Source organism: Sorex fumeus, unplaced genomic scaffold (assembly GCF_029834395.1).
Source record: "Sorex fumeus unplaced genomic scaffold, SorFum_2.1 ptg000019l, whole genome shotgun sequence".
Classification (NCBI taxonomy): Eukaryota; Metazoa; Chordata; class Mammalia; order Eulipotyphla; family Soricidae; genus Sorex; species Sorex fumeus.
Window position 1 is genome coordinate 34,097,864 of NW_026606076.1, and position 72,089 is coordinate 34,169,952.

General features: G+C 47.9%; 1 protein-coding gene and 1 pseudogene across 1 annotated transcript; one reads left to right on the forward strand and one right to left on the reverse strand.

Annotated features, from left to right (window-relative positions):
* Window positions 1-23,890: 23,890 nt before the first annotated feature.
* LOC130022189 (uncharacterized) lies at window positions 23,891-31,789 on the reverse strand (annotated as a pseudogene).
* Window positions 31,790-37,348: 5,559 nt separating this feature from the next.
* Window positions 37,349-42,143, forward strand: LOC130022190 (zinc finger protein 678-like; the record flags this gene model as incomplete). The annotated part of the gene is made up of 2 exons (XM_056112952.1): window positions 37,349-37,447; window positions 41,061-42,143. Coding segments are annotated over 2 exons (1,182 nt in total), but the record flags the coding sequence as incomplete, so codon positions are not given.
* Window positions 42,144-72,089: the final 29,946 nt, after the last annotated feature.

A 72,089-nucleotide genomic window follows, 5' to 3' on the forward strand; every position in this document is an offset into this window, starting at 1 on the left:
GTGAGTACTTGCAGAAAGGGGTTTTCTGGGACCAGCTGCACTAGGTTTTAAATGTCTCACTCTTAGGGGCTGGTCATTAGTATACTCAGGAGGGCTTTTGTCTTTCTTGCAGTGACCAGGGTTATCCCTGACATGCCTTAGGGTCCACTGAGCATCAGTAGGTATGGCCTCAACCCTCCCACTCCAGAATTTGTTTTGACACACGAGCATTCTTTGAACTTCTTTTTGGGTGTTGGCGTATTTCTACTGTCTCCCCCCACCCCCATTTGCTACAAACTTGGAGACTCTTCCCCCCTCAGTGTCTGTGTGTCTGGGATGCAGGGGGAGCCATGCCATGTCCCCCAAAGGTAAAGCAAGTCCCCAACCCTCTGAGCTCCTCTCTCTGGGTCTATCTCACTTCTTGAGGAGCAGATGAGGTGAAATTTGGGACCACACCTGGCAGTACTTGAGGTCTGTGTCCTGCTCAGGGGGCTAGGGGTACCAGGGAACGCCCTCAGGCTTCAAGTTGGCCAGTATCTGCTTCAATATGATGTATTCTCTCCTACTCCTCTATTCATACCTTAATTGGAAGTTCTTAAATATGAACATTCTTGACTCCTTTTGAACAAGAGGCTCTTAGGAGGAAAGGAAGGACTTGGAAGCTCTGAGCAAAATTATGGACTTTAAACTTTCATTTGGGATAAGTGCAATTTTTTTTCTCCGCTTTTTGGGTCACACTGGCGATGCTCAGGGCTTATTCCTGACTCTGCACTCAGCCTCTGTACTCCTGGCAGTGCAGCCCCTGGAATCACTCCTGGCAGTGCTCGGGGAACCATATGGGATGCCAGGGACCAAACCCAGGTCAGCTGGTTGCAAGACAAAGGCCCTGCCCGTTGTACTGTCATTCTGGCCCCAAGTGTAATTTTTCATCCCCTTTTTCTTTTATAAAATCATGTACCCGTAGGAGTAAAATCATATAGTCTGCAAACCTGGCCTGTAAGCTCTGAGCACTTCTGAGTGTGGTCCCAAATCAGAAAAAAAAAACCCAAAGGATTGACCCTTGCGAATATATTACTAGATTTCACACCTCTGCTGTTGGCAGATAAATTCCTCATTGCCTTTATTTGGCCAGGAGAGGGATTGGCTGTGTGGGCTTTTGCCAAACCCAGCCGTGCTCTGGGATCAGTCCTTGGTGATTCAGGCTGTGAAGTTGAGTCTGCCGCATGCATGACAAGTGCCCTGCCATTCACTGTGTGCTCTTTCTGGCCCCTGCAAACCTTTGAAATTGCAGTTTGTACTTCTGGCTCAGGTTTGCACCGGGAGGCCCCAGGTGCCAGCAGCCCTGCCTGGACCTCTACCAGCTGGGCCTCATCCCGGTTTCCTGCCTGTATCCTTCTCATAAGGTTCACAGTACTTATAGAGACTTTGATTTCCTGGGATCAGTGATAGGCCAGGGGTGCAGGCCCTGGCCATGCAAGCAGCCTGCCACATGGTACAATCTCCTGCACAACGCAGGATTCCTCAAGCACCACCTGGGTGAGCCCAAAGATCTGCCACCTGTGGCTCCAAAACCCAAGTCTGACCTGCATTCCCCAAAACTGTCTGGTAGAAGTTGACTCATGAACAAAAACTTTTTTTTTTTCTGGTCATACCCTGTGGTTGCTGCTTTTGGTATCCAGTGTGGTGCCAGGGACTGAACCCAGGTCAGCTGTGTACAAGGCCCATACCCTACCATACTATAGTTCTGACACCTAATTTTTTTTTTTGGTTGGCCACACCCCGCGGAGTTTACCTCTGGCTCTGTTTTCATTGATCGCTCTTGGTTTGGGGATCCTGTGGGGTGATGGGGACTGAACCCTTGTCAGCTGTGTGTCAGACAAGCACCTTGTGATCTGTGCTATCTCTGTAGCCATCATAAAAATGCTTTTATGCTGGGTAAAGTCCAGAAACTTGTGTTCTTTTTTTCGATTAACTACACAATTCACTTTTTACTTGTGTGTTTTTGTTTTGGGGACACAGCCAGCAGTACTCTGGGTACTGGAGTAACTTGACTCTGCACTCAGGAGTCACTCCAGGTGGCTTGGGGGATCCAGTGGAATGTGGGGGATTAAATCAGAGTAAGCTGCATTCAAGGCAATTGCCCTTCCCAATATGCTGTTGCTCTGACCCGGGTCCTAATTCTTCTCTGTTCCACTATATTTCTGTTTAGATATCATAACATTTTCAGTTCAAGTGGAACTACCACCCCTGAGATAGGAGAGCAGGTCAGCTGCTTGCCCTTCCCTCCCTGAGAGCAATTTCAGACTCCAAAGCAGAAACTTCTGGTCAGGACCCTGGAGTTTGTGCACCTCTGTCATGCTCACAGTGCTGACGTCTCTAGATCTTTGCACGGAGCTTCCTGCTGATTCTCGGGAATTATAGGTGGGAGAAGATGATATTGTGCTGTCCTACCCACCGTCCACAGGGAGGAGGAAAGTGACAAGATGATATGATGCAGTGTCAGGAGCGCATAGGCCTGCAGGGGTGACTGTCTCTAGAGTTGTTTCAGGAGGGACCACTGGCTCTACTCATATATGTGAGGTAGGAGGGAAGACCTTTCATTTATTCTCAGGTTCCTTCTGAGCATAGGAAAGTTTATACAGGAATGAAACATTATTCATGTCAGGACTGTGGGAGGGTCTTCACTTTCTATTTTTTTTCTTTTTGGGTGATTCTTGGATCTGCACTCAGGAGTTACTCTTGGCAGTGCTCAGGGGACCATATGGGATGCTGGGAATCGAACATGGGTCGGCTGCATGCAAGGCAAACGCCCTACCCTCTTTTCTATCGCTCCAGCCCGGGTCTTCACTTTATACTCAAACTTTTTCGTCCACAAGAAAACCCACACTGCAGTGAATCCATTTTTGTGTAAGGAGTGTGGCAAGGTCTTTGCTTATTCTGCAAGCCTTTTGAGGCACAAAAAATTTCATACTGGAGATAAACCTTATGTTTGTAAAGACTTTGGCAACGTCTTCACTTCCCCTTAACTCCTTATTAAACATAGGAAAACTCATACTCGAAAAAAAACATATATTAGGGTGTGGTAGGATCTTAACTCAATCCACACACTTTGCTTTGCGTAAAAAACATTTTTTCCAGGATTGAGGCCTTACATATCTAAGGACTGCAGGAAGATTTTCATGCAATTAGCATAACTTTCTGAACAGGAAAATTCACACTGGAGAGAAACCTCATAAGTTTAAGGAATGTAGGAAAGCCATCAGTTTGTCCTTTAGCTCTTATTACACATATGAAAAGTCATTTTAGAGTGAAACCTTATATATGCCAGGAGTGCGGAAAGGAAAGGCCTTTACTGGATCTGCAGGCCTTACTATGCATAGGAGAATTCACAATGGGGAGAAACTATATATACATATATATATGTATATAAATATATATACACACATATATACACACACATATACATGTAAGAACATGGGAAGTCCATCATTCACACCTGCAGCCTTTAAAGGTATAAGAGAATTAATACTGCAAAAAATCGTGTGAGTAAGGAATATAGGAAGGCTTTCATGTTCCCCTCAAGCCTTAGTAAATTATCAATTCCCTAATAACAATGGCCTGGGTTACAACATGGCCCTTAGGTAAAACAATTTTAGTTTCGACAAGTGGGTGGGGGATTGCTACAAAAGTATAGTCTGGAAGGAAGTAATCCTGGTGCATGTAAAAGATTCCTGTGACATTAGTACCATAAGGTAAAGGTACTTGCTGATTATCACCTGGATCGAGGCTATGACAATGTCCTGGCATTTGGCCTTCACATTATGTGAACTGGTAAATAATGAATCTTAGTGGTAAATCGAGGTGGAAGGAATTCAATAAAACGTAAATACGTGGGGGCTAGAGGATGAGAGATGCATGCTGAGAGTAGACACTAGACTGAACATGATTGCCACTCAATGCCTCTTTTGCAAACGTCAACACCCAAAAGGAGAGAGAGAAAAAAAGGAATGCCCTAGCACAGAGGCAGGGTGTGATGGGGGGTGACGGGGTTGGAGGGATACTGGGATTAGTGGTGGTGGAGAATGGGCAATGTATACTCGATCATTGTATAACTGATACCCAGGCACAAAAATTTGTAAGTCTACAACTGTACCTCATGGTGTTTTACTAATAAAAATTAGGAAAAAAATTAGTTGTGGGCTGGAGTAATAGCGCAGTGGGTAGGGAGTTTACCTTGCACGTGGCCGACACAGGTTCAATTCCCAGCATCCCATATGGTACCCTGAGCACCACCAAGGGTAATTCCTGAGTGCAGAGCCAAGAGTAACCCCTGTGTGTCGCCCAAAAGCAAAATAAATAAATAAATAAATAGTTACAAAAATTGCATTTTGCTGGGTACTGTCAAGGCTTACCATGGTTTCAATCGTTTCTGTGATTCTGACTTGGCTCAGAGGCCCTGGTTTGCGGGGATCATGGCAGAGATTAACCATGATACTGCAGAGAACTTTTTGACTTCGGTTATACAGTGAAACCTCCAATCTTCAGGCCCTTTTGTGTTATATTTTGGGGAGCCACATCCCGCTGTGCTGTCTATATTTGGTGTCCAGGTTAGTCACGTGCACGGAATCACTTTACTTGCTGTAGCATATCTGCATTCCTTGTATTCAGGTTTCCATTCGATTTATACAAACATTGAGGATAAATGTTTCGAGATTTTTACTTTGGAAGCATTAAAATCCTAACAATGTAATATTCACCAGAATGGTAAACACCATGTAGATATGTGCAGAAGTCCAAGCCAGGCTGCAGAGTGACCAGTGTGGTTTGCTGCCTGTTAGCCCCTCCTTTCTGGGAGTTGGTCTATATGCTGTATTTTATACACTTTTATTTTGGGGAAAACCTGACATTTCTTAAGAGTTACTCCTCATGGTTCCCATGCCACCATTGGGGAATATCAGGGACTGAAATCAGGTTGACCGAGTTCAAGGTAGGTGCCCAACGCACTGCACTACCCTTCAGGCCAGGTACTCCTTTTTTTTCTTTTTGGGTTATACCCGGTGATGCATAGGGGTTACTTCTGGCTTTGCTATCAGGAATTACTCCTGGTGGTGCTCAGGGGACCCTATGGGATACTGGGAATCAAACCCAAGTCAGCTGCGTACAAGCAAACGCCCTACCTTCTATGCTATCTCACTCCAGCCCCTGGCCACATACTCTTGGTTTGAAACCTTGTTTCTGAAACTGCCTCCTAGGGTTTTCCTTGTAGACAAGTGTCCACTGCTCTTGTATTGTTAAGGGGTAGAAGCCTTTGATCCTGTTCCAGTGTCTCTCCGGCTCTCAGGGTTGTTACTAGATCAGTTCCTCTCTGCATCTCCAGGGCTGGCTACAGAGTCACTGCAAATACTGGATTGGGGAACTTCTCCTTCCTCCAGACCCCTACTTTGTGACCGATCACTCTAGCCACCACCTTTTCACTCCTTTATGTGAGCCTATTCCACTTGCAGTACACTCTTTTTTTTTTTCTTTTTGGGTCACACCCAGCGATGCTCAGGGGTTACTCCTGGCTCTGCACTCAGGAACTACTCCTTGGGGGACCATAAAGGAAGCTGGGGATTGAACCTGGATCAGCTGCATGCAAGAGAAATGTCCTGTCCACTGTGCAGTCGCTCTGGCCCAGCCAACAGTACATATTTACCAGCATTTTTCTAGTGGTTTCCTATAGAGGGAAAGGTAAAAGCAATGTACATGTTCCTGGGAGACAGAGTGTCTCCTTGCATGAATCCCCCAAGAGAATTTCCTCTGCCAAATGTTTATACATGTAAATGATCAATCACACCTATGTCCTTACCTTAACCTCCACTTTCAGATGTTCTATAAGTATGGTAGCTGCTCTGCATTAAATAGGCCATTTTCACCATCAGTCTGTGGTTCCCTGTCTCTCTGTCTTTCTCTCTGTTGGAAAAGCCTGGGGAAGTGAGGAGGCGGCTCTGGACCGCCAAAGCTTGATAGCACCCCTGCATTTTACTTCATGAACTCTCAGTGATCAGTTGCTCTTTATTCCGTTCTCCTGCGTATATCAGTCTCCCACTGCCCCTCATTCGGAATTCGGGACAACACTGAATGTGGAGTCGAGGCCATACTCACTGGCACACTGGGGTCTCCTGGGGCTCTGAGATCACCAGGTAGCCCCCTAAGGCCCTAAAACATAAAGGGGTTCACGATCACCCAAGCTCAGGGGAGCCCTCACTCATGAGCGTTCCCAGAGTGCAAAGGCCCCCCAAGAACAACGACTCAATCCTCTCTTTATGCTCCCTGTTCGGGGCTCCCAGGGAGAATTGAGCCCCAGGAAAGGGGGCACAAATCAATGGGGAGATACAAAGAGAGGTCCCATTCTGGCACTCCTGCCGCCCTGCCCAGCTGAGACCCCACGGTGCTGGCAGGAGGGTCCCCACTTTCAACTCCCTCATCATCTGGGATTCAGTCTCAGTTCAAGGATGCTGTAGCAGGGAGGGCATTTGCCTTGCCTCTGGCAACCTGGGTTTGATCCCCAGCATCCCGCATGATTCCCCAGCACTGCTAAGAGTAATAATTCCTGATTGCAGAGCCAGAAATAAGCCCTAAGCACACACACACCCTGTGTGGCCCCAGGACAGAACATGACCGGGAGAGACAGAGGGAGAGATGTGAGTTCATGGGAAAATGTGGAGAGAGCAGGTTCGGAAGAGCAAGCAAGCCCCCTGACCTGTTCTTTTTTATTTTTGGCCTTGGCATATCTTCTCCTTTTATTACTATGATTATTATTCAAATTCCTATTTGGTTTTAGGGCTATTCCTGGATACAGGTGATTCCTCCTGACTTGGTGCTAAAGGGTTGACCTTTGTAGGGTCTGGATTTTTTTTTCTTTTTGGGTCACACCCGGTGATGCTCATGGGTTAAACCTGGCTCTGCACTCAGGAATCACTCCTGGCGGTGGTCAGGGGACCATATGGGATACTGAAAATTGAAGCAGAGTCAGCCGCGTGCAAGGCAAACACCCTACCCGCTGTGCTATCGCTCCAGTCCCAAGGGTTGCCCTTGGTAGGACTCAGGAGACCATGTGGTACCAGGGGCTGTACCTGGGGCTCTGGCATGCAAAATGTGCTGCAGCCCTTTAAGCATCTACTCAGACCCAAGCTTTTATCTTATTATTACTTGGTTTGGAGCCACATGCAGCGGTGCTCAGAGAATTCCTCTGGTTCTGTGCTTGGAAATCACTACTGGTGAGGCTCAAGGATCCTTTGGGGTGCTAGGGATGGTACTCTACCCTCTAACCTATCTCTCTGATGCTCAAGGCAGAACTTTTGGGGATGGAGTGATAGCACAGCAGGTAGGGTGTTTGCCTTGCGTGCAGCCAACCCAGATTCAATTCCCAGCATCCCATTATGGTCCCTCGAGCACTGTCAGGAGTAATTCCTGAGCTCGGAGCCAGGAGTAACTCCTGTGCATTGCTGGATGTGATCCAAAAAGAAAAAAAATAATAATGTGGGAGAGAGCGCCAAGTGTCTGGAAACCACCGAATTCCTTGGCAAAACTGTTTTTTCGATGATGTTTTCTCCTTTGCTTCCCTCCCAAGCACCCAAGTGGAGGAGAGGGGGCGACCATAATGCTTTCTGTTGGGAGGGCAACAGCAGTGCTCAAGAAATCAACCGGGGTCCCCACTGGCAATTCCTGGCCATTGGGTGGCAGTTCATTGCAAGGTCTCGAGGATGAGGTACTGGAGGTCACCTGGGCTACCCTGGGCCGACACCCGAAAGGGCCTTTAGAGGACCCAGCCATCCCTGGGGGATCGAGTCTCTGTGTGGTGCTGCGGATTGAACCCACACATACCAAGCTTGCAACCTCACTTCTGTATCATCTCCCAGTCCCTGCAATGACACATGTAGAGAGGAGAAAATGCAGACCCAGGGAAGTGCAGGAGCTTCCCTGAGGTGACACAGCACGAAGAAGTATCCTTGCTCAGGGGATCCTCAGGGCAGCAAGAAGCAGGGAGCATGGACACGCACCCCAACCACCACCCCGGCCCTGTCCCCAGGTCCGAGTGTAATTACCCCACAGGGAGGCTCTGTGCAGGGCGTCCAAGCCGGGATCCCCCTGGTGTCAGAGGGTGGTTGTGCTCCCTACCTTATCCAAGACGGTGCCCTATATGCCCATCCCCCTGGAGACCGGTCAGGTGGATGTGGAGGTGAAGGTAATGAGCATCGAAACCTGGACCACGTGAGGAAGACCAACCTGGTACAGGTAATGGACCAGAGTAGAGATGGGAGCGGAGGGGCCCTCCCCAGGCTACCTGCTAGTCTCCAGGTGGGACAGTTGGGAGTGTTAGGGCGCAGATCAGGATCTCCCTTTAAAGACAAAGAGACTCCAGAGACTGCAAATAGCAAGCAAAGTTTATTGTAAGACTGGCTAGCCAGGGTCAAGCCACCTAAACAGACAAGCAGGTCAGTTAGGTGAGGTAAGACCCCAAACTTCTTCAAAGCGGATCTTATATAGGCCTTCACTGGCCTTACAGCAAAGCCTGCGTATTTCATAGCCAATAGATTTGTAACAACATATACTTTCTTCACCAATCCGTTTAAAAGTACATCACTCCTTAGCCTATAGATTCAAAGATCTGCATTTACATACATAGGCATTGTGGCTAGTGGGCATCTGGTAACTAGGGCTTTTGGTTATCACCTGGCTTCCTTTGATTCTCAGCCCTGCATTCCAGTGGAGGTGGATAAAGTTCCTAACAGAGGTAATAGATAAGGAAGGCCCAACAAATGGTTCCTGAATTTACATCCCAACAGGGAACAGTCAACAAATGGTTTCAGAATTTGCATTCCAATAAGGAATGGTTCCACTCTAAAGCTCTGCTAGGGAGGGGGCAGGAAAGGGAGAGTTACTAATTTGTAGAGTTTTAACTCTGGAATCTCCCTCAGGGTCCCTAGGGACCTTACAGTAACTACTCCCAGTAGTACCAGGGGACCATGTGGTACTGGTGGTGAGCCCAAAGAAACCATCTACAGGCAGAGAAAGCCTTGATCACAGGGATCATTGAAATCTCTCACTTCTGTCATTCATAAACCTGATCCTCCTGACATAGCACTTTTTGTTCAATACACAAAACAAGTACTTTTTTATGGGGGGGGGGGTGATGCACAACCAAAAATGCCCAGGACTTACTTCTGGCTCCATAGGCAGGATCACTGTAGGTGGGCCTGGGAGGGGAAGGAATCATATCCAGGTCATCCCCTGCAAGACAAACGCCCAGCAGTCCCTAAAATCTGAATTTCAATTTACCTTGAATGCATCATTTAATCTACCCTAGGCCTTGGGTGGGATACACAATGCATCCATTATCTCTGGGTTCTTCATGGCTTGCCCTTTGACCTTTTTTTTTTTTCATTTTTGTGTCCCACCTGGATGATACTCAGGGGTTTCTCCTGAATATGCACTCAGGAATTACTCTGGGAGTGTGGTGCTTGGGGGATCCTATGGCAAACACTGTGCTTCAAACTTTTGGTGTCTTAAATATACACTCCTAGTGAATTCATTATGTTACAGTTCTCACGTTCAAATTAAACTGGTGACTTCAGTACTATGAGGGAAAGGGAATTGGTGATGATTGCAATTCATGGAAACACAAATATCTTCCCATTCTGTACACTCTTAAGACTTCTTGTCACTGTGTATTTTCATACGTCTATGAAGGCCTGAGTTCCTGGTGAACCTGAATTAACCTCCTGAGTTACCTTATATAGCAAACCACAATAATAATAGTAATGATTACTATTTCCTATGCCAGTGTCCCAGCACTTGGACTTGATGTGTATGTTAACGTGTAAATAATGGGTCCTTTTTTTTCCTTTCTTTTTTTTTGGATCACACCTGGAGATGCTCAGGGATTACTCCTGGCTTTGTATTCAGGAGTCATTCCTGGTTGTGCTGGGGGACCATATGGGATGCTAGTAAACTGGGTGGGGCGCATGCAAGGCAAATGCCCTACCTGCTGTGCTATTGCTCTAGCCCCTGTAAATAATGGGTCTTGCTGATGGAATCCAGGTGAAAACTGATTAAAAAGAAACTAAGTAAATGGGTACAAAACCACCCCTCAATCACAGCTATCAGTGTCACTCTTTTTGTTTTTTTTGGTTTGTTGTTTGTTTTTTTGGTCAAACCCAGAGATGCACAGGGGTTACTCCTGGCTCTGCACTCAGGGATTACTCCTGGTGGTTCTTGGGGGACCCTATGGAATGCTGGAAATCTAACCCGGGCTGGCTGTGAGCAACGCGAACGCCCTACACGCTGTGCTATCACTCCAGCCCAGTGTTTCATTTTTGCTTGGACTCTGGTTTGAGGCAGAGACACTGGTTGGGGAAGGGGTTATGATAGAGATCAACCAGAATATTGCAGTGATTCCTTTGGAATGGAAAAAGAGGCAAACCTCCACACTTCAGGCCTTCCTCTGTTATATTTTGAGGAGCGCTTTGCTCAGGTCGTTCTCTTGGCTCTGAGCTCATCCACACCTGCGAGGGAGGACATAGGTATCCTTATGGGGATCTGGACTTTGAATCCTGATCAGTCTTGTGCAATCAAGCACCTTCCCGCTGTATCAGCTCTGCACTGCACTGTTGTATTCAGATTTTTATTAGATTTCCCTTAACATTGATGATAAATATTTCTGAAAAGTTTAGGATAATGGCCCTGTCATTGTTCTTTAATAGGGTGGATTAGAGATAGTTGAAATGGACTTGACTGTGTACATTAAGATTTCTGATGGTTCCATGAAAGGATGGAACGGGCCCCTTGATCAAAATATTTTACAAATGGTGGGAACCTGGCAGAATGCCCAAACTCCCATCTCAGCAGGCAATAACATCCGCTGTGATGACTAACTATTAAGGGTGGTCACATTCCTGGATTCCACTTTCCTCATTTCAGGTATATTAGGAGAAAAGATAACAAAACCTTGCGTTTGCAAGTGGTATAATCTCAACCCTACTAGCCACCGAAATGATTAAAACTGTTTTTGGTCTGTCCAAAAGACAAAGTCTACAAAATATTCTGGTATGCTGTGGTGCCCATTAGCTCCTATGCGTCTCCATTTTTAGGGTTGGTCCATACATGGGATTTATTTATTGAAGTATGTTTTATGTAATTCATGCCATACTTGGCAGTTCTTAGGAGTTTGTGTTGTTTTGGATGCCAGGAATGGAACTCAGGAAAACCATGTTTAATACAAGCATTAAGCCACAGTACTAACCTCTTTCCCCATAGAACTCACTCTTTCCCACAGTACTAACCCCTTTCCTCTTGGTTGAAAACATGTTTCTAAAGCTGCATCCTGGAGTTTCCTTATAGGTGAGAGTTCTCTGCTCGCATGTTTTCAAGGGGTAGAGTGTTCACTGTACAGTGCTCTCTGATGTTCTTCCCATCCTTTGATCCTGTCCATTGTCTCTCTAGCTCCCTGGATTGCTGCTAGGCCAGTTCCTCTACATCTTCAAGGCTGGCTTCAGATTCACTGCACCCATCTTGATTAATGACTTCACAGAGAAACTCATTTTCCCAGGAGCCGTTCACAACCTACTTGCCTGTTCCTGTTTTACTTTGATTCAACCTGCTTTTGTTTTTATGACGGACGTTTGTGTGGAAGCATTGGTTCCATGTTTGACAAGTACAGGACCAAGGGACTCTGCGATAACTCGCTGCCCTGAAGTCTGTGACCAGCCCCTCCAGCACTTGCTTCTCCTCTCCTTTATCCGAACTAATGCCCCCTGCACTGATTCACCTGGGCTGCCATAATGGTCTGTCTGCACTTGGAACCTGGCACTTTAAGGCTCCTTGGTGATATGGATGATGTCACAGACGGGAGTCTTCCATGTGCACCTTTACTTCCTAAAGATGTCAAGTGGATCAGGCCTCATACAGGCAAGCGTTTAAAGGACAAAGTCATACTTCAGTCGAAGGGGGGCACTGAAAGCCAATTAGTGGCAGGACATGAGGACCTCTCACCTCCAGTACCTGTAATGTGACCAACGGAACCGTGCCAGCTTTTAGGACACTTTTGTGGTTGTTTTTTACTCCCCCCCATCCATATCCAGTGGGTTCCTGGGGTCTGCCTTGCTCCAGAGGCTTTAGGAGAATGTAGAGCTTTGCTGGTTGCATTGGGCGGATTTGTCATGGCATGTGGGTCTCGGGTGTGAGCTTGGGGGCATCTTCGTCTCCAGCTCTGCGATGGGGCAGCATGGCCTGGGTGCAGAGCTGAACATGGGGGGCTGTGGGTCTTGAGGATGCCGGACCTCCTGATGGAAGAAGTCTTGACCATCCCAACCTTCTCAACCAGGGGTTGTATCAGGCCCTGTCCCGCAGCTTTCGGTGTAGATATGTGTATGTAGAACTGCCAGATCACTTTGAGGGGCAGCTCTTCAGCCCCCAATGGTGTGGGACCCTGTTGAAACGTCTTTTTCATTGGCACTTGCCAGGAGGAATCCTGGGGACCTATTTCTAGCATGTGGCTGAGGGTTGTAAATGAATATATACATGTACGTCGGTACTCAATTGGTCTTGGTGGCTGTTTGCAAAATATGTTTGTGAATGTTATTTCCTTCATAAATACAAAGTCTCTCTACTTGACATGCTATCTGTTCAGTCCATCACTCTCCCATCTATCCCAAACCTGGCGACCCCCTGATGTCTGGATCACCTGATCCTATCCAGGAAACGAGGAAAAATGAACCTTTCTGACCAGGGAATTACCTGGTCAGGAATATTTGAAGCCTGGCCCTTTACGGCTCTGGGCCAACGTGCAGGTGACATCACAAAATCCGGGTCCTATATCCACCGGGCCTTGGCGTTTTGTGTGGAAGTGCCGGAGGGTTGCTTGGTTGCGGAAGGTGAGGAGCTGGCAAGGGGGCACCCAGGGGAGGCAGGGGGGGTCCCGGAAGGTTGGTTTCCTAGCCAGCCGCCGAGTGTTCGCTCTGAGCACCCTGAACTTCCGCGGTCTTGCAAGCGGCGGGGTCGCTCCAGGACGGTGGCCCGGGGTGGTGGCCCCTCACCGGGACGCACCGAGCTCTCCTGCCGAAAGGTTTATCTTATTTATAAATTGATTTTGAGGGAAACAGGGTTGTTTTTACTGAGGAGAACTTACTTAGAAAGATGCATAAGGGGGGAACGCGGCCAGCCGGGTTCGATCCCGGCACCCCACAGCGTCCGATCACGGCCTGGAATGAGCCCAGAGCCCGGGGTAACCCCTGAACAAAGCCCCCCAGACCCTCAAAAAAGGTGGGTGGGTAGAGGAAGCACGTGGTCGAGGAGAAAAACGAATTTGAAGCACAAAGGTCGTTCTGAAAGCTCCAGAAACAAGGACAATATCCGAACAAACAAAATAGAAAAAAAAGTTTTAATTTTTTTACGTGTTTTAGACCCTTACCCGGTGGCGCTCAGGACTCCCTCCCTGGGGATCCAAGGACCCTTTGGGGTGTCGGGATGCGAGGCCAGCGCCCTCCCTGCTGACCCATCGCTCGGGCCCCTCACAAAGCAGAAAGTGTCAGAGCTAGAGGGAGCCTCAGTCTCCCCCCAGATCTGATGGGGCGTGTGAGGGCACCTCAGCGTTATCTTAGTTTCAGGGCGACTCCAGCACCTGGTCAGTCACACGGGTGGATGGATCATCCCAGCAGTGTCCCCGGGACATCCCTTTACTGGCCCCTTTTCATTCCTTAGGCTAATTGTGGATTAGGGCTAAAGCATGGGATTCCCTCATGAAAGGGACCTGGAGGCGCATTCTTTTTCCTCTTGGGGGGGGTGTTAAGCCCCACCTGGAAGTGTTCAGGGGTCAATCCTGGGGTTGATCAGGGTACCCCATATCTGGGTCAGTAGCATGAAGGAAAAAGCATCCTCCGCTCTGTTCTGTCGTTCTTGGGGAGTGGCGGGGCTGGATGGGGGGGGGGGGCTGGGCATATTCTTTATGTGCTTGGGGGTCAAAAGCATTTGGCAGAGCGTTTGATTTTCACTGGTTTTTGTGCATTCAGTGTGTTCTGGGAGTTCAGGGAGGTGGGGAGCTTCTCTTTCCTTTTTATTTATTTTGGATTTTGGGTCACTCCCAGCGAGGCATTATGGTTACTCCTGGCTCTAAATTGAGCAAGCACTTATAGTGGTGGTAGGAACCATGAGGGATGCCCAGAATTAAACCCAGGTTGGCCACCTTCAAAAGAAATGCTCATTGTCTATGCTGTCACTCAGGCCCCAAGGTGTGGAGCTTTAAGGCAACTCAGGTTGTGTTCTGGAGGGGTGCATCAGGGTGGTGCTACAGAGGGTCTTGCAACCAAATATGCAATCTTAGCAAGACGTAGCTTGGGCACTTCCAGGGTGTGCCCAAAACTCTCTAATAATGCAAGTTAGGGTCACTATTGGGCACCACACCTTTATTCGTTTAAATAAAATAATTATTTAGTCTGTAGGAAGTACAACTGCAAGACTCAGTTACTTCTCCTGCGTTTGCACTCAGGGATCACTCCTGGCTGGGCTCAGGGCACCGTATGGGATGCCAGGATTCAAACTTGGATTGGCCGAGTGCAAGACAAGCACCTCACCTGCTATACTGTATCTCCAATCTCTTTACACAGAAATTTCTTTTTTTTTCTTTCGGATTTTTAGGGTCACACCCAGCGATGCACAGGGTTTACTCAGGCTTTGCATTCAAGAATCATTCCGGGCAGTGCTGGGGGACCATATGGTATTTCGGGAATCGAACTCAGGTTGGCTGCATGGAAGTCAAACTCCCTACCTGCTGTACCATCGTTCCGGCTCCAGAAATGTCTTCATTACTTAATTTATTGTACTTTTTTTGGCTACAGCAGCACTCAGTGCTCAGGGGTTACTCTTGGTTCTCAGTTCATGTATCATTTTTAGCAGTGCTGGAGTGGGTGAGCCTATGTACTGTTGCATATTGACCCCGGCTTAGCTGCTTGAAAGAAAAGCACCCTATCAAATTATTAGCTTTGCTAACCCTATGTGATTATGTTTCCTCAGAAAAAATAATTTCTGCCTCACCTGTCCAAATTCCAAGCATCTCCACTGTCCATCTCTCCAAGACCAGGGGTGTGCCCTGCTGTTGAAGTGAGTACTTGCAGAAAGGGGTGTTCTGGGGACCAGCTGCAATAGGTTCTTAATGTCTCTCTTAGGGGCTGGTGCAGTAGTAAAGCCACGAGGGCGTTTGTCTTTCTTGCGGTGACCAGAGTTATCCCTGCCACAACATCACTAGGTGATATTGTCCCCTGAGCATCACTAGGTATGACTCCAACCCTCCCACTTCAGAATTTGTCTTGACACATGAGCATTCTTTAAGCATCTTTTTGGGGTTGGAGTGTTTCTCCTGTCTTTTCCTCTCCCCTCTCCCCCCCGCGCTCCATTTGCTACAAACTTGGTGATAGTCAGAGACTCTCCTCCTCTTGTGTCTGTGTGTCTGAGATGCAGGGGGAGCCATGCCATGTCCCCCAAAAGTAAATCAGGTGCTTATCCCTCTGAGCTCCTCTCCTTGGGTGTATCTCACAACTTGGGGAGCAGATGAGGTGAGATTTGGGGTCACACCTGGTGGTACTTGAGGTCTGTGCCCTGCTCTGTGCTCAGGGGACTAGTGGACACTGGATACCAGGGGAGGCCCTCTGGGCTTCCAGGTGGCTGGCATCTGCTTCAGTCTGGTGTGCTCTCTCCTGTTTATACCTTCCTTGAAAGCTCTTGCATGTGAAATTTCTTGAGCCCGTACAACAGATGGCTGTTAGGGGAACATGAAGGAATTGGAGGCTCTGAGCAAAATTATGGACTTTAAAATCTTGTTTGAGCTAAATTTAATTTTCTTTTTCTTTTCTTTTTTCTTTTTGGGACACAGCAGTAATGCTCAGGTGTTATTTCTGGCTTGGCACTCAGGAATCACTCCTGGGAGTGCTTGGGGGACTGTATATGATGCCGGGGACCAAACATATGCCTTGCCAACTGTACTATCACTCTGGCTCCAAGTATAGTTTTTCATCCTCTGTTTCCTTTATAAAATCACGTACCCATAGGAGTAAAATCATAGTCTGAAAACCTGGCCTGTAAGCTCTGAGCATTTCTGGACGTGGTCCCAAAACAAAACAACAAGCCCAGAGGACTGACTGTTCAGAATATGTTACTAGATTTCACACCTCTTCTGTTGGCAGATATCTCCTCATTGCCTTTATTTGGGCAGGAGGAGGATTGGCTATGCGGGATTTTGCCAAACCCAGCAGTGCTCCGGGATCACTCCTTGGCAATTCTGGTTGTGAAGTTAAGTCTTTTGCGTTCATGACACGTGCCCTCCCACTTACTGTCAGCTCTTTCGGGCCGCTGCAAACCTTTGAAATTGCAGCCTGTACTTCTGGCTCAGGTTTGCACTAGGAGGCCCCAGGTGCCAGCAACCCTGCCCTGACCTCTATCTCCCAGCTGGACCTCATCCCTGCCCCCTGCCTGTATCTTTCTCACAAGGTTCACATTATTTATATAGAATTTGAATTCGTGCAGTCAGAGATAGGCCAGGAATGCAGGACCTGCTCTTACAAGCAGTCTGTCGTGGTGCAGTCTCCTGTACAATGCAGGATTTCCCAAGCACCACTCAGGTAAGCTCAAAGTTCTGCCACCTGTAGCGCCAAATTCCAAACCTGCATTCTACAAAACTGGTTGGTGGAGGTTGACTTCTGAACAAATTACATATATATATATATATATATAGATAGATAGATATAGATATACATATAGATAAACACATACACAAACACACACACGTATATATGCGTGTGTGTGTATATAGATAGATAGATAGATAGATAGATAGATAGATAGATAGATAGATATAGATATATGGTCATACCCTGTGCTTGCTGCCAAAAGTACCAAACGGTACTCAGTGTGGCGCCGGGGTATACAGGTCAGCCGTGTACAAGGCCAGTACTCTACCAGACTATAGCTCTGGCACCTAAATTTATTGATATATTTTTGGTTGGCTACACCCAATGGAGATTAGAGTTTACCCCGGCTCTGTTCTCATTGATAATAATAGGTTTGGGGACCCTGTGAGGTGTTAGGGATTGAACCCTGGTCAGCTATGTGCCAGACAAGCAACTTGTGGTCTGTGCTATCTCTATAGCCATCATAAAAATGCTTTTATGCTAAGTCGAGAAAGTTGTGTTCTTTTTTCTGATTAACTACAGAAATTCACTTTTTTTTTCTTTTTGGGTCACACCCGGTGATGCACAGGGGTTATTCTTGAGTCATGCATTCAGAAATGACTCCTGGCGATGCTTGGGACCATATGGGATGCTGGGAATCAAACCTGGGTTGGTTGTGTCCAAGGTAAACACCCTACCCGCTGTGCTATTGCTCCAGTCCCCCACAGTTCACTTTTTTGTGTTTTTGTTCTCGGATCACCGCCAGAAGTGCTCTGGGCTTACTCCTGACTCTGCACTCAGGAGTCACTCCAGGGGGGCCTGGGGAACCCTATGAGAATTGGGGGTTTGAACAGGATTTACACGTTGACAGATGTTCCTGGTCTCTCCTGGCGGGTCTCTCTCACTGTCCACATTTGGTGCTCTTGAGCCACTTCTCCACCCTGGACAGCTGTTGCTTTGGACCAATGGAAGTAGAACAAGGACCAGGCTGGTTACTGATTAGTTGCAGTTTATTCTGTCTCTTGTCTCTCCCTGCTCTATCCAACCCTCTCTCTAACTCGCTCTCCAATGCTCTCTGTGACTCCTCTCCAATCTCCCCAGCCACTCTTACTCTCAGCTCTCAGCCTTCTCTCTAAGTCGCAACCGTGTCCTCTAACTCTCTGTCTCTACTTCTCTCACTGTATCATTGTCATCCTGTTGTCCATTGATTGACTCAAGCAGGCCCCAGTAATGTCTCCTTCTTCCTATACCAGAGATTTTAAGAAGTGCCACATTTGAGGCTCTTTCAGGGTCCGGAGAATGAGAACCATCATTGTTACTGATTTTTGGCATATTGAATACACCATGGGCAGTTTGCCAGACTCTGTGGTGTGGGCAGGATACTTCTGGTAGCCTGCCAGTTTTTCCAGAGTAAGACTAGATAATAAGATTTCGTGTGGCCGTGCATTCCCAGAGCACGGTTTTATAGTCTTTGGGTCTTGGCCATTGATGGGATTACATGGCATCGGGGACAGTTGGTGGGTGTAATGCCTACATACTGGAAGATAGGAGATCTGGGTGGAGGAGGCCCAGTCCCAATACTAGCAGCTTGGAGATCTAAGCCCCAGGTCCTGCACACCTGGGTTCCTCTGCTGGTTCCTTCATGCGTGAGGCTTGTCTGAACTTGTGGAGAGTCATCATAAGCATGGCTGTGGCACGAACCAGAGGTCGTGAGCTGCCAGGGCTCTGCTCGGGGTTGGGAGGGAAACTCAACACACCCTCCTCCAAAAGGCCCCAGTAAGACAGGCGGAGGTAGGAGACTGTGCTGTTCTCTTCCAGGAGCAGGGTTTTATAGTCTCTGGGTCTTTGCCATTGATGGGATTACACAGCGCCGGGGGCAGTTGGTGGATGTAACGCCTACATACTGGAATTTAGGGAATCTGGATGGAGGAGTACCATCCCCTTTTTCAGTCTCCTTCATTCTCCCTGTCTCCCTGAAACTGCTCTTTTCCTTCTCTCACCACGACCCCAATTCACGCCTCCCCCACGGGAAGCTCAATGAAAAATGGTTTTCCAGACTTCCCCATCACCTGCAGCCCACGAAGGAAAAGCAGCCCTTAAGGTATGCTACTCCTCTCTTTAGACCAGCAACTTAATTGACATATTTAGTTCTACTTCCTAATGATTACCATTGTGTATGGACACAGTAATAGACACTTTTAGGCTTGTTGGTGATTCTCCTTGGGACTTCTAACCACAGATTCAGACTACAGTCCTCAGGCCGGATCAATCACTCCTAATCCTATCAGGGTCAAAGTCTAGTTATTACTTTTTGATTCATGACAGAATTTGTCCATGACCAGGCTCTTATAGATAAGCATTATGGTACTTGGCCAGGCCCATTTCGATGCCAGGGTAGCTAGCTCACCACTTGCCATGGGTCCATCTAGTCCCTCATTGGACCCTTCTTTTGGGGATTGAGGAAGTAAGGGCAAGTGAGGCTTCAGTCAAAAGAGCAGATGTCTAGGAGGTGAAGAGAAAGACAATATTTAAAAGTCAAAGTTCGATCAGGAGACAAAGGTAATTGAAAGGTTATGGGCAATCAACAAACATAAGCTCTCACTGGCCAGGGAGCAAGGTCAGACCACTATTATCCAACAATAACTGGTGATCCTCAGTGGTTTCTCCTGGCTCTTCACTCAGGTTATTATTTCTGATAGTGCTCCGGGAGACTCTACAGGATCCTGGGGATTGAACCTAGGTTGGCCATGTGCAAGGAACACCCTACCCAGATCTACAGTTGCTCTGGTCTCAATTGGAAAGTTTAGATCAAGTAACTGTGCACAGAAATGTCGTTTGAAAGGATGGAAGGGGCGCCTTGATGAAATCTTTTATAAGTGGGAATATGGGTCAGGTCCCAAGCTCCCCACCTCCCAGCAGACCATTCCGTTTTACCTGTGATCACTCACAAGGTTGGTCACATTCCTTGGTCCCACCCATATCACTTTACTAATATTAGAGGTAAAAAAGGAAACATTTATGATTGGATAGAGCAAAATTCCATCCATCTATCAGTCAGATGGTTCTCAGGGGACCCTTTGGAATTCTGGACATTGTACCTAGATTGACTGCATGCAACACACTGTACTATCCTGATACTCTCAGTTTGAAATCATGTTTCTGAAACTGCCTCCTGGGGTTTTCTTTGTAGCTTAGAGTCCACTGCTCGCGTGTTTTCAAGGGGTAGAGCGTTGGCTGGACCTTGCACTCTGATGTTCTTACCAGCCTTTGTTCCTGTTCCATGTCTTCAACTCTCTGGGTTTCTACTAGGCCAGTTCCTCTCTGAATCGCCAGGGTTGGCTTCGATGTCATTGCTTTCATCCCCATCAGGATTTATCATTTCCCCAAGAAACTCATTGTCCCGTACCCTACCAGCTGCTTAACTGCAGAGCTTGATTTCTTTTGACATGAAAACTCTCATGGCATAGACTAATAATTGGAATCCTTCTCTGTACTTCTACCTGGTAGCAGCCAGCCCTAGTGGAATGTCTCTTCCTGCACACTGTGATAAAGGCTCAAGTGAGCAGTTTGACCCTCATCCCCACAGGGATGCTGAGACAGGTGGGATGTCTTCTGGGGGTGATCAAAAGATCACTCTTCCCATGTCCTCAGCACCATCACTTTCCCATAGAAGCTCATATTGGACAGAATCCCCAGAAATGTAAGCCCTGAGGACAAACTTTTGAGTCCAGCATCACCCCGGTGGAACTATGTGAACATCCAGACAGGAGAGAAACCGTTTAAGTGTAAGGACTGTGGGAAGGCCTTCAATGGGTCCTCATAGCTTTTACACAGGAGATTTCATACTGCAGAGTTTGTATGCATGTAAGGAATGTGCTGTGGCCTTTCTCTGACTCATACATCTTAGTATGCACAGAAAAAGTCACACTGGAAAGAAACCATATGCATATACGGAGTGGAAAGTCTCTGCTTATTCCACAAGCCTTAGTACACAGATAAACTCACACTGGAGAGATAACTTATACTTGGGAGCAATGTAGGAAGGCCTTTATTTCTTCCTGAAGTCTTAGTTTTCATAATTTATGTTTCATAGAAAACCCTTATATATGAGTTAGGTGGAAAGGCCTTTCATTTCTTCTCAGGTCTTTCTGAGCATAGGAAAGTTCATACAGGGGAGTGAAACACTATTTGTGTCACTACTGTGGGAGGGTCTTCACTTACTGTTCAAACCTTTTTGTCCATAAGAAAACACACAGTGCATGATTCCATATATATATACATATATATATTTATGTAAGGAGTGTGGAAAGGCCTTTGCTTATTTCACAATCCTTTTGTGACACTGAATTTTTCATACTGGAGACAAACCTTATGTTTGTAAAGACTTTGGCAAAGCCTTCACTTTCCCCTAACTCCTTATTAAACATAGGGAAATTCATACTCGAAGAAAACATGTAGGGGTGTGGTAAGATTTTTACTCAAACCTCAAGCGTTGCTGTGTGAGAAAAGTTTATCCTGGATTGAGGTCTTATATATGAAAGGACTGGAGGAACATTTTGATGCAATGGGCATAGCTTTCTGAACAGGAAAATTCACAGTGCAGAGAAAACTCATAAGTGTAAGGGATGTGGAAAGGTGTTCAGTTTGACTTCAGCCCTTACTGCGCATGTGAAAAGTCATTTTGCAGTGAAACCTTATATCTGTCAGGAGTGTGGGAAGGACTATCCTGGATCCTGGGGCCTTATGCATAGGAGAATTCACACTGGAGAGAATCTATATATAAATATACATATTTATATATGTAAGAATATATATATTTATGTAAGAATGTGGAAAGCGCATTATTTGCACCTGCGGCTTTAAAGAGAATCCTGGAGAAAATCCTGTAGGTAAGGAATGTAGGAAGGTCTTCATGTTCCCTCAAGCTTTAGTAAATTTAAAAGTGATGCTGGATCAATCACTTCCATAATAACAATGGCCGGCGTCAGAACAGTGCCCTGAGGTAAAACAATTTTAGTTTCAACAAGTGGGTGGGGGATTGATACAAAAGTACAATAAGGAAGGAAATAATCCTGTTATGTGTGAAAGCTTCTTGTGATAGTAGTACCAAAGTGAAAGGTACTTGCTGATTATCACCTACACCATGGTTATGATGATGTCCTGGCATGTGGACTTCCCAGTATGTTAACTGGTAAATAATGGTTCTTAGTGATAAGGCAAGGTGGAAGGAATTAAATAAGAAGTAAATAGGTACAAACATTGCATTTTGCTGGGTACTGTCAAGACCCACCATGGTTTCATTCTTTGCTGTGACTCTGACTTGGCTCAGAGACCCTGCTTTGCAGAGGATCATGGCAGAGATCAACCAGGATGCTGTGGTGAGCCCTTTTTACGTTGGATAGACAGGCAAAGCTCCATTCTTCAGGCCCTTCTGTGTTATGTTCTGGTAGTCACATCCCGCTGTGCTGTCCATAATTTGTGTCCAGATCAGCCACATGCAAGGAAGCACTTCACTCGCTGTAGCATATCTGCACTCATTGTATTCGGTTTTCCATTTGATTTGCACAAACATTGAGGGTAAATGTTTTGAAACTTACACTTTGGAAGCAGTAAAATCCTAACTATCTATTATACACCAAAATGGGACCATATACAATCCAGATGATTGAACCTGGGTCAGCTGCGAACAAGGCAAACACCCTGTCCACTGTGCTTTCACTCCAGCAAACCAGCCTTACACATTTACCTCAATTTTCCTAGTTCTCTGCACAGCTGGTGACTGACCCTCTAAGGCTGCTTGCAGAAGTGGAAGTGACGTCACAGCAGGGCATTTACGTGTTTGCGTGCAAGACGCTGGATCAGGCGTTCATTTGTTACGCAGGTGAAGGGAGAAGAGGCTGTCCCGCGTGGAAGGGGTCTGTGAAGGCCAGTTTTGTGGCAGGACACTAGCGGCCTCCCGTGAGCACCCCGCTCCACGCCTCCCGGTGTCTGTGTTAGGGTTCGAGCGCAGGGCAACCACACCTGTCAAGGAAGATTCTGAGACACCAAGTCCACACAAAAGCAAGAGGTTTATTCAAGCTTGCTTGGGCTCACAGCGTTACCGCAAACAGTCAGTGGCTGAGAGCCCCGGGCCTCTTCAAAGGGGGCTTTTTATAGGGCATCTTCCCGCGCATTTCAGAAAGCCCATGCACAAGTCATCCAATATATTTGAACTATTACATTAGAAGCTGCACACAGGCAGCCAATCGTTTTGCAACAAGCCATCAGCACCAGCCACTCTCTTCTGTACAGGTCACCAGGCCATCCCAACGGGCAGCTAAGTAGACCTTTTCTGGCCTTATGGCCATATTAGGTGGATTCCAAAAACAGGGAATTACCTTATTAGGCCCTCTCTGGCCCTGTGACCTTATTAGGTGGATTCCGAGGGCAAGGAAATACCTCATTAGGTCTTTTCCGGCCTTATGGTCTTTTTTGGCGAATTCCAGGGGCAACAAGAAGATGGGGATACTTGGTGATTTCAACAGGACGCAGCTGCAGGGCACGATATAGGCTGGGACTTGCTTTGCTAGGGCCCAGTTGTCATGGGGCTATCTTTCATTCCCCCCTTTTCTTCTAGTAGGTCTTCTAATCCTAGAGACCTTTATTCTGTAATGCCTGGTATTGCTGCCTCATCACTAATAGCTTGACCTCTCCCAGTCGGTTTTGTATAAATGCAAGCAGGCCACTAAGAAGGCAAGGGCCGATTGTCACTATTAGAAGGAGCAGAACGAGAGGTCCTGCTATGGCCGAGAGTAAAGTGGTCAGCCATGGGGACTTGTGGAATCATTCTTCGAACCAACCCTGCTGATCCAGCAGATGTTTCTCCCGGGCCTGTATTCTTTCTCTTAACTTGGCCATAGAGTCTCTGGTCACACCATTGTGGTCAGCATAGATACAACACTCCTCCCTTAGGGCCTCACATAACCCATCTTCCTTCAGGAATAACAAGGCCAGCCCTTGCCTATTTTGGAGGACTACTTCTGACAAGGATATTAGGCTTTTTTCAAGGCCGATATGGAGCCTTCGATCGCCTTTAGATCCTGATTAATAGCTATGTGCAGTTGTTCCAGCTGTCTAGGGGCCTGGATTAGCGAAGCAGTTCCAGTACCTATCCCTGCGGCTACTCCCAATCCCAACAAAACTGCCAGGGTAAGGCTAACAGGCTCCTTCTGGAATCAAGTCTTTCCCAGCTGTCCTTCTTTGAATTCCTCCTCAGGGTAGTAAGTCAGTCTGGGAAATATTTGTACCATTAAGCAGAAGTCCCGGCTGCTTTTAAATACCTGGGTGGAGACGCACGGGGTCAGACCAGTGTTGCAGGCGCAGCAGGTACTGTTTGCTGGTAAGATGTACTGAGCCGAAGATGTGGGGGTTATAACCTGAGCGCACCTTTCCTAGACAAGTTCCCTCTCCTGAGACCTGGACAAGTGTAAGCTTGTGGGTGGTACTCCAATCACAGCGGGTGGGATCATTCGTTTCTTGGAGTGATCCATTTACTGCCAGCTTGATCTGGGAGAACTCTATTTGGACCAATCGCCCCGTGGTCCACAGCCTCCTGTCTCAACCTAATGGTGAACCAGAATCCAGGGTCAGGATGGGAAAAGTCAGGGACATAGATCCTTAGTCCCCAAGTTCTCCCTTTAAGCCACTGGAGAAGGTTTTCCTGCATTTTGTTCTGGGTAGTGAAGGTGATGCTGAGGGTATTATAATAGGGGCCGCCCTGATTACAGCCCCTCAAGTTCCTTACACCGCTCCAGCCCCAAGCGGCCTTGATCCAGTCCTATGAGGAGGCAGGCTTCCAGTAAGCTTGCCCTGTGGTCTCGCAACCCCCGGCCTTACAATAAAGGGCCTCCGGCCCTCCACAAGTCCTTTTCCCTTAACGATCTCTACCATCTTTTGGACAGATATAGAATTGTTGCAGCTCGAGGTGACACCTTCTCTCCCTAGTCAAACACCCGATGGTTCCCCCTACTCCTGCATGGCCAGCATTTGCTCTGGAGTCACCTCTGTCTGGTATTACTTCCTCCTTCCCCACATCCCAGGTGTCTAGTCCCAAGACAAGCTGACACATATCTGGGTGCAAAGTGGGCCACCACGTACTCGGAGTGTAAGTTCCCTTGACGGGCCAGGCCACTTGTCCAGTAGGGGATACCATCTCCCAAGTCAAGTGCTGGGGAGTGTGGGGATTACAGGTCATGGGGGGGAGAGTCCACAGTCCTACCCACACGGCAGATGCACGTTTGAGGGGATTCTCAGTCTTCTCCAGCTTCCAGGTAGATTTGGTCGGAGAGGCAGGTTTGAGGTGAGAGGCATGGATCCATGCGGCGATGCCATCGACCTTCACGGCAGTCGGAGTGGTCAGGATCACCAGGTAGGGTCCCTTCCACCGAGGTTCCAGAGTCCGGATTTGGTGTCGGCGGACGTAGACTGTGTCCCCGACCTGGTACCAGTGTGCCACCTGCAGGTCACCAGGCTGATACGCGGCGGCCAAATGCTTCCAGACCGAGTGTTGGACTGTTTCGATTGCTTTCAGCCTGGCAATTAGAGGGGTAGACAAAGGGATCATGCCATCAAATAAATTCAAGTCCCTCACCGGAGGGGGAGTTCCATGTAGGATCTCAAAGGGTGTCAGGTTTAGCAAAGTCGGGGAAGGGGTGTTTCGGGCTCGGAACAGGGCATAAGGTAGGAGCATGGTCCAATCTTTCCAGCCGGTTTCTACAGGTAGTTTAGTTAAGGTCTCTTTTATGGTTCTGTTCATCCTTTCTACCTGTCCTGAACTCTGGGGTCTATATGCACAATGCAATTTCCAATTTATCCCCAGTGCTTTAGCTAGTCCCTGACTTACTCGGGCCACAAAGGCCGGCCCATTGTCAGACCCTATAGTATGTGGAAAACTGAACCTGGGGAAGATTTCTTCCATAATCTTCTTCACTACTACTTGTGCAGTTTCTCCCTTTGTCGGGTAGTCCTCGGGCCATCCTGAGAAAGTGTCCACCATCACAAGTAGATACTTGAATCCATATCTAGCCGGAACTATTTCTGTGAAGTCGATCTCCCAATACTGCCCCGGTCGGTCCCCTCGAGTCTTGTCCCTGCACTAACTACCATACCTGCTGGGTAGGCATTAACCTTTTGACAAGCCTCACAGTTCGCTACTATGGCCTTGGCCAATTGCTGTTCCTCCTCAACGGTCAGGCCAAAGGTCTGGATTTTCAGTAATTCAGCCATTTTCTGGGGCCCCAAGTGAGTGAGTTTGTGAAGAGTCTGTAAGTAAATCAAGGCCTTCTGGTGGTCGTCCCCCTCATGCCCGTCACCGCTTTGCTGTGGAGCCTCTGCCTCTTGCCCGTCGTCATTCCTCAGTTCTAGCCCTTCTTCGGCCACCTGGATTGACGCAGCCTGGGAGAAAGCAACTGCCCAGTGGGCTTGTTCATCTGCCTTGCGGTTCCCAGTGGCCACCGGATCTGATCCCCGCTGATGACCCGGGAAGTGGACGATGGCTATTTCAGCAGGGAGGAGGACTGCTGCCAGGAGCCGTAAGATCTCAGGCTTGTTCTTGATCTCTTTCTCAGCTGATGTCAAAAGACCCCGCTGCTGGTAAATGGCGCCATGTATGTGGGCAGTGGCAAAGGCATACCTACTGTCAGTATAAATTGTAGTTCTCTTACCTTCTGCCAGTTCCAATGTTTGGCCCGGGCAATGAGCTCGGCCTTCTGAGCCGAGGTTCCGTCAGTTAATTTTTTGGTCCAAATGGTAGCTTCGTTACTCACCACGGCTGCCCCCGCCCTCCTCCTTCTGTCCGGGAGAAAGCTGCTCCCATCTGTGTACCAGGTATCATCCGGGTTCTGCAGGGGCTAGTCCTTTAGATCTCGCCTTACTCCCATCTCTTCGGCTAGGATGTCTTGGCAAGTTGTAAGACTGGTTCCTGCTGTTTATCGGGTAATAGGGTGGCGGGGTTCAGGATGGAAGGGGAACTGAAAGTTACCCAGTAAAGACCAACAGGACGTTTTGATAGTATGTAATGCGGGCGTTCGTGAGCCACCTGTCGGGTGGCTGGCGAACCACACTCTCCAGGGTGTGTGGAGCTATCAGCATCACTATCTGGCCTAGCGTCAGCTTGTCTGCGTGTTTTACCAAGAGGGCCGCAGCTGCTATTGCCTTCAGGCACCGGGGCCATCCACTAGTGACAGGATCCAACCTTTTTGACAAATAGGCCACCGGCCTTTTCCATGGTCCCAAAGTTTGAGTCAATACACCCTTGGCTATCCCTCCTTTCTCATCCAAATAGAGGGTAAAGGGCTTTTCTATGTCAGGAAGGGTCAATGCTGGTGCGCTGAGCAAAGCCTTCTTGATGTCATCAAATGTCCTCTGTTGCTCAAGCCCCCACTCAAAGGGAATATCATTTTTGGTAAGATGGTACAGAGGCGCGGCTAGGGAGGCAAACCCGGGGATCCACAGTCGGCAAAATCCTGCCGTCCCTAGAAATTCCCTTAGCTGACGGCGGGAACTGGGGGCGGGGATCTAGCTTCCCATCTTTTTCCGGGCCTCTGTGAGTCAGCGATGCCCACCCCAAATCTTATAGCCCAGCAACGTTACCTCTCTCTTGCATAGCTGAGCTTTTCGAAAAGAAGTTCGGTATCCGAGTCTAGTCAGCTCGGCGAGCAGAGTCTGTGTCCCGCACTCAAGGCCTCCTCAGATTCGGCCGCCAGCAACAGATCATCTACGTACTGTAAACAGGGTTACGTCTGGGTTTCCCCGGCAGAAGGCGTTCAGGTCCTTATGGAGTGCCTCATCAAAAATGTTGGGGGAGTTCTTGAACCCCTGTGGTAGTCGCGTCCAGGTGAGTTGACCTGAAATCCCCTTTTCGGGGTCAGTCCATTCGAAAGCGAAGAGAGGCTGGCAGGAAGGATGCAAAGGCAGACTAAAAAAGGCATCTTTTAAGTCCAAGACAGTGTACCAAGTTTTGTTCGGCCCCAATGAACTGAGGAGATTATGAGGACTCGGCACAGTGGGGGTGGATATCTTCTACTCTGCTATTTACCTCCCGGAGATCCTGTACAGGGCGGTAATCCCCTGTCCCCGGCTTCTGGAGCAGAGGTGTGTTGCAGGCTGATTGACAGGGCACTAGCACCCCCTGCTGGTATAATTTATGAAAGTGAGGTTTGATCCCTTCCCTAGCCTCTTTGCTCATCGGGTATTGACGAACCCGCACTGGGGTGGCAGTGGCTCTGAGGGTCACCACCACTGGAGGTTGCTGGGTAGCTAGGCCGATCCCCACCGTTTCTGCCCAAGCCTCAGGAAACTGTCTTAACCAGGCATCCGCTTCCTTCAACGCGGCCTGATACAGTCGGTATTCTTCATCTGCCCTCAGGGTTAGTATGGTAGTCACTGGGGTATCGTCCAATTCCACAGATCCAACTAATGGATTCTGGAATGTTACCTTGGAGCCCGTTGGGTCAAAGGCGATATTGGCCCTTAATTTGGTTAGCAAGTCTCTTCCCAGTAAGAGAGCAGGACAATTTGGTATGACCAAGAATGAATGCTGAATCTCTCTTTTTCCCAAATTCATGATCCGTTTGGTGGTCCAGGGTCGGTAGCAGCTGCCGTTTGCCCCATGAACTAGAGATTTCTTTGTTGACAGTTTCCCTAGAGGTTTTTGCAGCACCGAGTGCATTGCTCCCGTGTCTACTTCAAAGTCAATGGGGGTCCCCTTCACTTCAAACTTTACCCTGAGCTCGCGGAGGGGCTCCGAGCTCCGACGACCCTAGTCATCAAGGACCAGCAAGTTTACAAGCTTTTCTCCTTTCCTTTTCTGGGGGCACTCGTGGGCCCAATGCCCAAACTCTTTACAGTAAGCGCATTGGTCTGTCTGCAGTCGTGAGCATGGGGTCTTGAATTCCTGCCCCAGGGGTCAACAGGACCCCTTGGGAGGCCCTCTAATTTCTCCCCTGCTTGGCTGCAACATAGCGGCTTGTATCTTTGTCACCTCCTGATCCCTCCGTCTTTCCCTTTTCTCCTTTCTCAACTCTCTTGCGTTCCCTTTCTTCCCTCTCTTTCTCCTATCTCTCTTCTCTCTCTTCTGGGGTCTCCCTCTTGTGATACACCTTATCAGCTTCCTTAACTAGGTCCCACAAGGTCAGATCCTGGATCCCGTCTAGTCTTTGTAGTTTTCTCCGAATGTCTGCAGCGAACTGTCGAATAAAAGCTATGGCCACCGACCCCTTATGCTCTTCACATTCGAGGTCAAAGGGTGTGTATCTCCGGAAGGCTTCCATGAGCCTTTCCAAGAACCTAGTGGGGAATTCATCAGGATCCTGACTCACTTCCCTTACCTTGGCCAAATTAGTGGGGCGCCTGGAGGCTCCCCGGAGACCCGCCAACTGAATCTGGCCATAATTGGACAGATGCTCCCTACCTTGTAAGGTGTTGAGTCCCAATTGGGGCGACGCAGCAGGAACTGATCCTCAATGCCGTTAGGGAGTGCGGTCGGTCTCCCATCATCTCCTGGAACATTCTTGCGGGCTTCCAGGAGAATCCGGTCCCATTCCTTGGTGGTGAAGAGAGTGTCCAAAAGTTGCTGACAGTCGTCCCAGGTAGGCTGGTGGGAGTGGCAGATAGACTCAACCAGCCCAGCCAACCTGGTGGGGTCCTCGTAAAAAGTGGAATTGTTATTCCGCCAGTTATAAATATCTGAGGTAGAAAAGGGCCAATATTGTAAAGTTTGCAACCACCCCCCATGCCCATCGTCTATCATGGGACCATATGGACACAGGGGGAGAGCAACTGTTTCTCGGGGATGAGTCTCGAACGGTTCAGGCTCCTTCTATGGAGCTCGTCGTCGCCGTGCACGGGTGCCTTGGCCGGGGGGCTCGAGTATTCCTGACCAGGCTGGGAGAGTTTGGGCTTGTCCTCACCTGCCCTCAGCGGCCGTCGTAGTGGGCTCCAGCTCCCTCCCCAACGCATTCTGCCCAGCTCCTACTGCCTGCAGGGGAGGAGCCGGAGCCAGGTCTCCCCCTGCTGCAAGGGGGAGATCTGCGTATATGTGTGGCACAGCTGGATAAGGGGGAGGAGGAGGCGGGGTGGAATCCAAAAGCATAAGGTCCCCCTGCGCCTTGGGGAGAATCGGGGCTGACGGGATCTGCGGTCTGGGGTTAGTGGGCGGCGAAGGCGTTTCTCCCTGGACCATGAGGACCTTGGATTCTTCTTTCGGTGTCTGTTTGGAAAGAAACGGCTTTACCCAGGGACGGGGGTTCTCACAAAGGTCCCTCCAAAGAAGAATATAGGATTGTTGGTCAGGGTGACCAAGTGGGTCAGGTCTGAAAATAACGTCCTGTACTGCTCGGACCAAGTCCAAGTCGAACGCTCCATCCGCCGGCCACTCGACTCCGAAGGTCGGCCATTTGGCCGAACAGAAGGTCCGCCACTTTCCTTTCTGAACGAAACAAGAGAGGTTAGATCCTCGCTTACGGACCTCCGACCAGTGGTCCAGAGTAATGGAAAGAGGAGTTGGGAGGGTCTGCCCCATGGCCAGTGTGGAGACTTCAGAGAGGAAGAGATAAAGACAAAGAGAGAGAAGGAGACAGGAAGTCACACAGCGACCCAGGAGGGTCGTCCACAGACACGCCAAGGGAAGAAGTCTTCCAGCTGTTGGAAGGGGTACCGGTAAAAACTTCACTGTCTCGCTCTGCCTGGAAGGAGGCGTCCGTGTCTCCTTCACCCCAAACGGAGCCTTCGGGTGTCCCCGGGGTTCTACCACCACTGGGGCGTCCCCCAGGGTCGTGGCCTCTGGTCTCGGATCACGTCTGTTCGCCACAGCCAGAGGGCCCTCTCGGACCCGATCTCATAGCCACTGCGAGAATCCCCTGACCGGTCGACACACATACACACCGGTTTAGTGATCGCTGAGTACAGGCGCCTTACTCACCCCGAAACGTCTTATCAGGGAGGTCTTGATCAGGTGGGCAAGGGTCCTTTTGCTCCCAATCCCGGGCGAGCCCCCAGATGTTAGGGTTCGAGCGCAGGACAACCATACCTGTCAAGGAAAACTCTGAGAGAACAAGTCCATGCAAAAGCAAGAGGTTTATTCAAGAATGTTTGGGCTCACAGCATGACCGCAAACAGTCAGTGGCTGAGAGCCCCGGGCCTTTTCAAAGGGGGCTTTTTATAGGGCATCTTCCCGCGCATTTCAGAAAGCCCATGCACAAGTCATCCAATACATTTGAACTATTACATTAGAAGCTGCACACAGGCAGCCAATCATTTTGCAACAAGCCATCAGCACCGGCCACTCTCTTCTGTACAGGTCACCAGGCCATCCCAACGGGCAGCTAAGTAGGCCTTTTCTGGCCTTATGGCCATATTAGGTGGATTCCAAAAACAGGGAAATACCTTATTAGGCCCTCTCTGGGCCTGTGGCCTTATTAGGCGGACTCTGAGGGCAAGGAAATACCTCATTAGGCCTTTTCCGGCCTTGTGGTCTTTTGTGGCGAATTCCAGGGGCAACAAGAAGAAGATGGGGGTACTTGGTGCTGTCAACCGGGTGCAGCTTCAGGGCAGAATATGGGCTGGGACTTGCTTTGCTAGGGCCCAATTGCCATGCGGCTATCTTTCATCTGCACTGAGGGGCGGGGCCAAGCCAGTGGTAAGGATACTTTTAAGCTCCATTTTCAATCGTTATCCCTGTGGTTCCTGAGCCTGCCAGGGTTTGGTGGGGAACGTGGAGCTTTGGTGAGTGCAGTGGGGGCTGTACTGGAGCTCAGGGATCGAGGGTGTGAGTGCGTGGTTCTGGGTGTCCCCTGAAGCTCCGCCGTGGGCCGGTGGCGGGTGGGCGTGGGGCCGAGCGCGGGGACTGCAGAGCGTCGGGGTTGGGCGTACCTACCCTCCCAGCAGGGGACTGCGCTGGGCCCTGTCCTGGATGCTTTGGCCCTGGCCTCACAGCTGTAGAACCTGCAGATTCACTTAGAGGACCAAAGAGATAGCACAGCAGTTAGAATGTTTGCTTTGCATCTGGCCCACCTAAGATCAATCTCCAAGCTCGACCAGGACGGGTGCCTGAGCGCAGAGTCAAGTTCCTCGTCCATATCGCTGGTGGTGCCTCCAAAACTATAAAAGGACTGTTCATTTTTGAGGGGCAGGGGGGCAGCTCCCTAATAGCAAATGACACTGTAGCCCTCGGTCACTATTCATTAGTAGCCTTGATTTCCAGACCACCCCTTGGGTGGGGTTCTAGGGGTGGTTGCGGTTTGCAACTGAAAATTTACTTTGGGGCTATTTTTGGTTGTATTTTGGGCACGTATGTGTGCTTACTGCAGGAGCAGCACTCTGGAATTCTTTTTTTTTTTTTTAATGTTCTTTCTGGGTCATGTGAGATGCCGAATATCGATCTGGGTCAGCATGGGAAGCGGCCCTCCCAGCTTACTATCTCTGACTCCACATTGTTATTTTTTTCTAACGTAGAATTTCTGTATCCTAAAATCAACTTGAAAATTGCACCCTGACTCTTCCTCTCTCCCTGATCAGGCAAAACTTGGCTATTACACTGAGTTACTGAGAGATGTGTTCAAATAATGTCTGGACATGCGCTGCGTGCCTTTGGTGGCTATGATTGGTCTACCCACCCTGGCCGGTGAAGGGTGACAGAGTATCGAAGAAGGGGCCAGGCTGTTGGTGATCTGCTGGATATTAACCCAAGTCTTTTAGGCTTCATCTCTGAATTACCCCTTTTCCTCCTCCCAGAAAAACTTATCATGTCCTTGCTATCATCCCTAATTTCGTTAAAGTTTATCTTTAACATGTCCTTTGTATTTTTCCTCGCGTTGTCTCAGTTTACCAGGTCAGTCTTGATTACTTATAAACCATAACTTTCTGGTAATTCTCAACTTTGTATTTGTACTGCTTTGTAGTTGAAGTGGCTGTGTATTTGTACCTGCTTTCCTGTTTCCCCTATAGCTTTTTTATGTTTTTAATCTACAGCACTGTTCTTTGGTTAAACACAGAAAGACCATCAATGCTTATACTCCTAATATTTGGGAGTTGATGGACTCAAGTATATCTACTCCTGGGCATAATTGCTTGGTCATAGTTACTTGACTCGGGCTTCAGTTGCTGTAGTTCCTACCACACCAAAAGGGAGGTTCTGCCATGGGACTTGGATGGACCTGGGGCAAGTGGAAAAACTACCCCGGCTTCGAAATGGAACATTCTAGAATGCACGTATGCAGGGTCTTGATACAAACTGTGACAGTGTTAGAGACAGGACCCCCATGGGGAAGGACAAGCTGAACTGGCCTGAAGACTTAATCTGGGATTTACAGTAAAAGCCTTGCTTGCTCTCAGAGCCCATAGAAGTAAGTGTTAAAAGTCTTATTTGCTCTGGGGGCTGGAGAGGAAGCACAGCGGGTAGGGTGTTTGCCTTGCACGCGGCCAACCTGGGTTCAATTCCCAGCAACCCATATGGTCCCCTGAGAAACGCCAGGAGTAACTCTTGAGTGCAGAGCCAGGAGTAACCCCTTGTATCACCGGTTGTAACCCAAAAAAGCAAAAAAATGTTTAAAAAAAAGCCTCGTTTGCTGTCAAAGCCCAGAGAACTAAGTGTTGGGATCTTTGTCTCTTACTGTGTTTATCCAAACAACTACAAGTGTTGATAACTTATGCAATTAGAGGAAAAGATAAAAGCAACGTAGATGTCCCTGGGGGACAGAGTGTCTCCTTGGGTAGATCTCCCCATGAGAATTTCCTCTGCCATATGTTTATCTGCGTAAATGATCAGTCATTCCTATGTTATGGTGCTTATCTGTCCCTTTTCAATGCCAGGGTAGCTCACAGCTCTCCTGGGTCCATCCAGTCTCTTGCTTTTGAGGTGCTAAGAACAAAGGGCAGCTGAGGCTTAAGTCTCATAAGCATGACAATGCCCAGGAGTATATAGTATCTGCAGTCAATTAACTCTGAAGTTACAAAAGCATAGTATTGCCTTCCTTTGTCTATACAAAGCTGAGGGCTGGGGGCATGGCCATCCCAATCCTCCCAGCACAATCTTCCCTACCTGGGACTGCACTGATCCTTCTCCAGGATCAAAAAAAGATATTTGTCTAAAGTAAACTGCAGAGGATATAAAGGAAATAGAAAGTCAACATTTCACTTCCAAATACAAAATCCAGAGATCTCTGAAGAATCTGACTTTACAATTCACAGGTTGTGGTTATGGGAAATGGGTGATTAATCATAGTGGAAGCAGAGCACAGGGAAGTTAAAGATGAATACTATGGAAATGGAAGAGATTGGGATGGGTGTTACTCAGTAAGCCTAAGCTCCTTGTAGCAGAGGAGAAATGATGATCCAATGTTAAACCTAAATTGTTTAGAACTAGAATCCAACCAGGGTAAAGGGTTTTGTTTTTTTTAAGCAAGAAAGTTTTGGTTTTCGAGGAGTAAGGACATTTGCTCAGGAATCCCACTGGTTGTGCTAGGAGCACAGTTACTTAAGGCCGGAGCCATAGTACAGTGGGTAAGGACTTAACCATCCAAGCAATCGACCCAGGTTCTATCCCCTGCATCCCATATGGTCTGTACCAGAGTGATTCCTGCGTGTAGAGCTAGGAGTAAGCCCTGAATCTGCCGGTTGTGGCCCCGAAACAAAAATCACACAAAATCACATATATACACATATATGCACAAACAATGGTGAAAGAACAATAGGGATTCAGGAGAAACTGTGAGTTTCTGTAGCAGGGATAGATGAAAAATAGGGGATTATTTTTTCTTTTTTGGATCACACCTGGCGATGCACAGGGATTCCTCCTGGCTTTGCACTCGGGAATTACTCCTGGCAATGCTCAGGGGACCATATGGGATGCTGGGAATCGAACCCGGGTTGGCCGCGTGCAAGGCAAACGCCCTACCCGCTGTGCTGTCTCTCTAGCCCCAAGAATAGGGGATTTTTAAGGACCAGAAATTTGACTCTAAATGTTTCACTCTAGAATTTCTCTTTGTATATCATTTCCCCCCCCCCCCTTCGGTAGAATTTGCCTTTTTTTCTTGTTATATTTTTCACCACACCCTACAGTGTTCAGTGTTTACTCTTGTCTCTGAGCTCAGGGATCATTTGACAAGATTCAGGGTAACATTGTGTGTCTAGATATCATTGGTTCAATGTTTGGTGACAACTGCAGGATCAGGGGACTTCTCCTTATCCCCAGGCCCCCAGTGTGTGACCGACCAGTTCAGCATTTGCCTCTCCACTCCTTCATTTGAGTCCATCCCCCTTGCAGCACAGATTCACCTGGGTGGCAAAAAGGTTCCCATTGCCTAGACTCTGGCTCTTCAAGGAACCTTATGGAAATGGAAGTGATGTCTTAAGTGTGTCATGGTTCATTTTCCATCCCTGACACAGACACTGGGGCTTTTGCTCACTTGGCAAAGGACAAGTAAATTTGCACCCCATCCTGGAAGGGGGGCTGTGAAGGCATATTTTGTGGCAGGATTCGAGCAGCCTCCTGTGAGCACCCCAAGCCTTCCCATTTCCACACTGTGAGTGGAGGGTCTGAGCCAGATTGGGGGGCATTTTTGTGCTGGTTTTTCACTTGTTCCCTGACATCCAGGTGGATTCTGGGGTGCGGTGGAGGCTGTAGGGGAATGCAGAGCTTTGGAGGTGCAGTGGGGGCTGTATCAGGTTGCAGAGGTCGCAGTTGTGAGTGCGTGATCCTGGGGGGCCTCTTGGCCACGATCGTCTCCAGCTCCGGGATGGGGCAACAGTGGGTGAATGTGGGACTCAGCCAGGGGCTTGGCCGTCCCAACCCTCCCAGCAGTCCCATGTTTGAACCATCGGCCCTAAGCTCGCTTCTGTAGAATCTCCAGATTTGAGGGGCAGAGCTTCAGCCCCTCCACCTAATGGCAGGAGACCTGTTGCTTGTCATCTTCATTTTCTGCCGTGAGAGCCCGGGTCATGCGGGGGTTGGGGGAAGGGGACTTGCAGGTGGCTGAGTTTTGCCAAAAAAATTGTATTTGGGGGGCTATTTTTGGTTCTTTAGATTTTAGGGGGTAGAGAGGGCACACACGCGGAGATGCTCATGGCTTACTCGAGTCTCTAAGCTCAGATATTTTCCCTGGCACTACTGGGGGCCATATGGGATGCAGAGGATTGATCGGTTTATCTAGTCAAGCACCCAATTCACATTATTGCCTTCTAACCACAATACTGGTGTTTCTTTCTCCGGATCATGAATTTCAGCTCCCTCATATCAAGCTGCAAAGCACCCCTGACTCTTCATCTCTCTCTGAGCAGACAACACCTGGAGCCTCCTGCTGATACTCAGAACAACAGTGACAGTAGAAGATGGTGACACGGCTTCTGATAAACCGTCCCCAGGTAGGAGTAGAGGGATAGAATGACATGAGTACCAGGAGTGCCCAGGCTTCCTGGGCCTTCTGTTTTGAGTTTCTTTTGGACGGATTCCAAGATGAGACTTCCGATCGGATCGTCCCATTCTGCTGTTTGAAGCTGCTTTTGTGTATGTTTGTTTTGTTTTATTTGGCTTTGGGGCCAAACCAGTGGTGCATGAGGAGTACTCAAAGCTCAGTGCTCAATGCTCATTCCTGACAGGTCTAGGTGACCAATGGGATGCTGGAGGTCCAAAGGTTTCATCTTGGGTTTTCTGTTTTATTAGGGATGGCAGAGCAACGATTCTCACAATCATTCCTTGTGCTGCACTCTGGCATTGCCCCTGGCAGTGCTTGTGGGACCATATGGGATGTTGGGGATCACCAGTCCCACATGCTGTCCCCGGAACAGCTGTCCTGTTACGCCAACCTGCTGCTTCAGCTTCTTTTGCATTGTTTTTGTCATCAACTGTCCTCTTGACTCTGTGCTCTGGATTCACAAGTGACGGGCCTCAGAGCACCCTGGGGTGTGTTGGCCCCGTTTGCGCCCTGACAACTACAGTGACTTGGGCCCCCAGACTTGCTTTTCTCCTGTTTTCTCCTTCCTACTTTTGAGAGACTACCTGCTCGGTCATATAGTCTTACGTCCACATATTCTTGTGTGTTGATTTCTGGGCATGCGCCGATCCCAAGGAGAAAGAGACAAGGATCTCTGAGGCCAGTAGAGATGCTGGGGTAAAGAAACTTCTACATTCTTTGAGCGGGATTTGGGGCGGTCCTGAGCAGTGAGTTCCTACAGGCACACATGCCATGCACTGCTCTGAGTAATTGTCTATATGGACTTCACGTTCTCAATCCTAGTGGCCATGTGCTTTGGGGGTGCAGCGGTAAGCATGCAGTGGTTTTTGCTACACCCAGGGATAGTGTTTTGGATCGTACAAGTCTGTGTTCAGGTGATCCTCTCTACAGTGCTTACTAGACCAGTGGTGCTCGAATTGGCCCTGGGGTTACCAGGAAAGGCAGATACATCCAAGAACCTTCTGTATAACGTCCTCCCACTTTAGCAGATCCAGCTGCCTTATGTGATTTCTGGGGCCCGTCAGCCATGCGTGTGCATGGAGGCTGGTTCATTCGGAGGGGAGAGGCCCAGCGACAATATAGGACCCTGGGTCCTGGCATCAGAGTAGTGGGAATGAGGCTAAGATATACTCTGACTCCCACCCTCTCCGTGTGCTGACTCAGGATGTCGTGACCTTCAATGACGTGGCTGTGAACTTCACCCTGGAGGAATGGTCATGCCTGAAGGCCTCTCAGCGGAAGCTGTACAGGGACGTGATGCTGGAGAACTACCAGCATCTGCAGGCTGTCGGTGAGAGCAGTGTGGAGCCAACCATGTCTGAACAGACCTGCGAGGGCTTCCTGGGTGGCAGCTGTGTGTCCAACAGTAGCTCTGTGACGGGCTGGGATATTGGACAGCCATGCAGTAGCTCTTCCCTCCCTCGTTTATGGGGGTTCACCTGTGGATACTCAGGGCTTACTGTCAGCTTTGTCCTCAGGAATTACTCGTGTGGGGTAGCCGGAACCTATGGAGTGATTCAGATCAATCCATTTCGACTGTGTCCATGGGAAGATCCCTATCCCATTTGTCGCTCAGGTCCTTTTAAATAGATCCATCCATTGGTGAATCAATTTACTTTGTATACTACATGAACTTTTGTATGTTTAATTGGTTTTGCTGTTGCCTTTGTTTGGGGGCACAGTCCACAGTTCTCCTGGCTCTGTGCTAAGGGATGACTGCTAAGACTGCTCAGGGGCAATGAGGTACCGTGGACTGAAACCTCTTGGTAATTTAAAATGTTGGTGCCTCACCCCCAGTACTTTTGCACCAGTCACACAACTGTTTTTGCATTTAATTTTTTCCTTAGGGATTAGGAATTATTCCTGCCTGTGTATTCAGGATCCATACCTGGCCTTGCTCCAAGACCATATGGGCTGCCAGGGATCAAACCCACATGTGTGTGTATCGGTTCTGTCCTATGTGCTGTACTATCTCTCTCCCACCACAGGGGATTTGATATCTCGTCTCTCAACTCATTAGACGCTGCCCTATTTCAGTGCTTTGATTTACTTCTAATGGTTCTTGTGAGACTTCAGCAGGACTTAGGGTTTGCTCCTGGATTATGCACTCAGGGATCTCTCCTGGCTGGCATGAGGGACCCTATGAGATATTGGGTATCATACCTGGTCCGTGAGAAACTCCTGCTCTACTCTCTTTCTGGATACAGTTTTTAGCTTTAAAAAATAAGGGTCTCTTGCCACCCTTAGCCATTTCCAGATTTATTATGCACTTAGTTTTACTGAATTCCTTGATTAGTTCATGTGGGGCTCAGGAAACTCCATGTGCTCCTGGGCCTAGAAAGAAAATACAGGGAGGAAAGTGATTTTCTTGCAAGCGGCGCACTTGGTTAAATCCCCAGCAACCCATGTCATTCCCGAACACCAGCAGCAGTGATTTTTGAATACAGAGTCAGGAGTCACCCCTGAGCATTGCCAGGTGAGACCCCAAACAAAACAAAAACCAACAACATATTGTGCTGAGCAACCCCCTGTCCGCCATACACAAGGCCAGGTCTAGAGTATTTGTGATATTTTCTTGGGTCTTAACTCTTGAATAACTAGAAATATGTGGCATTTTGGAAATGGACATTCTGTTCATGTCTTTCATATATTTGCCAAGTTATATCAGGAAAACATGGGGATTTACCTTTCACCTTTTCCCTGTCACTTATCCATGCCTCTGTCTCTGTCGGGGTAGGGCACTCTGGGATGAAGCCTGCGGTGATCTCCTGGCTGGAAGAAGGAGCCCTGAGGTCGGGGAGGAGAGGCATGTGTGCAGGTGAGTGTCTGAGGACCCTTCCTGGCTCAGGCCCTGTGCAGTGTATGGGTGTCCTGAGCATGTATGAAACACGCCTCTGAGATCGGGGCCTTGGTCTCCTGAATCCTTGGTTCTGTCCCGCATACACACTCCTCTTCATTCCCCTGGAATGTCAGTCACAGAATGATCCTGTAATTTGCTTCCATGGCTTTCGAATAAGTAAGACCATAACAGAGCTAGTTTGGATCTGAACGATAGTACAGCAGGGAATGCCTTGCAGTGCCTGAAGGTGATCTGTTCAATAATGTGTTCAATAACCTGGTTCTCCGAACATTACCAGGTCTGCTCAAAAACAAAAACAATACCTAGTGAAGAATTGCCAAGATCCTCACAGTTTTCCACTATCCGAATCTTTTCTTTAGTGTGGGACTCTTTGGAATTTGAGAACCACAGAGATGTACTCTTAACTACATGACATCATTTTGCTACATTTTTTGACAAGTGCTTGAATTGCATGTTTTGTTCAGTTTCAGAACTGAAACCGCGGCTTCAGGATTTGGCATTACAGCACTTTGATTTGGGAATGGGGTCCGCAAGTACGAGTGAGTTGGTAAGATTCGCTAATTCAGAATAAATATTATTATGCCAGCAGGAGTGGACCAAGTATGTGATTGTTAAGGTGGAAGGCTGGGAATTGCAGGGAGGACTTCCAAAGCCTGATGCTTGGCGTAGAGGACCCTTAGCTTCACTAGGTGCTGAAATCAACCATGTTTAAAAATACTGTGAGTTTTGATTTGCTTGACAGTGGTTGTTGTTTAGAAAGCTAATTTCTGCGCCCTAGAGATGGTGCAGTGAGAAATATAATTGCTTTGCACATGGACGGATGTTCCTTACCCAGCACACCTTATAGACAGCATAGACCGACAAAACTGATCCTGGACACTGCATGGTGTGCCCCTCCACTCACCCAACCCCCAATAAATAGAAACTGCAAAACAAAGGAAAAAAAAACGTTATTGATCCTGAAAGGCATCAATTGTGGTGAGAGCTTTGCAATGGCCACGTGGTCTGTCTCAGCTGTGGGACGATGCAGCGTTGTCTTCACCCCTGCATCACAGGTTCCACACTGAGCTTTAACCAAACCCACATGTGGATGTATTTCATTTTCTCTTGAAATGGATGCATCCGTTTTCTATAGAAGGAATTGTTTCCAGTTGTATTCCTTCATTAATTTAAAGGGGAGGAAGTCACAGAATTTACTGACTCTATATCCATCAATTTTGTGCGTCCAACTTACAGTAACATGAAGTTATTCAATAGTAAGACAATTCATATGTCAGTAATAGCATTTGTGCGGTGCATCAAAACCACATCTGAAGGGCTCAGATTTTTGACAGGAAGACTCAGTGAATTAGTCAATAATTAGAATCCTCTGTTGTTCTACAGGAAAGCTGCCACCCGGAGTGGAATGTCTCTGATCCTGCACTGTATGATAATGTCTCGAGAGAGCAGTCCTGCCCTCAGCCCCATGAGGACCCCGAGACAGGCGGGATGTCTTCTGAGGGTGATCAGAATGGCGAGAGCTACCTCACTCTGAAGAAGCCCTCTCCTGGAAAAAGTTCCTTGGAGTGTGTTATTCTCAGTTCACAGACACAAAATTCCCCAGTGAGGCACTTGCTATGGAAAGGAGCACTGTTTATAGTGAGTCCCTCACAGCAACATACCGTCAACCACAGTTACCGTGAGCAGAACCTATCTACATATAAGGAATGTGGGGGAGCCTCCCCATGTTTTCAGCACTGTGGTGTTCCCTTAGAAAACCACAGTGGACAGAATCCCCAGAAAAGTCAGCCCGGAGAACAAAGAGTGAGTCAAGGGTTATTCCATCATGACCATATGAATATAAATTCAGGAGTGAAACCTTTTTCATGTGAAGCATGTAGGAAGGCCTTCGATGAATCATCACATCTTATTATGCATAGGAGAATTCATACAGGAGAAAAAACTCATGAATGTCAGACATGTGGGAAGGCCTTTATTCAGACCTCTAGTCTTAACAGACCTATGAAAACTCATAGTGGAGAGAAGCCTTATATATGTCAGGTGTGTGGCAAGGCCTTTACTCAGTCGTCAAGCCTCAATAAACATGCATTTATTCACACTGGAGAGAAACCGTATATATGTAAGGAATGTGGAAAGGCCTTTGCTAGAGCCTCAAGACTTACTATACATAGAAGAATTCACACTGGAGAGAAACCGTATATATGTAAGGAATGTGGAAAGGCCTTTGCTAGAGCCTCAAGACTTACTATACATAGGAGAATTCACACTGGAGAGAAACCGTATATATGTAAGGAATGTGGGAAGGCCTTTACTGAATCCTCAAGCCGTAGTATACATAGGAGAATTCACACTGGAGAGAAACCATATATATGTAAGGAATGTGGAAAGGCCTTTGCTGTAGCCTCACGACTTAGTTTACATAGGAAAATTCACACTGGGGTGAAACCGTATATATGTAAGGAATGTGGAAATACCTTTGCTGATGCCTCAAGACTTAGTGTACATAGTAGAATTCACACTGGAGTAAAACCGTATATATGTAAGGAATGTGGAAAGGCCTTTACTTTGGCCTCAAGACTTAGTGAACATCGGAAAATTCACACTGGAGAGAGACCCTATGTATGTAAGGAATGTGGAAAGGCCTTTACTTTGGCCTCAAGTCTTAGTGCACATAGGAGAATTCACACTGGAGAGAAACCGTATATATGTAAGGAATGTGGAAAGTCCTTTGCTGGAGCCTCAAACCTTAGGGTACATAGGAGAATTCACACTAGAGACAAACCATATATATGTAAGGAATGCGGAAAGGCCTTTACTTCATCCCCACGATTGACTGCACATAGGAGAATTCACACTGGAGAGAAACCGTATATATGTAAGGAATGTGGGAAGGCCTTTGCTGAAGCCTCAACACTTCGTGTACATAGGAGAATTCACACTGGAGAGAAACCATATATATGTAAGCAATGTGGAAAGGCCTTTATTGGAGCCTCAAGACTTAGTTCACATATGAAAATTCATCTCAGAGTGAAACCTCATCAGTGTCAGACATGTGGGAAGTCATTCACACGGTTCTATTCTCTTACTCTACACATGAGAATTCATAATGGAGAGAAACCTTAGATATGTGTGGAGTGCGGGAAGGCCTTTACTTCATCCTCACAATTGACTGTACATAGGAGAATTCACAGTGGAGAGAAACCGTATATTTGTATGGAATGTGGGAAGTCCTTTGCTGAAGCCTGCTGATTTTCACCCGGGCTGCACCTATGCCAGTATTCTTGTGCTTGGATTTGCTTGTGTGTTAACTTGTAAATAATGGGTCGTGGTGATGAAAATAAGGAGGAAGGTGACTGAATAAACAGGTACAGAAACACCTTCCTGCTAAGAGCTGTCATGTCTCACTACTCTGTTATTGTTTGCTATGCTTCCGGCTTGGCCCAGAGGGGCTGGTTAGCGGGAATTATGGTAGAAATCAACCAAGATGCAGCATTGAATACTTTGAAAATGGAAAAACAGGTAAACCTTCATTCTTCAGTCTTCCCTGGGTTAGGATTTGGAATGCTTCAGCACCCTGCAAATCCCGGTTTGGGAAACAGAGCGTCAGGTCATGCCTACTTGTATCGTGCATTCACGTTTGTTTCTTACTTGTTCTGGATATCCAGGCTTTAGTGGATGTGGAGCTTTTTAGGGATGCATTGGAGGCTGTTCTGTGGCTCAGGTGTCATGGGTGAGAGTGCGTTTTCCTGAGGGCCCCTGCAGCCACGATCACATCCAGGTCCAAGATGGCACTGGGACGGTGGGCACATGGACTTCAGGCCTTGGTGTGAGGAGCCTGCAGAGAGTGGGGGGTCTTTGCGATTTCATTCCTCCCTACTCGAGACTGCGAAGGACCCTGTTTGGAGCCTTTGGACTGGACATAACACTTATCGAAGCTCCAGATATGTTCACGGGAAGCCCCCACAAGAAAGGGACACTTTTGCCATCGGTCATTTTCATTGGCTTCAGTGCTGCTGGGTTTGGGACTTTGGCGTGTGTTTGGACAAGTGGGAGGTATTTTCCTCTAAAAATTTACTCTTTGGGTTATTTTATTTATTTATTTTTTTGCTTTTTGGGTCATACTCAGTGTTTCACATGGGTTTCTCCCGACTTATGCACTCAGGAATTACTCCTGGTAAAGCTCAGGGGACCATATTGTTGCTGAAATTTGAATTGGGTTGGTCACGTGCAAGTCAAATGTCCTACCCGCTCTGCTATCACTTCAGCCCCTCTTTGGATTAATTTTAATAGCTGCTTTTATTCAGGGTAGTTGGAAGGGATTCTTTGATGCTCAAGGTTTACTTCTGGTTGTGAATCTCAGGAATTATTCTGTGGTGCTACTGGGTTCCAATGGGATGGGGAGGTTTGTCCTGGATCAGCAAGGCAAGCATCCTAGTCGCTTCACAGTGAGTCCAACCCCACTATTGGTGTTTTTTCTCCATATATAGAATTTCTACTTCCCGGGAGTATGGTACCGCCAGCAGGTCAATCTGTGCCTGTAAATTGAGTGCATCAGCAGCCTGATGGCACCGTCAGACTTCCAGATACTCCAAAATTGCTGCTGTACCTTTGGCCAGACTCCAAAAACTTTGAACAAAGTCTCCCAAGAAAGTAAACGGCCAAAAGTTAGGTATGTGCGAGACACACCAACAATCCATTTCCGGCTCAGCTATATAATTGGAGGCAAGGTCTCTCTGGTTCCTGATCAAACTGCTTAAAGGTTATGATCCCAAAGACTCAGAGACAAATCTTGGAACCTAGCTGCTTTTTGCAGAGATGCGCCCGGTTCCAGCAATGAGCTACCGGCGACAGACCACCACAAGGGGGGAAGGGTGTGTGTCTCTGCCTGATCCCACTTGGTGGCTCGGTGGCCACCATCTCCCAGAGGCCATTGGACAGACAGGTTTGGGCCTGCAGTGACAAGACATGCGGGGTCTCATGGGATTGGGGTGGACTCTGCCCTTTCCTCCCCATCTCAATGAGACCCCGAGTCGCTGCCCATGTACGGACTCTCTGGCTCTTGATCACTCGGCCATGATCCCAGAGTCTCAGAAACAAATCTCTGAACCCAGCAGCTTTCAGCAAAATGTGTCTGGTCCCCACAGTAGGTTACCAAAGCTGGGTATTTCAGGTGGCAATAGGTTTCATGCCTGGCGGTTCAGTGGCCGCCATCTCTAAGGGCTTCTGCACAGTTAGGTTTGGGACTGCAGTAAGGAGACATGCAGGGCCTAACAGGATGGTGGTGGATCCGGCCCTTTTTTCCCCACCCCAAATAAAACCCGGGGTTGTCTGGCACCTACGATTGACCTCTGTGGCTTGTGATCAAGGTACGTAGTGACCATGATCCCAGAGATTCAGAGACAAATCTCGAAACCCAGCGCCTTTTATCAGAAATGTCTCTGGACCCTGCAGTAGGTTACTGTCCCAGATCCACCCCAGGGGGAATTGGTGCTGTCCCTCCAACTGCTCCCCCTTGTCGGCTTGGTGGCCTCCATCCTTCAAAGGCCTTTGGAAAGTCTGGTTTGGGCCCACACTCACGAAGATACGTGGGGCCTCTCAGGATGGGGTGGAGCTGGTCAATTCCTCCCCACCCCAACAAGAGCCTAAGTCATTCCCACGAACCACCTCTCTGGCTCTTGATAAAGCAGTTTAATGGCCATAATCCCACAGACTCAGGAACAAATCTCGGAACCCAGCAGGTTTTGGCAGAAATCCCTCCAGATTTAGTTGTTAAAATTTCAGAATTCCAAAATCATATGTTATTTATAACCAGCAATCGAAAAAGGATTGTCTACTGTTGTGCTTTTGCCAGATCTGAGTGCTGGGGTAAAATCCCAAATAATAATGGTGGGTCTTGAGCCAAATTTTGAATGTAATCAAAGTAGAGAGAAGAATGTGGAAATTATCTGCCCCACAGGTAGGAGGAGGCTGTGAAATGGCGGTATACTTGGGTTTTTACTGGTGTAAAATGGGCACGGTGAAGGGACGGGTGTTTCATTGTATGACCGATACTTAAACCTGAAAGTTTTGCAATTGCTCTCCCATTTTTTCCCGTTTTCTCCCATTTATTTAGAAATGGCCAGAGCAATTGTAGAGCAAGTAGGATGCTTGCCTTGCATGTGGCTAACACAGGAGTCCTCCAGTCCACATCTTTGAGTTAATCATTGGACATTGAGTGTCCCCTTCTCATTCCTAGAACATATTATGTGGGGGTGTGGCATGGGGTAGGGGTGTCTTCTCCCTGGAGTTGTTCATTACGGAGAGATCCTGTGCTTTGCCCTCTTGACTTTGTTGTCATTCTTCCTCATCTCTCAGGTATGTCGAGTAGTCCATGTGTTTCAAGGCCCTTGTTTTCCCGGCTGTAAAACAAGCCTGAATTTTCACCTAAAGGGTTGGGTGCTCTTTCTGGACTCCGCTCAGTCAATGTGACACCTTGCATATATTGGCCTTTGGATCATTGCCTTGGTTTTTTGAATATGGGAAGAAATTTAGTTTTCTTTTGTTTTGGGTCCTGGGGATGCTCAGCAGTTATTGCTGGTGGTTCTTGTAAGTTGCTTTTGGCAGTGTTCAAGGATCAACCCCTGTCAATCTCATGCAAGGCAAATGCATACCTGCTGTACGCTTGTACGCACTAAAAAATGTTTTATTGTGTGTATGCTAAATTGTCGAGCGGGCCCAGTAACGCCTCCATTGGAGACTTTGTTGTTACTGTGTCTGGCATATCAAATACTCTCGGTAGCTTGCCGGGCTCTCCGAGAGGGGCGGAGGAATCGAACTCGGGTCGGCCATGTTGGCCGCTTGTAAGGCGAACGCCCTACCCGCTGTGCTATCGCTCAGCGAGAGCCCGGCAAGCTACCGAGAGTATTCGATATGCCAGACACAGTAACAACAAAGTCTCCAATGGAGACGTTACTGGGCCCGCTCGAGCAAATCGACGATCAACGGGAGGGCCTTTACCTTTACCTTTATGCTAAATTGTCACTGTGAGCCCATAGTGAAGTTAAGTCGGACCAGAACAGCAGTGCATCACGGTGGGTTCTCGCCTTACAGATGCCGCCTACCTTCGATGTCCAGCATCCCCTATGGTATCCCAAGCATCACTGGGTCTGATTAAAAACAAAATCCAAAAGGATTTTTTGGGGGATTGCTGAGCTCCTCCATCCCCACAACCACATCTATGGTCTCAGCTTCACGGGAAAAATATCAGAGCCTAATGCTGGGACTAGAGGGTCTTTAACCTCAGTGGGTCCTGAAATATGGAAATTTATTTTATTGTATTGTTTTTTAAAGTTTTCATTAAAGTGCCAGTATTTTCAAAGTTATTGATAGTTGTATTTAGGCGTACAATAATTGAACGCCAATCCCTGCATCAGCTTCCCTCCACCCGTGTTCCCATATTCCGTCCCCACCCCAGTCCCCACTCTACCCCTGCCTGTCATCTGGACAAGCACATGACTAGGTTTCAGTGGTTACAGCTTAGATCTCTAGTTTTAAGTTCTGTTGCATCTGTGTTTTGTGGAAATGGCTACACCCCTCACTCATGTCACTGGCATAAATTAATCCCTGATCCCTGTAAACTTCTGGCTCTCTTCCTCCCCAAATTTCTTTCCTTCTTTGTCCGGCTTCTCTCTAAACACTGGAATCAGGGATGATTTAAGCAGCCCCTTTACAGTACATTTCCACATCCCGTGTTCGGTATTCCACAGATGAGTGAACATCATCCTGTTTTTGTTTCATTTTCTGGCTAACTTCACTCAAGATGGTATCTTCCAGTTTCAACCGTGTTGCTGCATAAAAGCAGTAATAATAAAACCTAAAAAATATATCACTTGATTCCCCTTTATTCATCGATTAATTAGAGTGGATGCCAGTAACTTATCCATGCCTGCCTGTTGTGTGGTAGTGTAGCCCAATGGCATCTGTTTGTTCTAGGAACATGCAGAGCCCCAAACCAATCATTCAGGGTCTTAACAAAGAAGTCTGACCATCTTGTAGGTGGGTGTCCACGCGATCTTTTTGACGTCCCGTGGAATCTAGTCAGTAATGGCTGTAGGCCAGTGGTTGTCTGTAAACCTCATTACGTGTCCAGCCCATCTGATTTTTGATGCCTAGGCAGATGAGACAGCGTCCCTGATTCTTGACCATTGACGGAGATCAGAACTCCAGATTATATCTCTCATTTGAGTGATGTGTGATATTCCAAGCATAGCTCTTACGATTCCTCTTTGAGAGACCTGAGTAGCGTTCTCATCTTGTTTTCGTAGGGCCCAGGTCTCTAAGGCATATGTTAATGGAGGAAGCACAGTGGAATCAAAGAGATGTGCTCGAAGCTGGAGGTTCTTTGTCCTCTTAGTTATTTCTTCAATGCTCTTGAAGGCATTCCAAGCCGCTCTCTTCTTCCTGCATATCTCAGGTACCAGGTCATTCATCATGTTTCTTTCTCGAACTAGGTATATATAACTGTTGCATTCAGAGATGGTGGTGCATTGAGAGCGAATGGAGTGTCAGGAACGAGGCTGTTTCTCATAACCATTGTCTTCATAAGATTCAGCTGTAGTCCGACTTTTCCACACTCATGGTCGAAGTAGGTCAGCATTTGTGCTGCTTGGCTGATGTTTGGTGTTATTAGAACGATGTCATCAGCAAAGCGGAGGTGGTGTAGTTGCCGACCATCTATCTTAACTCCCATTCCTTCCCATTCCCATCATCGCATGATGTTCTCGATGGTGGCTTTGAAGAGTTTTGGTGAAATGGTATCATCCTGCCCAACCCCTCTCTCGACATGGATAATTACTTCTTTGTGGAATGGTTAGATCCTGGTAGTGAATCCTCAATACAGCTCAGGGAGGATCCTGATGTATTGAGTTTGTACACCCTGATTGGCTAGGGCTTCTATGACCGCTTCCATCTCAACAGAAAAAAGGCCTTCTTTAAATCAATGAACGTTAGACAGAGCGGCATCTTGAACTCCTGAGAAACCTCAATGAGCTTAGTAATCTTGTGGATATTTTAGATGGCACTGAATGCTTTTCGGAACCCGGCTTGTTCACATGGTTGTTCTTCATCTAGTGTTCTGCTAATCCTATTCAAGATGACTTGAGTGAACAGTTTGCAGATGACAATAGGCAGTTTGCGCGATAGTTGCCAATGTTGTGGATGTCTCCCTTCTTTTATAGTAGTACAGTCTTGCTGGTTTTCCATTGGGATGGAACCTTGCATTCAGACAGGTAGCGTGTGAAGAGCCGAGCCAGTGTATTGATGAGTACTGAATGTAAGTTCTTCAGGTGTTCAGGTCTGATCGTGTCTGGGCTAGGTGCTCTTTGTTTCTTTACCAAAGAGATGGCGTGTTGAATTTTGGAAGGGAGAACATTGGGAACAATATGTCAATCGTGCAGAATGTGGTATGTGGGAAAGTTGACGTGGCTATTAAAGAGAGCTGAGTAGAAGTCATGAATAATCTTCTCCATTGCCCTTCTTGAAGATGAGATAGATCCATCAGGATGTTGGAGGGTAGTCATCTTGATCTTGTAGTTGGCGATCACAGGCGGGCATTACGAAGGCTTTTCCCAGCTTCTGCAGCATCTACCAGCATTGCTGTTCTCCTGTCTTTGAGGTCATCCTTGATGGCTTCTCTAAATTGTTTTGCGAGCTTGGACGTTCGCTTGCTGTTTCCTGAGGCATGTGCCAAGCCACGTTGGCGAATAAGTTCAAGAGTGTTCGAAGAAAGGCGGTTTTTTCGTGGTTATCGCTCTCGGCCCTGAGAGTTCCAGCAGCAGGAATCCCTGAGCAATGCTGGTGTGAGCCTCTCCCCACCTAAGTATATAGAACAAGATAACAGAAAACTCATTGATCTTCGAGAGGAATCTGCTGCAGGTGAGATATTTTCAAAGGTCTGTCTCGGCTATGTGGGGATGCATCATTGCCTTCGCACGTGTATCCCACTAAGCTATCCCACTAAGCTCCACACTAAGCTAGTACCAAACCCAGTTTCGGGCCCCCCTTTTTTTTTTACTCTAAACTGGTGCTTCAATTTTCTGCAGAGGGAGTTATTTCCACTTACTGTGTCTGTTCTTTGAGTTGGAAAAAATTACACAGCTATGTGACCTGCTGTCAGTCTATTTTCCTTGTCCATCTTGCTGAAACCGTAGGTCTTTGCCTGGAAAATCCATCCACGTGTCAGAATTGCAAGCGAGTTGGGTAAATGTTAGAAACCAACCTGCAAGTCTAGAATTTTTTTGACGAGAAGACTATCAGGCACAGCACAGTAATTGGAAGTCTTCTCTGCTGTTCTTCGGGTAGCAGCAGCCCAGGTGGAATTCTTCTGGTCATGCACACTGTGACAAAATCTCGAGTGAGCTGTTACGCCTTCAACCCCATGAGGATGCCAAGACAGGTGGGATGTCTTCTGTGGGTTACCAGTAGGAAGTGAGCGCCCACGCTGCAAACAAGCGCTCCCCTGGGACAAGCTACTCAGAGACTGTTCTGCTCAGTCCATGGACACAAACCACTCCAGGGGAGAAGCCCCTGGACTGTGGGAGAGTCACTGTTTATAGTGAGTCCAGTTATGTACCAGTTATGTACCCTACAAGATATGAAGACTGGATTTGGACCAAGGTTACCCAAGTGAAAGAAAGCTCTCACACTCTTTGGCTCTCCATACAGCCCCATGATCATGTCGGAAAGCTTCCTGAGTGCAGAACCAGGAGAACCTCTGCGCGTTGCTGAATTTGTTGCCCCCAAACCATGAACAAACCAAATAAAACCAAAACAGCCTCAGTCCCTTATTGAAGGATTATCTCACCCCAACGTGGGTGTTTCTGAGCTGTATCTTTCTGTATTATTGCTGCCTCTTCCTCGTAGAAGAGGGTTGGGTACCCTCAGAACGTAGGGTGATAAGGTGTGGGTTGCCCATAGCAGGAAATATTTCTAAATGGTTTCGTAACAGACATAACAAAGTGGCTTCAGATGTTTTTTATCTCAGAGTGTCACAGTCACTGTCCTCCCATTGTTCATTGATTTGCTCAAGGGGGCCCAGTAACATTGTGAGACTTGTTACCGTGTTTGGCATATCAAATACATCACGGGTAGCTTGCCAGACTTTGCCGTGTGGGCATGAAACTCTTGTGAGCTTGCCGAGAGCGTGGAGGAATCGAACCCAGGTGGCCATGTCGGCCACATGCAAGGCAAACGCCCTACCCGCTGTGCTATCGCTCCAGCCTTGCAGCTTTGTCTTCCTCTGTCCACATCAGGTTCAATCCTCTGCACCCCTCTTGGTCTAGAGGCAAAGATGAGCAGCCCACTCAACTCTCGAGGTGATTCAGCCATGTATCCCACAAGATCTGAAGGCTGGAATCAAATGCTGGTCACCTATGTGAGAGACTCGCACCCTCAAGGCTCTCTGACCACTGCCCCTTTGAAGCTCCGTGCTTGATCTTTAATTACCCCATACTTAACACAGAAGCAAACCTAAGGGTGAAAATTCTTAGAGAAATGGGCCTGGAGAGGGACGGAATCGCTCACAGATCCATCTCATGGCGTTTCAGCATAACTTCCGCGGTCCAAATTTTCCCATGTTTAAGATTTTCAGCCCTTCTCTTTGCTTACATATAAAGTATGGGGTCATTAAGGATCCAGCACCCATCTTGGGATGCTGCAACGGGAGCAGAGCGGATAGGGCTTTTGCCTTGCATCCATAGGACCCGGGTATAGTCATAGACTTCCCCTACAGTTCTTTAGTCAAGCCTATAGTGATTACTGAGTGCAGTCAGGAGAAGGCCCTGAGCATATCCGGGTGTGGTCACAACCATAAAGGAACAAACAAGAAAGAAAAGTAAAAAACAGAGCTTCAGTTCCTTGATGGCGAATTCCATCACCCCGACTTGAGGGTGTCAGAACTGTATATTCTTCCTTTCCCCACAACGGTGTAGAAGACAGAGTATCCTCATAATGTGGAGTGATCGGATGTAGGTTGCCCATAACAGGAAACATTCAAAGGGCTCGGTCACAGGCATCACAAGGTGCATTCAGAACCTTTCTTGTACAGAGAGAAAAGAACAATTAATGTGAGAAAATAACCTTGCCCTGCTCATTAAAGGTTCAGTTCAATCCTCTGCACCCTTCCAGGTTTAGAGACAAAGCTAGGGCAACCCACTTGACCCCCAAGGCTATTCAGCTATCCAACCCACAAAGATCTGAGGCTGGAATCGAACCCAGATTACTCAAGTGAAAGACAAGCAACCGCAGGCTTTCCTTCCTACTGCTGCACCTGTGGAAGAGGCTTGCTTGATCCTTTATTACCCCATACTGAACACTGAAGCAAAACCAAGGGTGGAAAATTCTTAGAGAAACGAGCATGTTTTGTTAATTTATGTTTCCCAGATGAAAGCGATCTTTCTATGTCTGTCCCTTTCTTTCAGACTAACATCCAAGAATAGCCGAGACAAGCGCAAGGAGGTTTACTCCATGGCATGGAGGCCAGCTGCACACGCTAGGGAAAAAGGCAGCTCAGATAGAGAAGGAGCACCAAATAAAGGGTGCTGGGAGGATCCTCCAAAGATGGGAGATGCATGCTGAAATTTAACTTTAGACGGAACATGATTGCCACTCAATGCCTCATTTGCAAACCACAGCTCCCAAAAGGAGAGAGAGAACAAAAGGGATTGCCCTGCCACAGAGGCAGGGGGGGATAGGGGGGATGGGAATGGGAGGACTAACTGGGATCAGTGGTGGTGGAGGGATGGGTACTCGATAATTGTATAAATGAAACCCACGCAGAAAAATTTGTAAGTCTACAACTGTACCTGATGGTGATTCACTAATGAAAATAAATAAATAAATAAATAAATAAATAAATAAAAGGTAAAGGTAAAGGCCCTCCCGTTGTTCATCGATTTGCTCGAGTGGGCCCAGTAACGTCTCCATTGGAGACTTTGTTGTTACTGTGTTTGGCATATCGAATACGTCATGGGGAGCTTGCCAGGCTCTGCCACGCGGGCGAGATACTCTCGGTAGCTTGCCGGGCTCTCCGAGAGGGGCAGAGGAATCGAACTAGGATCGGCCACGTTGGCTGCCTGCAAGGCAAACGCCCAAACGATCCCGGATAGGGACAGAAACTCCCACAGCGCCATCTCGTGGTGTATCACCAGAACTGCCGTGGCCCAGCTTCCCCATGCTTTAGATTTCCAGCCCATTTCTTTGCTTCAATGTTAGGAATAGGGTCATTAAGGATCAAGCAAGCCACTTGGGTCGCTGCAGCGGGAGCAGAGCGGTTAGTGCTCTTGGCTTGCAGTCACAGGCCCCGGTCCTTTCTCTGGCTCTCCATACAGCCCCACCATCATGCCGGATTCCTGAATGCAACATCAGGAGAACCTCTGCTGTTGCTGGATTTGTGTCCCCCAAACTATGAACAAACCAAATACAACCAAAACAGCCCCAGCCCCTTATTGCGGGATTCCCTAACCCCAATGTGGGGTTTTCTGGGCTGTATCTTGCTGTATCCATGCTGCCTCTTCCTTGTAGTAGAGGTTTGGGCTCCCTCAGAATGTGGGGTGCTGGGGTGTGGGTTGCCCATAACAGGAAATATTTCTCAATGGCTTGGTCACAGACATAGCAAAGTGGCTTCAGAAGGTTTCTAGCTCAGTGAAGAGAATAAAAATGAAACTAAATGACTTTGCCTTGCACTTTCAACGTCAGTTCAATCCTCTGCACCCCTCGTGGTCCAGAGACAAAGCGGGATCAACCCACTCGATCCCCAAGAAGATTCTTTCTTTGGCTCTTCATTGAGCCCCACCATCATGTCGGAGTGATTCCTGAGTGCAGAGCCAGGAGTAACCCTGAGCATTGCTGGTGTTGGGTCTCCAAACCATGAACAAACCAAATAAAACCAAAACAGCCTCAGTCCCGTGATGGCAGATTCCACCACCCTAACTTCGTTGGTTTTGAGCTGTATCTTGCTGTATCCCTGACCCCTTTTCTATGTAGAAGAGGGTTGGGGTATCCTCAGAAAGTGGGGTGATGACATGTGGAGTTGACTATAACTGGAGACCTTTCCAAAGAGCTGGGCCACAGACAGAGCAAAGAGGGCTCATAACTTTTCTTGTTCAAAGTGAACAGAACAATGACAAAATAATCTCACCCTGCTTGTAACCGACCAGATTCAATCCCAGGATCACCTGGACTCAGGATCATTTTATGGGGTACTGTGATTGGAATCCAGGTGGGCTGTGTGTGACCAGCTTCTTCTCCCATGCTGTTCTATCATTCCATATATATATGTATGTATGTTTGTTGGTGGTACACACCAGGCAGTGCGCAGGGCTTACTCCTGGATTTTCAATTTGATGGTGCTCAGGGGACCATTGGGAGTTCTGCGGATTGAACCCAGATTGACCACATACAAGGCAAGCGCCCAAGCCACTGTACTACCCCTCTTGTCCATACTCTGGATTTGAAATTGTGTTTCTCAAACTGCCTCCTGTGTTTTTTCTTGTAGGCAAGAGTCCACTGGTCAGGCGTATTCATGAGGTAGCGTGTTGGTTGGACAGTGCTCTCTGATGGTCTTACCGGGCTTTTCCACTTTCCAGTGTTTGTCCAGTTCTCTGGGCTGGTGCTAGACCAGTTCCTCTCTGCATTTCCAGGGCTGGCTTCAGAGTCACTGCTTCACCCATTCTTGATTACTTCCTCACGAAACTCAATGTCAGGTGCCATGTACCAACTTGCCTGTTTGATCTTGAATCAAACCATATGTGTTTTTCCTGATGGACTGTGTTTGAGAGCATTGTTTCAATGGTTGACTAACCAGTACAGAATCAGGACTCTGGTCCTTACCCCCAACCCCCCACTGTGACCCACCACTCCAGCAGCTACGTCTCCACTACTTTATCCAGTCCAGCCACCTAAGAGCACCAACTCACCTGGATGGTCACAGATGGTCTCTCTGCATCTGGCCCTTTAAGGATCCTGGCGGGTGCAGAAGTGATGTCACAGAACTGGTGCTTTCAGCATCCTTTCTATTCTAGTGGTTGCCTGGCTCAGGCCACCATTGGTGTCATGGGTGGAGGAGGAATTGATGGCTCTTTTGATAGGGGCACTGTGGAGGCCGATTTTGTGGCCCGACACTAGCGGCCTCCAAGTCTCCTGCACTGTGAGTGGCAGAGCTGGTGCACCTGGGGGCACGATTTTGCACTTCTTTTTCACTCGTATCTGATATCCAGGCGGTTCCTGAGGTATAGCAAAGGATTTAGGGGGACCTAGAGGCTTTGGGCAGTGGAGTGGGGCCTGTGCCAGGGTGCAAGTTTCGCATGTGTGAGCAAGTGGTTGGGTGAGGTTTGCAAGTGAAACTTTTTTTTTTTGGCTTTTTGGGTCACACACGGCGATGCACAGGGGTTACTCCTGGCTCTGCACTCAGGAGTTACTCCTGATGGTTCTCAAGGGACCATATGGGATGCTGGGGATCAAACCTGGGTCGGCCACGTGCAAGGCAAACACCCTACCCACTGTGCTATCTCTCCAGCCCCTTTGTGTTTTTTTTTTAAGAGAAATAGTTGATTTCTGGGTTGTATGGTGGTGTTCTCGAAGCCTTGGTTAGGGTCACTCCTGATGCGGTGGAAATAATTAAGTTAGAAAGGGCCAGAGCAATAGTACAGCCAGTAGGGTGCTTGCATTGTACGCGGCCAACTCAAGTTCCATCTACACCTGGTATTTCACATAGTCCCTCAGCCCCAGTAGGACTGAGCCCTGATCCCAGAGCTGCAGTAACCCGTGAGCACTGCCAGTTGTGGTCCAAAATTGAAACACATGGACACACAGAAACAAACACACACATACGATGTGAGAACAATAAAAAGGACTACTAGTATTTAAGAGAAAATACGGATTTCTGCAGCATAAAAAACAAAGAAAAGGGGGCCTAAGGACTTGCTTTAAATGTTTCACTCTAGAATTTGTCTTTACATATGAGTGTTGGATATGTACCCTAAGTGTTTCAGAATTGGTCAGTGAATTGCCAACTTTTCTTCCCCTCAGAGAAGGTTACTCTTTAGAGCACTTAGAGCACTCCCAGTCCCCCGAGTTTATCTTTAACTTATAAGTCAAACATTCTTGTGACTTTGCTCTTTGTATCTGTAGTCATTTATTTGCATTTCTCTTTCCCCTCTAACATATATAAAGTATAATCTATTACTATAGAGCAATGCTCTTTACTTCAAAAAGGAATAAAGTTAATATGAAGTGCTTAATATTTGAGGTTTAATTGACTTTAAAATATATTTACTTCTGGGCATTCATCATAATTACTTGACTCAGGCTTCACTTACTGTATTTTCTAACTCCAGAAAACTGGATCCAACCGAGAATCTCTGGTTTGACCTGGGGCAAGCATCAAAGCTACATTGGCTTCAGTATCTAGAATCAGTCTAGAAATCATAAAGTACGGTGTAGTTTCTAATTCGTCATGACCTAAAAGACCAGACCCCATTGGGTAACAAGACTAAGCGCTCCATGTGGAATTTATGGAAAAAACGCACAGTCATCTTTTAACATTAGTTCCTGGACCCAGAGATGTAATTTTTGGAATGTTTCTTATTGTGTGTATCCAGATAACTGCAAATATTGATAAGAAGTAAACTTGATTCTTTAATACGTAAACATACGGAAAGAGCAAAGCAACACAGATCTTGTAACCCCCGAGTGAATTTATCAGACAGAACATCTCCTTGAGTTAATTCCCCCACCCCGACCCCCCCAAAGAATTGCCTCTGTTGAAAAGCTTGACCTCTGTAAATGGTAAATCACAATACATGCAGTCCTGTACCTCGATCTCCCTCAGATGTTCTATAAGTATGCTATTCGGTTCTGAATTAAGGGATCACTGTGCTCTGGTCCATCTGCCATCAGTTGTTGTGGTCCCCGTGTCTTTGTTTCTCTGGAGAGCGGAACACCAGACACCTCATACTATGGGACCTACCAATTCAGTATTCTTCACATCTGGCAACCTGGGAAGGGTGCCTCAGAATTCACACTTGAGTATTTGTTGTTCTTGTTTCCTTTCATTAGAGTTACCTTTTGACGTTGCAGTATTTTTGGTAAACACCCTTCTTTGTCTGTGGCTTATTCCTACGTCCGAGCTAAAGGATCACTTCTGGCAGAGGTCTGGAGCCCATATATGTGCTAGTGTATTGAACCTGGGTCAGTCAAGTGCAAGGTGAATGTTTTATCTGCTGTATTACCACACCAATCCACAAGATTTTATATTCATGGTTTAAAAGTAGACCCAAGGGGTATGGTTGCCGCCAGCAGGTCAGTCTGTACCTGTTAGGCGAGTGCATCAGCAGCCTGATGGCGACTTCAGACTTCCAGATACCCGAAAATTGCTGGTGTGCCTTTAGCCAGACCCCAAAAATTTGGGGCAAAGCTTAACCAAGAATGTAAACGGCCAAAAGTTAGGTATGTGGGAGACACACCCACAAACCACCTCCGGCTCAGCTATAGAATTGGAGGCATGGCCTCTCTGGTTCCTGATTGAACTGCTTAATGGCCATTATCCCAGAGACTCAGAAACAAATCTCGAAACCCAGAGGCTTTTGGCAGAAATGCGTCCGGTCCCTGCAGTAAGTTACCGGTGCTGGGCCAACCCAGGTGGGAAAAGGTTTCATGCCTTGGCCTGTTCCCCCTGGTGGCCCAGTGGACGCCATCCTTCAGAGGCCACTGGACAGTCAGGTTTGGGCCCACTGTAACGAGACACGCAGGACCTCACAGGATGGGGGTGGAGCCGCTCCTGTCCTCCCCACCACAACAAGACCCCAAGTCATCGCCCACAAACGGCCTGACTCCTGATCAAGATGCTTAATGGCCATGATCCCAGAGATTCAGAAACAAATCTCAAAACCCAGTGGCTTTAGGCAGAAATGTGTCCGGACCCCACAGTACGTTACTGTCACCTGGCCACCCCAGGGAGGAATGGGTGTTGTCACTCCGCCTACTCCCCCCTGGCGAATCAGTGGCTGTCATCCTCCAGAGGCCATTGGACAGTCAGGCTCAGGCCTGCAGTGACAAAACTTGTTGGGACTCACGGGATGGGGCGGGGGGAACCGGGCCTGTCCTCCCCACCCCAACGCGACCCCATCTCATCGCCCACGAACGGGCTCTCTGGCTCCTGATCAAGCTGCTTAACGGCCTTGCTCCCAGAGACTCAGAAACAAATCTCGAAACTCAGTGGCTTTTGGCAGAAATGCATCCAGACCCCGCAGTAGGTTACTGTTCCAGGGCCACCCCAGTGGGGAAAGGGTGTTGTCCCTCTGCCTGCTCCCCCCTGGAGGCTCAGTGGCTGTCATTCTCCAGAGGCCATTGGACGGACAGGTCTGGGCCCGCTGTGATGAGACATTTTGGGGTTCACGGGATGGGGGTGGAGATGGACCTGTCCTCCCCACCCCAATGAAACCCCAAGTCATTGTCCACGAACGGCCTTTCTGGCTCCTGATCAAGCTGCTTAACGGCCATGATCCCAGATACTCAGAAACAAATCTTGAAACCCAGCAGCTTTTGGCAGAAATGTGTCCGGACCCTGCAGTGGGTTGCTGTCGCTGGGCCACCCCAGGGGGGAAAGGGTTCTGTTTTTCCACCTGCTTCCTCCTGGCGGCTCAGTGGCCGTCATCCTCCAGAGGCCATTGGAGAGTCAGGCTTGGGCCCCCAGTGACGAAACTTGTTGGGCCTCAGGGGATGGGGGTGGAGCCGGGTTTGTCCTCCCCACCCAAATAAGACCCCAAGTCATCGCCCACAAATGGCCTTTCTGGCTCCTGATCAAGCTGCTCAACGGCCATGATCCCAGAGACTCAGGAGCAAATCTCAAAACCCAGTGGCTTTTGTCAGAAATCCCTCCAGATTTAAGTGTTAAAATTTTAGAATTTCAAAATCACATGGCCTTACTGCAGCCACACGACATCATATGTTTTTCATAACCAGCAATAGAACACAAATTGTCTACTGTTGCCTTTTCAGCAGATCTGAGTGTTGGGGTAAAATCTCAAATAATAATGGTGGGTCTGGTGTCGAAATATTGAATGTGATCAAAGTAGAGTAATGTGAAAATCATCTGCCCCATAGGTAGGGGGAGGGTGTGGGATGGGGGTATACTGGGGTTTTTGGTGGTGGAGAATGGGCACTGGTGAAGGTACGGGTGTTTCATTGTATGACCGAGACTTAAACCCGAAAGCTTTGTAACTTCTCACGGTGATTCAATAAATAAAATTGTAAAAAAATGAAAAAAAGTAAGGTGGAGTTCATGCACAATTCAATCAGCTAATCAGTGACTGAATAAATAGCAGTACTCCTACATTAAAAAAAGTAAACCCACTCCAGAAATTCCAGTTGTTAGACACACGTAAAATCATGGCTCATAGTAAACACCCTGGATATTTGGATAATTTTGTGATACAAGACACTGTTTACATGGTTTTCAGAGCTGTTCTTGCAAAACAGGAGCAAGTGCTGGAGGAGGCTCATGTGATGATTCGGTATTACAGTAAATCAGGACCAGGATGGCGTAGGTCCAGCACATCAGATATGGGGCACCTGGGACTCACCCGAGTGCAGGAGTGACCTTGTTCCCTGGAAGACAGCTCCCAGGCCCATGACCCCGCCCATTATACAAGAGGGCAGCTGAAGGTTTGTCCACCCTGAGTCCCTGTGACTGCCCCCACGCAGAGCCACTAATGGGCCTGTTGTCACTGTGACCTGCAGGGGCCATCTCTGCATGGGAGCTCCTGGCCTAAGAGTTAGTCCCTGGCCTTAGGTACCTTCCTGTAGGGCCCTGAGTGGATTCCCGGGGCTCGGGCAGGGCTGTAGTTTCCTCCCCTGTAGGCTGAGACAAGCCCTCCTGTCCCAACAGGCAGCCTGGTCACAACCCACTTCTCTGTCCCCTGGAGAGGGAGGAGCATCTGGCAGTGTATCCCTGCGGATGGGTCTGTGAGCCAGTGACCAAGTGTCTGGCAAGTCACTACATTTCTTGCTCCAATGCAGGGACTTCCTGGTTGGGGGCGTGGCTGGCTCTGCTCCTCTGGTGCTCACGGCTCAGGTCTTTCCATGGAGACTCCTGCTGATCTACAGGAAAAACAAAGGCAAGAGGTGGTGACGTGCCCTCTGCCACACCATCCTCAGGCATGAGAGCAACAAGATGACCCAGTGCAGTGACAGGAGCGCACAGGCTTCTCGGGTCTTGGGTTGTTTCAGGAAGGAGACGTGGGATGTGGCTCCGAGCCTGAGTGCCCGGCTCTCTGCTGTTTGAGGCCGTAGGGCTTCAAGCTCCTGGATCCAGGCATCTGTGCCAAGTTCGTGCTCCCCTTCTTCCCCCTTGGACTGTCCATCATGGAATGATCTGTGCTTTAATTTCCTGGCTTTGTCGTTGATCTTCCTTATCTGTCAGGTGTGTAGAATAGTCCATGGGAATCTCAGCCTTCAGTCTTCCTTTATGTGCCTCAGCAGGGTGGCTGTGGAGCCTGCAACTCCGGGTCCCCTTTTCTGGAGCAGTCAGAACCCCTCTGCCCTCTCTAACACCATGCTTATCTTTGCCCTAGGATCATTATATGTTTTTGAGTATCTAAGAAGTTTATCGTTGTTTAGGTTTTGGGCCCAGCCATAGTAATACACAACTCCTTGTGTGTCTCAGGTGTAACTCCTGGCCGTGCGCTCAGGAATTGTACCCGAGGTGTTCAGGGATCTGAGATCTGAGCCTGTCTGCCACAAGCTAAGCACATGGTCTCTCTCCTGTTCTTTCGTGTTCCTCTTAGTGATATTTTTGCATTTGTGTTAAAGTAATGAATAAGTCCATATCAAAATTAGTTTGGATCAGGACATGGATAGCAGGGAGCGCACTTGCATTTTAGGCAGCTGACTGATTTTTGATCCCCTGCATTTAATGTGGTCCCAGTATCTGGTCTGGTCAAAATACAACACCCAAAAGCTAGTTTGGATAATGTCTAGGTCATCACAGTGATCACCCAAAATATCTACCCTTTTCTGTGGGCCTGTTTGGACTGTGAGAACTATCAAGATGTCCGCTATATGCTGTACCTCATTCTACTATCCAGTGAGTAACTCTTACATTCTGTTTTGTTTGATTTCAGAAATCAAACCCCAAATGTGGGATTCAGTATTACCACATTTTGATGCAGTACAACAGGATCATCGAGTACAAGTGAGCTGGAAAGGTTTGCATGTTCAGAATAAATTATTATGCCACTGGGATTTTCAGTGGACCAAGCATGTGGCTTGAATGGGGGCACCTGGTATCCTTTGCTGTCAGCAGATCTCCAGACTCTGGACATCACAGGGAGGAAATCCACAGCCTTATGCCAAGAGTAATAGGCTCTTAGCCTCAGTGGGTGATAAATTTAGTAATTTTAAGATTTAAAGGCATTCTGTTTTTTTTCAATACCAAAATAATACTGAGTTTTTTTTTATAGAATGTAAGCACAGGTGAACATTGTTGAAAAGTACTGGGTTTTTGGCCCTAGTAGTAGTGTAGTGGGAAGTGCACTGCTTTGTCTAGGGATGGAACCAGGTTCTATACCCAGCACCCAATATGGTCCCCACAGCCCCACTAGGAGTGATCTATAAGCACTATTTTGTGTGACACTGCCCCAACAAATAAATACAAAAAACTCCCCAAAACCTCATTGATTAACATTAACTGACATTAACTCAATTAGGTTCGATGTCTTCAATGGCCCCTGTGTTCTGAGTTTTGTGGGGATTCAGCCTTGCTTTCATACATGCATCCCGAGTTCCATACTGAGTTACAACCGAACCCAGACTCTGGTTTATTTTTATTTGTTTGAAACTGGTGCTTCCATTTTCTGTATAGGAATTATTTTCACGTAATGTGTTCTTCATTGAGTTGAGAAAGAAATGGACAAGTTAATGACAAACACTTCTGTCAATTTTGCATGTCCTTCTTCCAAAAACATTTTGTCATTCCAGGAAAAGCCATACAGGTTTCGATAATTAGATTTGCCTGGTGGAAATGTTAGACACCAAACCTGCAGGGCTCGACATTTTTTTTTGACATGGAGACTCTCAAGAAATCAAGAAATAATTAGAATCCTCCTCTGTTGTTCTCCACGGAAGCAGCCAGCCTCGATGGAATGTCTCTGATTCTATGCACTATAACAGTCTCTAAACACTGAATCAGGGATGATTTAAGCACACCCTTTACAGTACTTTTCTGCATCCAGTGTTCTGCATTCCACAGATGGGTGCATCATTTTGTTTGTTTCTTTTTCTGGCTAACTTCACGCAACGCGTATCTTCATTCCGACCCTGTTGCTGCATAAAATCAGTAATTCTAAAACCTAAAAATACCTTATTTGTATTTATTTTTTTGCTTTTTGGGTCACACCCAGCGATGTTCAGTGGTTACTCTGGGCTCTCCACTCAGTAATTACTCCTAGCGATGCTTAAGGGACCATATGGGATATCCAAGATTGAACTCAGGTCGGCCGCATAAAAGACAAACATCCTACACCTGTAGTATGGCTCTGACCCCCCGAAATCTCTTTTTAATACAGAGGAAATACTGTGATTTTAGATCTGATATACAGCAAAGACAAGTGGCGATTGTTGAAAAGAACCTGATGGTGCAGCACTATTGATTTTGCGTTAGGAAGGGTACTTGCTTTGCACCAGGAATGAGACCTGGACTCCTTCCCAGCACCCCACATGTCCCTCAGAGCTCCAGCAGCAGGAATCCCTGAGCAGTGCTCGGTGTGACCTCCTCCCCACCTAAGTAAACAGAACAAGAAACAAAAACCTCATTGATCCTGGAGAGTAATCTGCTTCAGGTGAGATGTTTTCACAGTGTCCCTCTCGGGTGTGTGGGGATGCATCTTTGCCTTCGCACATGTATCCTGGGCTCCACACTGAGCTGGAACCAAACCCAGTCTCAGGTCCCTTTTATTTTCAGTCTAAACTGGTACTTCATTTTTCTGCAGAGGGAGTTATTTCCACTTACTGTGTCTGTTCATTGAGTTCAAAAAATTTATATAGCTCTGTAACCCCGCATCGGTCAATTTTTGCTTGTCCGTCTAATTGAAACATTAGCCGTTGCTTGGAAAATCCGGTCTCATGTCATAATTTCAATCAAGGGGGTTAAATGTTAGAAACCAACCCGCAGATGTGAATTTTCTGGACGAGTAGACTCTCAGGCACAGCAAACTAATTGGAAGCTTTCTCTGCTGTTCCTCAGGGAAGCAACCAGCCTGGGTGGGTTGTCTGATCATGCACACTGTTACAGAATCTCGAGCAACCAGTTGGATCCTCAGCCCCGTGTGGATGCCAAGACAGGTGGGATGTCTTCTCTGGGTGACCAGAAGGAAGGGAGCGCCCTTGCTGCAAAGAAGCTTTCCCCTGGGAAAAGCTACTCAGAGACTGTTGTGCTCAGTCCATGGACACAAACCATCCCAGGGGAGAAGCCCATCCCAGGGGACGGTGGGAGAGGTCACAGTTTATAGAGAGTCCTTCACTCCAACAGTCTCCTAATTCACCATGGTACAAACCCGTCCATATGTAAGGAATGTGGGGGAGCCTTCCCAGGTCATCAACACCTTGACATCTCCTTCGAAACCCACAGAGGTGGACAGAATCCCCAGGAATGTCAGCAGCAAGAACAAACTTTGCGTCCAGCACTATCCTGGTGTTACCATGTGAACATCCACACAGGACTGAAACCATATACGTGTCAAGAATGTGGGAAGGTCTTCCATCAATCCTGATACCTTATTATAGCACAGCTGTAGGGCGTTTGCCTTGCACGCAGCCAACATGGCCGACCCGAGTTCGATTCCTCCGCCCCTCTCAGAGAGCCCGGCAAGCTACTGAGAGTATCTCGCCCACACGGCAGAGCCTGGCAAGCTCCCCGTGACGTATTCGATATGCCAGACACAGTAACAACAAAGTCTCCAATGGAGACCTTATTATACATAGCAGAGTTAATACCGGAGAGAAACCATGTAAGGACATGTAAGGACAGTGGGAAGCCCTTTGCTTCTTACTCAAGCCTTTTATTTTTTGTTTTTATTTATTTTATTTTATTTTGCTTTCTGGGTCACACCTTGAAATGCACAGCGTTTACTCCTGACTCTGCACTCAGGAGTTACTCCTGGCGGTACTCAAGGGACCATATGGGAAGATAGGACTCAAGCAAGGCAAATGCCCTACCTGCTGTGCTATCTCTCCAGTCCCTCAAGCCTTTTTTAAGCACAAGAAAATACATACTGGAGAAAAGCTTGTTATATGTGAGGTTTGTGGTAAACCTCTTCAGTACCTGTCACTCCTCATTACACATAGGGAAATTAAGAGTGGAAGAAACCTCATAAATGTTTGTGTTTGGTAATGCCCTCACTCAATCCTCAGCCCTGACTCTGCATGTGAAAAATCATTCTGGAGAGAAGCCTTATATATGTCGGGAGTGTGTGAAGGCCTTTACTTGATCCGCAAAGCTTACAGTACATAGGAGAATTCACACTGGGGAGAAACTATATACATGTGCAGAATGCGGGGAGACCTTTGTTTACATCTCCACCCACTTACTACATCCTCAGATACTGCTCATATCAAAAGGCTTACACAACAAAACTTTATGTATGTAAAGAATGTGGGAAGACCTTCTTGTTTCCCTCTGATCTTTGGAAACATGGTCAAATTCATATTGAATGACTAATAAACATTTACAGTGTCAGAACAGGACCTCTCAGAAGAACCTCTTTTGTGTGGCCAAGGGAGTGGGGAGTGCAGAAAGTGTACTTCGTGGCTGCCACAAAAGTGGCACAAGCACAATGTTTTGAACATCTCAAATCTATGGAATCCCCAAAACTCTGGCAGGGAGTAAGAGAATGTTTGGGGTCCTTCCAAATGTGCAACAGGTTGGGTGTTTACCTTGCACGTGGTCGACACGGGTTTGATAGCCAGCATCCCCTATGGTCACCTGAGCACCGCCACAAGTAATCCCTGAGTATCGAGCCAGCAGTAACCCCTGTGCAACATCCCGTGTGATGACAAAAAGCAAAAAACTGTATAGAGGGGGAAGATGTGTGAGGATGACCATGATGGGAAAAAGGGTCAGAAAAAGGAGACAGAACTCTGAGAAATCTCTTGGCTTCCTCTGGCCAACCTGGGTTCCATCCCCCACACCATAGAAAGCCTTGCACCCCCCACACCTTTTGTTCTGCTGTGACCACTCACAAATAAAGCCAGGGCACTGGTGTGGCAGTGTTGGCGGCTGCAGAGTTGGGCAAGGATCAGGGGTCTCTCTGCAGAGAGCTTGAAGAGTCCTGGGGAGCTTCAGTAGGTTCTGGAAGGGGGAGAGGGCCAGGGTGAACATTCCTGAGAGAAAGGACCCTGGGCAGGGACAAATATATTCCATAGCGCCGTCTTGTGGTGACAGAGGGGATGAGGTGCGTCCCGGGTTTACAGGGAAGATGTTCAGAACTGGGTTTTGCTTCAATGATTAAGGATCAAGCCTCATGCAATAGAGCAGGAGGAAAGTGGGTAGAAAAGCGCTCCCCTTGCAGCAGTTAAACCGGGTCCAAACCCAGGCACCCCCTTATAGTGCCCTGAACACCTGCAGAGGTAATTAAGGAAAGAATATCCAGGAGTCACGCCAGAACATTGCCGGGTGTGGCCCCCAACCAGAATCTAGCAAACGAAAACCATAACCTCAGTTTCTTTGTCAGCGGATTCCTTCACCTCAGGCCCGGAGTAACAACGAGCTGAATCTTGCTTTGACCTCACCAGTTACACACAGAACAGAGAAATGACTTTTATTGAAATGCAGGGTCATGAGGTATGGGGGTGACCAAGAGAGGAAACCTTTCAGATGGGGATCTTCGAGATAGAAGATGGGGGGAGGCAATGCTTTGTGCTCAACACTGGTCAATTCCCGGCATTATGTAGGGTTCTTGAGTGCCCACAGTAGGTCTGTTGTGGCCACCGACCCCTCTCCCCAATAAAGAACCCAGTGTCACTTGCCCAGATAGTCAGTATGGTGGGTGGGGAGGGAATGAAGATCATGTTTTTTTATGTGGCTTCAAACCCCACTAGGAATAGCAAATTCTGGATACCTAATTAAGAAACCAGAGACTCTTGTGGGGTCAGAGAGTGTGTGGGTGGGGCTCTGGAGGGCGGCAAGCTTCTGTTTCGGGGGGGAGGGGCACACAGTAATGCTCAGGGGTTGGTTCCGCCAATTGTTAGATACTTCTGTTGGCGTGCAGGGGACTATATGGGGTGCAAGAGCTCCAAACCGATGCAAGGCCCTACCAACTGTTATCCCACTATGGTCCCAGGCTGCGTGTTTGATTCTTAATAGCCCCAGCATTGAAGCAAATCCGATGGCTGGAAATCTTAAGGGTGGGCATCTCGGGCAATGGGAGTTCCGCTTAACCGCCACGAGATGCCGCTGTGGGGCGGTTCCACAGTGTAAAAATTTCTGCCCTTGGGTTAACTTCCATGTTAGGTGTGGTGTAATTAAGGATTAAGCATGCAGCCTGTGGCATGCAGCAGTAGCAGAGCCCTTAGGGCACTTGTCTTGTGTTCTGCAGACTTGGGTACCTTTGCCGGTATCCCATAAGAACCCCCAATTATGCCAAGAGTGATTCCTGAGTACAGAGCCAGTTGTCACCCCTGAGCAACATCAGCTGTGACTCCCAAAACATAAAAAAGGAAAGAAATCAGAGCATCCTCAATCTGCTGTCGGAAGATTCCTTCAGATGGAACCTTAGTGGGGTACCGAGATGAATCTTGCTTCCACATTCCTCATTCTCACAGAATGGGAGGAGAACACCGTCAAAAATTTAGGGTGTCAGGTTGTGGGGTACACAATAACAGGAAACTTTTATGAAGTAGTTCAGCCAGAGAATAAACAGAGGGGGGTTAGAACTTGACTTGCTCAGAGAGAGAACATAATATTTTTATTTACAATTTTCTTTTCTTTTTGGGTCACACACGGTGATGCACAGGGGTTACTCCTGGCTCTGCACTCAGGAGTACTCTTTACGGTGCTCAGGGGACCATATGGGATGATGGGAATTGAATGCGGGTCGGGCGCGTGCAAGGGAAACGCCCTGTCTGCTGTGCTATCTCTCCAGCCCTTTATTTAAATTTTTTAAACAATGGAAACTTGCCTTCATTGTGGCAAATGAGCTTCAATCCTAGGCATTTCTAATGTTCCCCAGAATCTCGCGGGCTCACATCAAACCCCCATAAAAAATTAACAATCCTAAGAAACTCACTTTCCTGTGCCCCACCCACTCCCTAACTGCTTGTTTTATCAGGATCAACCCTGCTGCAGTTTTCCTGATGGCCTTGCCTTGTGTTTGAGAGCATTGACCACATTTGACTGGCCAGTGAGGCATCAAGGGACTTCTTATCCGAGCTCGCACACTGACCAGCTACTCTAGCAGCTGCCTCTCCACTCCATTATTCAAATCCATCCCCCTCCCGCCACTGATTCACCTGGGTGGGGTTAATACTTCTCTACACATCTGGTGTCTGGCCCTTTAATGCTGCTTGTAGCACCGGAAGTGACATCATAGCGGGGGCACCTTCCTGGTGCTTCTCTTCCTGAAAACGGGTCACAGAGTCCTTGTTCACGTGGGTGAAGGACCGAGTAGGTCCCCAGTGTGAAAGGGGACTCTGAAGGCCAATTTTGTCTTGCTGCAGGTCGGGGGTGGCCTCCCGTGAGTACTCTGAGCCTCCTCGTCTCCGCGCTGTGAGCCGCGGGACCACGCCAGCTCAAGGGGCCTATTGCGCCTGTTTTTCTTGTGTTCCCCGATATCCAGGCGGTTCCTGAGGTATGATGGAGTCCTGCAGGGTGTGGAGCTTTGGGAGGTTCATAGGGGGCTGTAGTGAGATGCGGGGGTCGCGGGTGTGATTGTGTGATCCTGGGGGGCTAGTGTGGCCACGGTCGCCTTCAGCTCTGCTTTGGGGCAGCCACGGGTGGGCGCGGGGCTGAGCGCGGGGGCTGCGGGACTTGGGGTGCAGGAGCTGCCGAGGGCGGGGCCTTAGCCTTCCCGAACCTTCCAGCTGACCCATGTTGGGTCCTTGCCCCAGTTTCGCTGCTGTGGAATCTCCAGATTCACTTTGAGGCGCTGAGCCGCAGCCCCCCTAAAGGCAAGAGACCCTGTTGCCGTCCAGCTTATTCATCGGCTGCCCTCATAGGTCAGGCCCGGCTGGTGGATCTGCAGGTGTCTGGGTTTGCCAATGATATTTTCCTTTTGGGGCTATTTTCGGTGTGTGGAATAGGGGGCTCTGCATTCCCGGAGATACCCTGAGGGCTTACTCTGGCTCTGGCCTCAGATATTATTCCTGGCAGTGCTCTGGGGGCCTTGGGGATGCAGAGGATTGATTAGTGTCAGCAACACAAGCATCCTAACAGGTTTACTGTATGTTGGAATAGGAATATCTGCCTCCTGACATCACGTTGCAAAGTCCTACCCAGATCGCTGGTTATCGAGGTGAGTACAGGGGGTAAAGGGTGTGTGTGTGTGCATGCCCTTGTGTGTGTTCATGTACTACTGGTAAAAGTGTATGTCTGTAGAAAGTTTGTTTATTTATTTATTTATTTATTTTGCTTTTTTGGTCTCACCCAGCCGATGCTCAGGGGTTACTACTGGCTCTATACTCAGGAATCACTCCTGGCAAAGCTTGGGGGACCGTGTGGGATGCTGGGAATTGAATCCGGGTTGGCCGCTTACAAGGCAAACACCCTACCCACTGTGCTATTGCTACAGCCCCAGTAGAAAGTTTTTAAAAAATTTTATTTGCTTTTTTGGTTCACACCCGGTGATGCAAGGGGTTACTCCTGGTTCTGTCTCAAGAATTGCTCCTGTGGTGCTCAGGGGAAGCTATGAGATGCTGGGAATCGAACCCAGGTTGGCCACTTTGCAAAGCAAACTGCCCTACCCACTGTTCGACCACTCCAGCTCCTGTTTTTTCTTTTTTTTTTTTAAGAAGACAGGGGCTCCCTCATACAATCATAGCCCAAATGGTGGCTCTCTCACGGGGCCAGAAGGGGGCGCTGATGCATGGGATTTCCTGGCCTCAGAGTCCTTCCTGGCTGGGCCTGGGAGAACCTTCTGTGGGATCCGGGAGGAGTCCCCAGACCAAGGCAGGGCCGACTTTTCTCACTTGAAGCCAAGCCCAGAACTTGTGTTGCAAAAGGCAGCACAGATGCCAACCCATTTTGCTTCTCCTGGGGAGACAGAAGCATTAGGCAGTGCCCCCCAAGCGGGTCTGTGAATCAGTGCCCGAGGGTGTGGCTGGTCAGAACTTGGTAATTTTGCTACTGTCCAGTGGTCACAATTCTGACTTCTCCTCCAGGTCTCTGATCCTCAGAAAAAACAGAGGCAGGAGAAGATGGTGAGGTGCCATCGGACACACCGACGCCAGGTAGGAGTGACAAAATGAGGTGATGCTGTGACAGGAGCGTCAGGCTTCCAGGGCTGTCTGTCTCTAACTTGCTTCAGGAAAGATCCTGCCGCCTTGTTGGAGTGCCCAGCTCTCTTCTGTCTGAGGCCACGTGTGTTAGTTTCATTGTATTTGCCTTTTGGATCACAAGAGCTCAAGGATTACTGGTGCTCAGGGATGACTCCTGACATGTCTCAGGGACCATATGGGGTGCTGGGCATCAAAGGCTGGTGTCTGGGTATTTTGTTTTGTTTTCAGAGCCACACGCAGTTATTCTGGGGATTATACTCTTGGCTCTGCACTCTGGCATTGTACCTGGCACTGCTTAGGGGACCCTATGGAATGGTGGGGATCACCAGCACTACCCACTATCCCCATCCCACTGTCCTGTTACACAGTCATGCTGCTTTGTTTCTTTTCATATTTATTTTTGCGCCACAGGGGAGATGCTCAGGGCTTCCTCTTGGCTCTGTGCCTGATGTGCATCATGGGTCCCCGGGTGTGCTGGACCTGTGTGTGCCCTGGCAGCTACAGTAACTCGGGCCCCGGGATATGTGTTTCCACTATTTTGTCCTTCTAGCTCTGGAGAGCTTCTCCTGCTCTATCACACAGTCCAGCATTCATTGGCTCCTTGGTTTGCGGTTCTGGGCATGTGCTGGTCCTAGGGAGACAGAGCAAAAGATCTCTGGGGCCATCAGAGCTGTTGGGCTTAAGACACTTTGAGAGGCATTTGGAGTGGCCCTGAACCATGATCAGAGTTCAACAGGCACATATGTACATGCACAGCTTTCAGTCGGTGGCTGGACATTGAGTGTCCCCTTCTCCCTGGAACATGGGCTGTGGGATGCAGGGAGTGTATGTTTAGTGTTTTGAGCTGAAAGCAGGGTCACTCATTTGTGTCCCACTGATTGTGTGCTCAGCACTGCACTCTCTGCAGTGCTCATAGTAGCAGTGGTGGAATTCCCTGGGGTCAGAAGCTAGACCACCACCTTCAGGAATCTTCTAGTAGAACATCCTCACTTTTTATAGACGCAGCTGTCTTAGAGAGAAGTTTGGACCCATCTGCCAGGAGTTCAGGTGGAGACTGGTTCTTCCCGAGGGGACAGACCATGAGCCCCTCTAGGGCCTGGGGGTCCTGGCTTCACAGCCCAGGGGACATGGTGGGGACAGACCCTGACTCCTGCCCCTCTTTGTATGTCGACTCAGGACACGGTGACCTTCTCCGACTTGGCTGTGAGCTTCACCCCAGAGGAGTGGACATGCCTGTATACCTCTCAGAGAAAGCTCTACAGGGACGTGATGCTGGAGACCTACGAGCACCTGTCGGCCATTGGTGAGAGCAGTGCGGGGCCGACCTTGTCTGGACAGACCGGTGTGGGCTCCCTGTGCTGGGCCGTGACTGTGTGTCCAACAGTAGCTGTGAATGTCCTGCTGAGGACAGCCATGCAGTAGCTGTTCCTCTAGTTCCTTCCCTGTTTTTATTTTTGTTGTTGGTGCTCACCTGGCGATGCTCGGGGCTTACTCTAAGCTCTGTCCATAGGAATCACTCTTTGTGGGTTTTAATGAATCTGGAGTGTTGGGGATTGACCCAGGTTAGCCCCGTGGATAGCAAGCTCCCCACATGTTGTACCATTGCTCAGGTCTCTCTAAAATGTTCCTGGTTCCTGCCAATGCTGAGTTCTCTGATTATTTCTTGTACTACACATAATTTCTATGTATTTTGGTTTTGCTTTTATTTGGGGCACAACTTGAATATTCTTGTCTCTGTGCTGAGGGATCACTCCTGGGGGTGCTCAGGGGCCATGGGGTGCTGAGGATTGAACATGCTTGTCAGCCACAAAGGTTGCTGTCTTAATCCTGGTACTATTGCACCTGCCCCACAACTTCAGTTAATTTATTTTTGTTTATTTTGGTTTAGTTTAGTTTTTTTTTCATTTTTATTAGTGAAACACCATGAGGTACTTTTGTATACTTACAAATTTTTGTGCTTGGGTTTCAGTAATACAGTGATCAATTACACATCCCTCCACCAGTGCCCATTCTCCACCACCACTAATCCCAGTATCCCTTCCACGCCCATCCCCCAGTCCACCCTGCCTCTATGGCAAGGCATTCCCTTTTATTTTGTTTTGCTTTGGTTTGGGGTTATACTTACAAACACTTAGGGATTATTTCTGGCTGAGTATTCAGTTATTCATCCTGATTGTGGTCCGGGGCATTGTGTGCTGCTGGGGACCAATACTGTACGTGTGTGCAGTGTCTGTGTCCTGCCTGCTGAAATATCGCACCCAGCACAGTTCATTTATTTCTTAGGGCCTCACCCCAACAAACAAGAAAAAAATGTCTTGTAGGATTGCCAAGCTTTTCACAGCAATCCTCCCCAGGGACCTTACCTATTCTGTTGGATCTTTTGGACTGTGAGGACCATAGAGATGTCCTCAAGCTGTACTGCCTGGTTAAGCATGTTTCATTCAATAATTCTTACATTGTATATTGTGTTTCGTTTCAGAACTCAAAGCATGGCTTCAGGATTTGGGAACTCAGTCAGTGAGTATGAGTGAGCCGGTAAGATTTGCAAGTTTGTAATCAATATTATAGTACTAATGGAAAATGTCAGTGGACCAGCATGTTATTTTTAAAGTGCAGTTCGGGAATGGCCAGAAGGAAATTCAGGGTATGATGCTTGAGTTCGAGGACCCTTATCTTCACTGGGTGATGACATCTCTACTCAAAACCCAAGGAAAATTGTAATATGTTTCATGTAAATGCCGTGCTTTTTCATTTGATTGAAAGTATCTACAAACGGTAATCGTGAAAGGAGTTGGTCTTTTAAACTGGTCCATCCACATTTCTCCATGTGTTTTACAGAGACCTACCAGGAATAATCCCTGACACTGCATGGTGCACCCCCTCACCCAAATGAAAACAAACTACAGAACAGAAAAAGTCATTGATCCTGAAAAGAATCTGCCTGTGGTGAGATGTTTTCAATGTCCCCTGTGGTCAGTCTCAGCAGTGTGGGATGCAGCATTTCTTCACAAATGCTTTCCGGGCTCTGCTCCACAGTGAGATAGAACTGAACCCAGAGTTTAGTGTGTTTTATTTTTCTTTTGAATCCGGTGCATCAGTTTTCTGTGGAGGGAGTTATTCCTGCCTGTTTATTGAGTTGAAAAAATATTTAACAAATTAATGGCCTCTCATTCATCAATTTTCTATGTTTGTCTTACAGAAACAATAGGTTGGTCCATGGTAATGCCATCCACCTTACGGGAATTGCATTGGTGTGGTGCAAATGTTAGAAACCAATCTGCAGGTATCAATTTCATTTAACATGGAGACTCTTAAGGCATAGAACAATAATTGGAATCCTCTGCTGTTCTATAGTGAAGCAGCCAGCCCGACTGGAATTTCTCTGACCCTTCACACTGTGAAAAAGTCTCGAGTGTGCATTTGTGCCCTCAGCCACATGGGAATGCTAAGGCAGGCAAGATAGCCTCTGAGGATGTTGAGAATGGAGAGAGCAACCTCACTCTGAAGAATCCCTCCCCGGGGAAAAGGTTCACACAGTCTGTTGTTCTC